The sequence below is a fragment of the Suricata suricatta genome, chromosome 3, assembly GCF_006229205.1.
Source record: "Suricata suricatta isolate VVHF042 chromosome 3, meerkat_22Aug2017_6uvM2_HiC, whole genome shotgun sequence".
NCBI classification, from domain to species: Eukaryota; Metazoa; Chordata; class Mammalia; order Carnivora; family Herpestidae; genus Suricata; species Suricata suricatta.
In genome coordinates this window covers 18319866-18387209 of record NC_043702.1, presented here as the reverse complement: position 1 = coordinate 18387209, position 67344 = coordinate 18319866, and the positions used below count along the sequence as shown (strand labels likewise).

General features: G+C 52.7%; 5 protein-coding genes and 1 long non-coding RNA gene across 17 annotated transcripts in view; 5 read left to right on the top strand and 1 right to left on the bottom strand.

Moving 5' to 3' along the window:
* Positions 1–18350, top strand: part of PNKD (PNKD metallo-beta-lactamase domain containing) — a 61221-nt gene extending 42871 nt beyond the window's left edge. For 2 of the 3 annotated variants that reach the window (XM_029933849.1, XM_029933851.1), the window contains 8 exons: positions 11894–12009; positions 12170–12282; positions 12835–12893; positions 13598–13690; positions 14034–14197; positions 14924–15010; positions 15940–16055; positions 16275–18091. In XM_029933849.1, coding sequence (XP_029789709.1) covers positions 11894–12009; positions 12170–12282; positions 12835–12893; positions 13598–13690; positions 14034–14197; positions 14924–15010; positions 15940–16055; positions 16275–16448 — 922 coding nt within the window. In that variant the 3' untranslated portion in view covers positions 16449–18091. Of the gene's footprint in view, positions 1–11893; positions 12010–12169; positions 12283–12834; positions 12894–13597; positions 13691–14033; positions 14198–14923; positions 15011–15939; positions 16056–16274; positions 18092–18280 lie in introns of those variants that run through there. The other variant, XM_029933850.1, reaches the window with a different exon arrangement.
* A 6335-nt stretch (positions 18351–24685) lies between these two features.
* On the top strand, positions 24686–30582 carry CATIP (ciliogenesis associated TTC17 interacting protein). Of its 3 annotated transcripts, none has more exons than XM_029933845.1 (10): positions 24686–24742; positions 24898–24990; positions 25328–25528; positions 25799–25854; positions 26883–26969; positions 27158–27325; positions 28605–28690; positions 29504–29580; positions 29880–29968; positions 30147–30582. In XM_029933845.1, exons 1-10 carry the CDS (start codon positions 24718–24720, stop codon positions 30375–30377), a joined length of 1113 nt encoding a protein of 370 aa, XP_029789705.1. In that variant the 5' UTR covers positions 24686–24717; the 3' UTR covers positions 30378–30582. The 3 variants fall into 3 exon arrangements, with proteins under 3 accessions (XP_029789705.1, XP_029789704.1, XP_029789706.1); XM_029933844.1 differs by having other exon boundaries at positions 28566–28690; XM_029933846.1 differs by lacking the exon at positions 25328–25528 and having other exon boundaries at positions 28566–28690.
* On the bottom strand, positions 29128–30560 carry LOC115287430. Its single transcript, XR_003906471.1, has 2 exons — positions 30177–30560; positions 29128–29649 (listed from the first exon to the last, which is right to left on the bottom strand). It is a non-coding gene; the product is annotated as an uncharacterized LOC115287430 (long non-coding RNA).
* A 10424-nt stretch (positions 30583–41006) lies between the features above and the next one.
* Positions 41007–49959, top strand: SLC11A1 (solute carrier family 11 member 1). 3 transcript variants are annotated; one of them, XM_029933837.1, is made up of 15 exons: positions 41012–41229; positions 41791–41924; positions 42758–42880; positions 43235–43354; positions 44363–44469; positions 44816–44886; positions 45211–45278; positions 45455–45610; positions 46488–46646; positions 47681–47770; positions 47904–48023; positions 48447–48596; positions 49019–49092; positions 49478–49631; positions 49783–49959. In XM_029933837.1, the coding sequence occupies exons 1-15, from the start codon at positions 41223–41225 to the stop codon at positions 49891–49893; spliced, it is 1644 nt and encodes a 547-aa protein (XP_029789697.1). In that variant the 5' UTR covers positions 41012–41222; the 3' UTR covers positions 49894–49959. The 3 variants fall into 3 exon arrangements, with proteins under 3 accessions (XP_029789698.1, XP_029789697.1, XP_029789699.1); XM_029933839.1 differs by having other exon boundaries at positions 41778–41924; XM_029933838.1 differs by lacking the exon at positions 43235–43354 and having other exon boundaries at positions 41007–41229.
* Positions 49960–50004: 45 nt separating this feature from the next.
* On the top strand, positions 50005–60217 carry CTDSP1 (CTD small phosphatase 1). Of its 4 annotated transcripts, none has more exons than XM_029933843.1 (7): positions 50005–52978; positions 56133–56281; positions 56739–56840; positions 56950–57006; positions 57619–57711; positions 57839–58024; positions 58559–60217. In XM_029933843.1, exons 1-7 carry the CDS (start codon positions 52915–52917, stop codon positions 58685–58687), a joined length of 780 nt encoding a protein of 259 aa, XP_029789703.1. In that variant the 5' UTR covers positions 50005–52914; the 3' UTR covers positions 58688–60217. The 4 variants fall into 4 exon arrangements, with proteins under 4 accessions (XP_029789703.1, XP_029789702.1, XP_029789700.1 ...); XM_029933842.1 differs by lacking the exon at positions 50005–52978 and adding an exon at positions 54369–54675 and having other exon boundaries at positions 56736–56840; XM_029933840.1 differs by lacking the exon at positions 50005–52978 and adding an exon at positions 54507–54675.
* A 7115-nt stretch (positions 60218–67332) lies between these two features.
* The window catches only part of VIL1 (villin 1), a 31668-nt gene continuing 31656 nt past the window's right edge, over positions 67333–67344 (top strand). For all 3 annotated transcript variants that reach the window (XM_029933817.1, XM_029933820.1, XM_029933819.1), the window contains exon 1: positions 67333–67344. This exon is cut by the window's right edge and continues 50 nt beyond it. The gene's annotated coding sequence lies outside the window, so the exon portion shown is untranslated.

Below are 67344 nucleotides of genomic sequence, written 5' to 3'. Positions count from 1 at the left end.
ACATGGCATGCGGGTTCGACAAATCTGCTTTTGAATCCTAGGTTTGTTGCTTGGTAGCCCTGGGCCCCTGGACAGATAACTCAGCCTCTCTATGCCTCAGTTGTTTGCATCTGAAAAATGGGCATGGTGATAGTACCTACCTCATGGGGATCCTGCGAAGATCAAGTGAAATTGTGCATCTTAAGTGCACAAGCCCTGGCTCATAGTACGTGCTTAGGGAATGTTAGCAGTGGCTCATTCTGTAGTGTGGAGGATGGATGGGAAGGTGGCACCAGCTAGGATCCTTCTGGGGCTTCTTTCCTTCCTTCTTCTGTTTTCCAAGCCTATCCTGTCCACCCACCCCTCAGGAAATCCCACATCCCTTTATTCATTCAGTGAACTCTTCTGGGTTGGGGTTGTGGGATCGCAGATATGAACAGAGTCTGGTTGCCACTCTCCAGGAATAGGGGAAAGGAACATGTGAAAGGGACTCAATCTGGGGCAGGAGACAATGCATGACAAGTTCCCCAGGGAGTGGAAGGGTGTGCCTACGGAGGCTGAGGTTAGGAGTGTGGGACTGTCCTGTGTGTGCCTCAATTTCCCTTTTGCCCCTTTGCCTTCTCAGTGGTTGTTGACAGGGTGTTGCAGAATGGGGCCATGAGCAGAGCCTCTGTCTGCAGGAGGCAGGGGTGAATGGGGAGCAAGGCTGGGCTCATCCAGCTCTGGGAATGTCTTGCAGAATTGAGAAAGTAGGTAGTAGCCAGTTTTTGGCGATAGAGTCCTGGGCGACAAAGCCCTTCTACCCTCCCTGACCAACCCCCTTCTTCATTCGTAGGCATAGAAGGTCTTTCTTGACTCTCCCAACCTAAGTAAGACCAATTGTCCCCAGGGCAAACCTTGCTTGCTCAACTGCTGCAAGAGGAATGCCCTTCTCTGGGACCAGCAAGGCCCACCGCTGGCTCGATTTCAAGGAGTAGCAAGAATTCTGAGCTGAGGATTCTTGAGTGAGCCACCCAGCTGCTTGTGACCTGAATGAAGCCTGAGTAGAGGCAGAGGGCTGGGCCATCCCCTGCACAAGGGCAGCAGAGGGTCCTTTTCCTTCCTGCAGACCTTTGGGACCCTTGTACACCTCTTCCACACCTTCGCAGTACCATCTTCCCTAAGCCCTGAGCTCCTTCTATACTTCTGTCTGGGCCTGTCAGAACTCCCTTCCTCCCTACATCTCTGTCTGTCAAATTGGCATCTTCAAAGCTCACCTTCAAAATATATCCAGGGGTGCCTGGCTGGCTCAGTCAGTAGAGCATATGACTCTTAATCTTGTGATCTTTTTTTTTTAATGTTTTATTTATTTTTGAGAGAGAGAGACAGCATAAGCAGGGGAGGGTCAGAGAGAGAGGGAGACACAGAATCTGAAGATAGGCTCCAGACTCTGAGCTAGCTGTCAGCACAGAGCCTGACACGGGGTTCGAACCCATGAACTGTGAGATCATGACCTGAGCTGAAGCTGGACGCTCAACCCACTGAGCCACCCAGGTGCCCCTTGATCTTGGGATCTTGAGTTCAAGCCCCATGTTAATTGTAGAGTTTACTTAAAAAAAAAAAAAAAAGACAAAATATATCCAAAATCTGAAAACACTTTTCCCCACTTCCACTGTTACCACCCTGAGCCAACCCACAGGCTCACCTGGCCTCCTGAACTGACTCCTTCCTATGGCATCGGTACCCCCAAAGTGTTCTCAGCACAGCAACTAGAATAAAACCATTAAGATTTACATTAGAAACGTGCTACTTCTCTGCTTGGATCCCTCCAGAATGGCTTCAAGGCCCCATGTGACCAGCCCACCCCCCACCTCACCCTGTCAGCTGTTCACCTGGATCATTCTGCATGGCGGGCCACTGCATTCTTCCCCAAATGCTCCAAGACAGTGTTGCCGTTGAGCCCCTCCACTGCTGTTCTCTCACCAGAACCTTCTTCCCCCTGATGGCCACATGGCTTGCTGCCCCACTCCCTCAGGTCTCTGCTCAAACTTCACCTTATTGGAGAGTCCTGCCCTGACCTCCCATATAAAAAGAGCAGCACTCACACCCCTGTACTCCAGCCCCTCTACCTGCTTTATTGTTCTCCACAGGACATATCACCATGTGACATCCTGTATATTGATTTGTCTATGTGTCTATTGGTTTCCCGCCCCCAACCAGAATATGAGCCACACAGGGGAAGAAACTCCTTTCACTCCCATATGTCAGCTTCCAGAACAGTGCCTGGCACAGAGTTGGCCCTTGTTAAAAGTTTTTGGAATGAACAAAAAGCTTGGCCCACATGCCATCTCCTCCATGAAGCCTGCCTGCCCTTCCTCCCCAGTCAAAACTCATCCCTGCCTCCACTGTGCCCCGTGGCACTGGCTTCCCCCTTACAGCTTCCATTACACACTCTTGCTTGTTCTTGCATTAGGTGTTCACAGATCTGATTCCCCCACTGGACTCCTACCCCAGGGAGCCAGGCTGAATCAAAAGGGCCCAGCATTGGGGTGAGGGGGAGCAGGGGAAAGCTGACAGAAACAGACCCAAACCTGAATTGAACAAAACCCAGGGGCCTTGGCAGGGACACAGAGCCAAGAGGCCTCCAGCAATGGCTATGCCTCTGGTCCTCCTTGAGAGCCCTCAGCAGCAGCTCCTCCTCCCTCTGCGGAGAACGGACAGAGTCAAGAGGGCTGTGAAGGTTGCCGAAGCCCATGGGACAGGCAGAGAGACTGGAGGCAGGCCTCCTGGTCTCCCTGGCAGGCTTGTGGTTTGTTTCATTCTTTAAGTTTATGTATTTATTATTGAAAAAGAGAGAGTGAGAGAGAACACAAGCTGGGGAGGGGCAGAGAGAGAGAGAGAGGGAGACACAGAATCTGAAACAGGCTCCAGGCTCTGAGCTGTCAGCACAGAGCCTGACGCAGGTCCGGAACCCAGTGAGATCATGATCTGGGCCAAAGTCAAACACTTAACTGACTGAGCCTCCCAGGCGCCTGGGCAGGCCTGTTGGGCGCCTGGGGCAGGCCGGTTTAGACCACGTGCACGCACTGCCCCTCTCCTAGGCATGGGGAAGTGCCCCCCTCCCCCCAATGCCAGGCATTCAGGAAACTCACTCTCCAGTGACTTTTTAGCTGTCTCATTATCTTCTTCAGTTTCCTCAGTTTTGAGAAAGCGTAAAACGTTGAGCTTCTTTGTGTTCCAGCAGAGCTCTGTGTCCTTCCAGGCCCCTCAGCCCTCAGACAGCATTTCTGGGTTTGGTTGCACAAAGAGTGTGGGTCTGATGCAAAGCCTGGGCAAGCTGTGCCCTGGGGGATACTAGAAGAGGTGCCCAAAGGACCTCCTGCCCAGAGGCCTCACCACCTGGGCTTGCCCATCGGGTCCCCAGAGGAGGCTGGGGCCCGGGCTAGCTGGGAGAGCTGCTTGAGAGCCCCGGATGGGAAGTGCCGGAGGGAGGAGGGAAGAAAATCTCCATTGTGCGCTCTCCTCTCGTGCCTGAGGGAGGGGGGAGGGGAAGGGGTTGTGTCTCAGGCCTCACAGGGCCTCCCATGGGCCTGGAAGTTCAGACTGAGAAGCCACACTCCATTCAGTGCGTCTGGGACTGAAAGGTGTGCCTGTGACTTCCTCACTGGGGTGGCTGTTGCTGTGTCCCAGCCCTGCCCCCCTCTGGGCAACTGCAGGGAATCACCCAGGCAGGCTGCTCCCCACCTCCTTCCTCACGCTGCACAGTGGTTTTTCTAAGTCCCTGAGGACCAATTAGGGAACTTTCTTTCCTTTTTGGTGAGGTGACAGTGGGTAGTTCTGGGCCCCATAACAGCTGAATGAGAATCTGGGCAGGGATGGGGTGGGGAGGGGGGTGGTGTGCAGGCAGAGAGGAAAAAGTTAGAATCTTCCTGTTGAACCAGCAACCTCCCCCACCCAGATCACTCTGAGGCTGTGGCCCAAGGGGCACATCCCAGCTTTCTGACAATGCGTGAGAACCCCATAGCAGAGAGTTTGAATCCCACATCGGGCTGGGGGGGGGGGGCATCAACTTGTAAATCCTGTGATCTTTCTGGGCTGAGCAGCTCTTTCAAGGAGGAGGGGCACCTGGTTTCACTGAGGGGGAAGCTGAGAGTTGGGGAGTGAGTTCCTGCTTCTTGCCTCTGGCAACAGAAGAAAGGATGGGTCGCCTGGGTGGCTTAGTTGGTTAAGCGGTTAAGCGGTTAAGTGGGACATGATCTCCCAGTCTGTGAGTTTAAGCCCCGCATTGGGCTCTGTGCCGACAGCTCAGAGCCTGAAGCCTGTTTCAGATTCGGTGTCTTCCAGTCTCTGCCCCTCTCCCTCTCACACTCTGTCTCCCTCTCAAAAATAAGTAAAACATTAAAAAAAGTAAAAAAAAAAAAAAAAAAAAAAGGAAGCTGTAGGGGCCCATTATATGGGACAGTGACTTCCGGCAAGGTGGGGGACTAGGAGGTGGGACAGATGGGACCCCTGGCTGGGGTCTGTCCTTTTCCCTACTCTTCTGCATCTGGTGCATGATGCTCCCCATGGAACCCCGAACCCAGTCATAAATCCAGGGTTGGGATTCGGAGTCAGGATTTCAAAGGGTTCTTCAGGACTCTCCAGGTTAGGGTCTCTTACCCTGAGGTGTGTGGGGTTCTCTGATCCTCTGCCCTCATCAGTAAAATATCGCCCATGTAATAAGTTTGGCCCAAGTCTGAGTCTCAGAAAGGCTAAAGCCAGTGATCCAAGAGGTTCTGGTGACCAGACCCTAAGTTGTGCGTCTGGGTCACTGAAAATACCCTAACATGTCATTTTCGTCAGCAGAGGCCCTCTGAGGCGCTGGGTCTACCCCAAAATAGTTCAGGCCCACTCATGTCATCCTCCCCCCTCATTCTGGTTTTGGGGAGCATTCTAGCAGTTAAGGTGTATACTGCAGGATCCGGCTGCGGGGATGAATCTGTGCCCCGCCAGTCGCCTTGGTGTGATCCTGAGCAGACCCCTTCCCTCCTTTCCAGGCTTCAGTGTCCCTGTCTATTAAATGGGGGATTAATAGTAGCTGCTTCCGGGTGGCTTGGAGGCTGACAGGAGATGACTGATGGGAGGCGCTTAGCTGAGCTCAGGCTGCCCTGAGGTGAGCTTGGGGGAAGTATGGGCCTGTGAGCTCCAGAGCGACATGAAACTCAAGACTCGCGGTGGGGAAAACAATCTGGCAATAGTTAACCAGCACGTGCAGACCCCCAGCCAGTGCTTGCGCCAGCTCCTCCACTCAGGGGCCCTGGGTCCAGACCCCAGGCCCTGGGCAGTTGGGATTTGGTGCTGTGACACAGCCTCACCCATATCCTTGGGTCCAGGTGACCTGCTGACTAGAGCACCCTGCTGGGTCATGTGTGTGGGGGCAGCAGGGGGAGGGAGGGACTTGAGAAGCAGATGGGTGAGCACGGGAGTGGAGAGCAGGGGCAGAGGTGGTTGCGACTTGGGCCCCATAAGCCCCTACTGGGCTTCACAGGGTGCGCAGCCAGGCATGGGGCCCGCTGAGCTGACGGAACACCGTCTGTCCCAGGTCGCTTTAACACCTGCATGCTCGCCTCCCCCGCCCCCTGCCCCAGCCTTTCCTGGGCACTCAGCCACCAGCATTTTCTGAGTGCCAGTTCTGTGCTATACTAGTGCGAGGGGGGAGGGGTTCCCAGGGGGTCCAGAGGAGCCCCAAGGAGCAAGCTGGGTCACCAGCCAAGTCTGGCTCCCCCACGAATGACACTGATTAGACACCGGATAGAAATGGAGGCCCCTGCCACTGAGGGGCTCGGCTCCTGCCATCCCGAGGGGTGGGGAGAAGGAGTGTTCTAGATGGAACAGAGGAAGGTGGCTTTCTGCTGGGGTCATCAGGGTGGGTTTGAGCAGAGTCCTGAAGGATACTTAGATTCTAGTGAGAAGAGAAGGCCTGGAGGGTACTGGAGGCCAGGGACCTTCAGGAGCTGGGGCAGGATGGCAGCCTGAATATTTAATGAGTTATTTCAGGCATTTAAAAGAAGATGGATAACAGAACAACTCCACCCCCACCGCCCAGCTTAAGGAACAAAATATTACTGACACTGTGCAGTCCCCGAGGCCACCTCCGCAGCCTGCTTCCTTCCTGCCCCCGAGGGGAGCCTGCTGACCTGCCCGTTGACCACACCCTCAGCTGCCTTGATTCTCCGACTACATACATCTGTTCCCCCAAACAACACAGATATGGTTTTGCGGGCTTTGACATTTTTAATAACTATTGTCAGATTGTCTGTGTTCCCTACAGTAAGTCTGTTAGTTTGATGTGTGTGTGAGCTCTGTGTGTTGAGGCCCGGTGTTCTAGATGACTGTGGCTGTCAGACACCCTCCTGTCACCCGCGGGAAGCCAGTGAAGGCTTTTGAGCAGGAGCAAGGACTCATGCGAAGGTGGAAGGTGGCGTTTTAGGAACTTGACATTTTCCAGCGGTTTGCGGTTCAGTTCGGAGGCAGAGAGCTGAGGAAAGGAGGCTTTCGTAAGGGCCTCGTGCAGAGCTTTTGGGGTCTGATTCCTGGGGCAGCCATGTGGGGGGATGCAAAACTGAGAGGGTGGTTTTGCTGGCATATGCCAGGGAGGGGGTGAAATGGGGGCTCAAGGTGTGTCACTGGGAGGATGTCCAGGCCTTTCCCAGAGAGCGTAGCCATAGCGGGAGGGGTTGATGAGCCTGGTTTTGGACCCTGGTGATCATGACACCCAGCCGGCACAGGGGACAGATGAACAAAAAGCCACAGCTCTGGGACTGGAAAGAGTCATGTGGAGGTCACAGTCAGGGAAAGAGCAGACCTGGGGACAGGATCCCAGCAGTCATTAGGTCCTTGCCCCACCCCAGGCCAGCCTTTCCCTGCTCTGGACAGTGATCTAGACTTCAGGCCCATAAGGGCCACCTCGTCCCTGTTCACCACAGCCAAGCAGGGCACAGATTTCAGGCCTGGCATCTGTTCCCACCTTTCTCCATCTCCCCACCCCTCCACCCCGCTCCCTTAAATGGCTCCTCCAACCCTGCTGGCCAGCAAGACAAAAAAGGGAAGTCAGAGCCTGTGCCTCCCCGCTTTCAGAACCACCAACAATTAGGGCACCTGAGTGGCTCAATCCGTCAGCTCAGGTCATGATCTCACATTTCATGGGTTCGAGCCCTGCCTTGGGCTCTGTGCTGACAGTGCAGCTTGGGATCCTGTCTCTCTCTCTCTCTCTCTGCCCCTCCCCGCACTTGCTCGCTCACTCTCAAAATAAATAAATAAGCATTAAAAAAAAAACCACCAGCGATTTCCCGCTCCCACTCCACTGCCGGACTACGCCACTGACCCCCCCCACCCCCACCCCGCACTCTCCATCCCTCTGGCCCTGCCTAGAGACTCTGAGGCCTCCTGCAACTCCCAGAACATGCCACACTCCTGCCTGCTTCAGGGCCTTCGTGCTGCAACCCCCCAGACAGTCTGCACTCCCTCTCTGATCTCCGTTCCAAGCTCAGATGTGACCCTCAGAGAAAAGACAGGCCTTCCCTGAGCACCCTGTCTCCAGGGAGATGTCTCCCCTCTGCTGCCCCCTTAACCAGCTGCAGTTTGCTGGAAATTGGTTTGTTTCCTGGTTTGGTGTCTGTTGGCCACTCCCCTCTCCGTGCTGGCAGGGACCTGCCTTGCTCGCTGTGCTCTCTGTACAATGCCCAGCACATGCAGGAAATACTTGCTGGAAAGAGCTAGCTCAGTGCTGCATACATCTGTTCCCCCAAACAACACAGATACAGGTTTGCGGGCTTTGACATTTTTAATAACTATTGTCAGATTGTCTGTGTTCCCTACAGTAAGTCTGTTAGTTTGATGTGTGTGTGAGCTCTGCGTGTGTTGAGGCCCAGTGTTCTAGATGACTGTGGCTGTCAGACACTCTCCTGTCACCCGCGGGAAGCCAGTGAAGGCTTTTGAGCAGGAGCAAGGACTCATGTGAAGGTGGAAGAGCCCGGAGCCTGTCTTCGGATTCTGTGTCTCCCTCTCTCTCTGACCCTTCCCTGCTCACGCTGTCTCTCCCTCTCAAAAATAAATAAAACATTTAAAAAAAATTTTTTTTAAAAAAGGAAAGAGTAAATGGAAGAAAGTGGTGGCCTTGTTCACAGCAGCCTCCCAGGGCCCAGTCCCTCCCTTTGTGGATCTTGACCTTCGTTGGGCAATCAAGCATATATAATAAGCATTCGATAAGGAAGACAGGGAACATTTAACCGTCCCTCCCAATGTGGACAGCCACGTTCTCATAGCTGTGAGGGTGCCCGGCTGAATTCGGGAAGGAAGCGACAGTTGCTAACCTTTCCCCACCCCGCTCCCCAGGCCCTCGACTGACTGTTAACATGTGTTATCTTGTTTTGGGTCACTGAATTTTCACACCATCCTGCAGGAGTAAATAAGTCATGGTATCCCCACTTTATAGATGAGGAGCCTAATCTTTTATTTTTTAATTTTTTAATGTTTTATTTATTTTTGAGAGAGACAGTGTGAGCAGAGGAGGGTCAGAGAGAGAGGGAGACACAGAATCTGAAGACAGGCTTCAGGCTGGCTGTCAGCACAGAGCCCGACTTGGGGCTCGAACCCATGAACCATGAGATCATGACCTGAGCCGAGGTCGGATGCTTAACTGACTGAGCCACCCAGTCACCCCGAGGAGCCTAATCTAAGAGACCCATAACTTGCCCAAGGACACTGGAACCCAGAGCTTTCTGTTGCCAGGGCCCCTGTGCTTTCCATCAGCCTAAGTAGAAAGGAGTGAAGTCGGGAACAGGAGTCCAGGCACAGGTGCGAGGTGGTGTCAGGACACAGAGGAAAGGGTGATCTTATTTCCTGATTTATTATTTTTTAAGTTTTCATTTTGAAATCATTTCAGACTTGCAAAACCAGGACACGGGACTCCTACACACCTGTCACCCTGCCCCCCTGAACCTTACATCCTCCACAACCACAGACAATTAGCAAGACCAAGAAATTCACATCCACATAAACCCTTTAACTACTTTCCGGACCTTCCTGAAATCTTTCCAGTTGTTCCACTAACATTCTTTTTCTGGTCTCGAATCCAATCCCGGATATTTACGTTGTCCCAACCAACCCCCTCTCGTTGGGCACAGAGAACCGCAGCCCCTGCCAGCTGGCTCCCTTCCTCCCTCTGGGGACCTCTTCGCTTCTCATCTGTCCCATTGCAGGTGAGCTGTCCCCAGATTCTGGCACAGCATGCCCCTTACTTCTTGGAAATGCTACCCTCCAGAGAGGCCTTCCTTAATGTTATCATTCTCTGTTCTTTTGCCCAGTTTTATTTTGTCCCTTTGACTTGACGATGTCTTTATGATCCTGTCTGTCGCACTAGAACATTAGCTGCCAGAGGGCAGTGATTCACTCTGTGAATCAAGGCTAAGAGCGAGGCCTTGCTGAATATGGTTGAATGGAGAAACGTGTGAAGAGGCTGGTGCTGATTTGAAAGTAAAACAGAGGCGGGGGGGGGGGGGCTATTAAAACTGCACATCCAGACACACAAAGCGTGACCGGACCCTTCTGTGCTGTATCCAAACCCCAACCCACACACGTGCATTGGCACCCAGAGCAGGATGGCAATGATTAAACTCTAGCAAAATCATGGAAACCGGCTTTTGACCAACATTTATGCGAATCAGCCAGCTCTTCCCAAAGGGGGGGCCTGAAGAACGGCTGCCCCTGCTCCCGACCCCACCCCCACCCCCACCAATCTCTGTGGAGATTTAGGGTGCGTTACCGACCCCCGACCCTGTACCTTGACCTCTCTGTCCTGGTCTGAATCAGCCAGTCTTCTGACTTGCTGTATAACCCTAAACATTGCCACAGGAGGCTTTTGGAAACCCAGCACGTCACCACCCCACCCTACTCTCATTTTCCCTTCTGAGAGGCCAGGGTCTAAGACAGCTCTGGGTGACCTGCCCTGAGCCAGCTGGGCTGCTCACATTATTTGCAGGGCCTGATGTACAATGGATTTGGACCCTCTTGTTCAAAGAGCAGGAAAAAGATTCTAAAATAGAAGCTTTTCCTTTCTTCTACACTTTCTTTTTTGACTTGTCCTCATATTCTTAACTTGCTACTTAATGTCATACTGAGTAAAGAAAAGTTAACAATCTGAATCATTAACATGAATTTTGTCTTTCGCCTTTCGCCTTAATATTGTATAATTCCAGTTTTACATGCAAATATGAGGACATTTAAGTCACACAAGGAATCACTGAAACTTCACATTTTTTTTTAATGTTTAATTTATTTTTGAGATAGAGAGAGACAGCATGAACAGGGAAGGGTCAGAGAAAGAGGGAGACACAGAATCTAAGAACGGGCTCCAGGCTCTGAGCTAGCTGTCAGCACAGAACCTGATGTGGGGCTTGAACTGTGAAATCATGACCTGAGCTGAAGCTGGACGCTCAACTGACTGAGCCACCCAGCCTCCCTCATAATTCACATTTCTTAGTGTGTACACAGATATGTATTTTGTTCTTACCTGAGCAGTGGAAACGCCGCACAAAACAAACTTACTGTCTCTATTTCCCCTTTGATATATGCACATTCTACCAGCTCTGTCTGCCTTCAGCTCACTAATAAGTGAGGGAGGACCGAAAAGATGGGACCCATAGGTGACCCTCTTTCCTTTTCCTTCTGTAGCATCTCTTACAACGTAAATGATCAGATCATACAGGGAAATAACAGAGTGAGAATGGATAGAGCAGGGTTTCTTGGTCATTTGCGTTTCTTAGAACGCCACTACCTTCCTTCTGCGTTTGAAGCAAATTCTGGTTTGGGCCAAAGGCATGGCCTCTCGTGCCAGCCAGTGTGTCCCCTTCATCACAGATGCGTACTCACCTGGTAACCTCTTGGAGTCTTGAATGCCCACCATGGAGGCTGGCGGGCACCCCACACCGGTATGGGCGGGGGCAGCAGGGACAGAGCACACCTGTGCTGTGTGATCGCCTCCGCCCACGCCTATTCCGTTGTCAGGCTTCACTTACGGGACACACGTTCTAAGATAAAATCCTTAAGAATTTCAAGATGGTGACAACGGAGCGCTAAACCGAGTGTGGGGCCCTGTGTGACTGCACAGGTCACATGTCTGTGAAGCTTGCGCTGCACGCCGGCCTCCTGTGTTTGGAGGACTCTGCCACTCACAAGCCCCCTCTGTTACTTGTGCTGCCTTTTCGCCTTTTCCTTTCCTCTGTGTGGCCTGGAATCATGGTAGGAGGTGGGAGGTGGGAGGGAGTGTGGTAATACCGGCCAGCCTACCTCTCCCTGCTTCCTCCGCCAAACAGCCAGACGGGACTTTCTATAGTTAAATGAGAGCGCACGCTGCTGTCTGCTGCCTCTGGGCCTTGCCTATTGTTTGCTCTACCCCAGCGGTTCTCAAAGTTTGGTTCCTGGACCAGCAGCAACAAGCATCACCTGGAGCTGGTTAGAAACGCAAATTCCTAGGCCCCGCCCCAGATCTGCTGAGCCCCAAAGACTGGGGATGGGGCCACGAATCTGGTTTTAACAGCTCCCAGGCATGATTGTGATGCACCACTGCTCTTTGGAAATCTTTTTTACACCTCATGTCAGCTTCCTAACTCGCACACACTTCTTCTGGAATAACCCCCTGCCCCCCCTACCTCCCCACCCCTCCCCAGGTCCCGTCTGTGAATCCTTCAGCTCACATTTCCCGGGAGGGGCCTGGGGCTCAGGCTGTGTCTGTCTCATTGCCCATGTATGAGCAGGGCAAACCGTAAGCGCACGATAAGGGATGGTAGCGGTGCTCGGACTTGGCCGGTGGGGGAGTGGAGATATGGGAGCTGGGCGCCTTGGAGGGCCCCACGTGCAGGGGCGGGGCTGAGCACGGACATCATCCCTCCCCCCGCAGGTACAGCCTGTACACCCGCACCTGGCTCGGGTACCTCTTCTACCGCCAGCAGCTGCGCAGGGCTCGGAATCGCTACCCCAAAGGCCACTCCAGAACCCAGCCCCGTCTCTTCAACGGTGAGCTCTGGCTGCCCCGGGGCCACCATCGTCCCAGGCTGTGTCCACCCACCTTCCCACCTTCCCTGCCTCCTCCGCGCATCATACACCTCCCCACCCCCCGCTGGCCGCTGGGCTCCCTGCCTGGCACCCCGCCCACAGCCCCGTCTCTGTCCCCCAGGAGTGAAGGTGCTTCCCATCCCCGTCCTCTCAGACAACTACAGCTACCTCATCATCGACACCCAGGCCCGGCTGGCTGTGGTTGTGGACCCCTCAGACCCTCAGGCTGTACAGGTGAGGGGAGGACCGGGGTGGGGGGGCAGGGGTACTTGGTGACTTGGTGTCACTAGAGAGGGGCTGACCCTGATCCCTCTGCCAGTGGAATGTGTCCCCTTGCACATGCCCTCACACAGAGACCCCCACAACCACAGGGGGTGGAGGGGCCAGTGTCCAAGGCATGGCTGGGGGTGTGGGGAGGCCAGCCGTTGGGGATCCAAGCCAGAGGGAAAGGGATGCTGATGCAGGACCTCCATCTGAGGTTCCTTCTGTCTCTCACTCTCTGTGGCCCCTTTCTGACCCTCTTTCTTCTCTCCTCATCTGTGTCTGTTAGTGTCTGGATCTCTCCTTCTTTCCTTCCCATTTCCGGTTTTTCTGTGTGTGCCTGTATCTGTGTGTTCACCTGGCTTGAGTCTCCACCTCCCCACCCTCCCCCACGCCCTTGCTCAGTCTCAGCCCCGCTTCTCCCCAGCTCTCTCCTCCCTACCCCCTCATTCTCCAGCTCCGTCCCCTCCCTGTCCCTCTCTGCACTCTGCTCCTTAGTCTCAGTCCCTCCTCTCTCTCCCCCAGGCTTCCATTGAAAAGGAGGGCGTTAATTTGGTTGCCATCCTCTGCACCCACAAACACTGGTAAGGGGCTGAGGTGGGGTCTGGGTACGGATGACCTTCCCTGGTTGACCCTGGCCCCAGCGGGCTTGTTGGGACTGGGCCCAGTGGGGACAGGCTGGGCTGGGGACAGGGAGTCAGGGCACCCGCTTTCTTCCTAAAGCCACCAGGGAACCGGCAGAGGAGGAGGGAAGGAGTGGGTCTCCCACCCTGCTCTTATCAGACTCCTGAAGCCCTAGAGGAGGGCAGGGCAGGCATTTATCTCTCATTCCGTGGGCACACAGTAGATGCCTGTGGGCAAACCTTGTGAGTTCTTTCCTCAAGGAGATTACAGTCCAGTGGGGGAGACAGCTCTGCATGACAGTGTACAAGGATGACAAACATCTAGGTGGCAGTTGGCACAAGGTGCAGGAGGTGGGGGGCACTTGGTGAAGTGTGACCAGGTCCACTTGGAGGGACTAGAGGCTGATGGCCCTGGAGCTGAGAGAGTCCATAAAGATCGGTGGCCATTGGCTGGGCGATGGAAGGGAGGGGTGGCAAGTCGTGGGGATGACCTTCCGAGCAGGGGAGCAGGTAGAGCGAAGGCCTAGAGGAGTTTCATGGACAGCGTGGCTCAGTTCAGAAGCCCAGGGCTCAGGGCTCAAAACCTGGGCATCTGGAATGAGGAAGGCAAGGAGGCCCAGTACCATTGCCCCTCAGAGTCCCTGCCTGTCTCTGCCATCCCACAGGGACCACAGTGGAGGGAATCGTGACCTCAGCCGGCGGCACCAGGACTGTCGGGTGTATGGGAGCCCTCAGGACGGCATCCCCTACCTCACCCAGTAAGTCCCTGACCCCAGGGTGGGTGGCCCTTCCGTGGACCCTTTCCCTCACCCCATCCTTCAGTGGAGGATCAAAGGACCGCCAGCAGTTGCATCCTTGCTGATGCCCTTCCTGACCTTTAGAGGGCAGATCACAGCCCATCTGAAGACTGGCACTGCCCACCCCCCAACTCATCCAGCCATGGTCCCCAAAAGAGGAAGAGGTGAAGATTTGGATCTGAAGCCCTGGGCATCACGGATGCCTTCCCTCTCTGGTGTGGAAGCTCCTTGGGCTTAGGGTGGGGCAAGGACCAGCATATCCCAAGCTCTAGTACCTTCTCTCCTCTATTGCCTTGCTTCTCAGCCCCCTGTGTCATCAAGATGTAGTTAGCGTGGGACGGCTCCAGATCCGGGCTCTGGCCACCCCTGGCCACACGCAAGGCCATCTGGTCTACCTGCTGGATGGGGAGCCCTACAAGGGTCCCTCCTGCCTCTTCTCAGGGGACCTGCTCTTCCTCTCTGGCTGTGGTGAGTTCCCCCAAAAGGCAAGCAGGAGGAGGTGGGCAGAAAAGAGAGGGAGAGGTCAGGGCAGGGACCCAAGGATAGCCACAGTTCCATGCAGTGCATTAAAACTTTGGTTTCAGCACAGATATTCCCTTGACAGTTACTCCCATCTATGTTAGCCCCCCCTCTTTTTTTAAATGCTTTTACAACCTCCCACAGGGCATGGACAGACTGAAGCAACAGCGGTAACTGAGGACAGACTCACAGGGTGTTTGTTTCCACTGTGGAGCCTAGTTCTCTGATACAGTCACTGGAGAGGCTGGGTTACAAAAAGTGGAGAACCTCCGAATGAGAGGGTGACCCGCGGGTTGGGAAGGATCACAGTCCCAGGCTGCATAGAGTCTCAAAGGGTGGCACCGGCAAAGAAAGAAGCGCTCTGTAAGAAAGAGCAGCCCCACACCAGCTGTGCTTGGGGCCCTTAGAACTCAGCCTGTAGGTCCTGTACCCCCTCTCCACCCACACATCAGTGTATGCAACAGAGGCCTTCAAACAGGCTTGGTTGGGGAGTATGTGGGCTCAGTATCCAGTTAGGGGAGGAGGGCATAGAGGCCTGGGGGAGTGTGTATGGAAGGGGCAAGGTTAGGGCTGCTGGCCGGTCTGAGCTCTGCAAGCTGGTCCCCAACCCTCTCCATGGTCCTTATGCCAAGCTGTGTTCTTGTATCTTGTAATGCACCCGCCGACCCTCCCCAGGACGGACCTTTGAGGGCACCGCAGAGACCATGCTGAGCTCCCTGGACACAGTGCTGGGGCTGGGGGATGACACTCTGCTGTGGCCCGGTGAGGTGCCCCGCTCACTCCTCCCTCACTCCCCTAGGGTCCCAGGCCACCCAGCTTAGGGCCCAGGGGTGACGCAACTCCCCCTCTGATGGCTCCTGGGAGCCAAGTCTAGCAATGAGCAGAGGCCCCTTCATTTCGGAGCCCTGGCTCTGAATGCCTCTGCCTCTCACCCTAACTGCCCCTGACAGCCAGCCCTGCAGACCCCAGTGCAACCCAAAGGGACGGTGATATTTGATAGCCACCTGGAACAGCAAATAGCTTTTGCTTATCAGAGAAGTCAGTAAATCTACTCTGCACACATCCAGATCTATACTTGCATGTCTGTCCATCCCCATGCATGGACATTGAATGTCCATTCATCCATCTATACAGACCCCGCATGTCCCTACACACACACACACACACACACACACACACACACGATAATCCATAGTTTCTAAAATGCATTCCTAATATGTCAGATGACCCTTAAAACATATATTTATCCATCCATTTAGTTGACAAGTACTTTACTGAACACCTAACATGTACCAGGCTCTGTGCTAAGCACCAGGGACACATCTGTGTTCTAGTAGCATTATTGTATGTTTTCTCCACCTGACAAATGAGAAAATCCTGGCTCAGAGAGATGCCATGACTTGGCTGAGGTTGCACAGCTGGGCAGGGGCAGAGTCAGGGCTAGGATGCAGGTCTCCTGGCTCCAGGTCCGGCGGTTTCCGCCCACTCCCCCCAACTACTTCTGTCCCTTCACTCATGGCTGAGCGGTGCCCACATTTAGAAAAGCAGCTCCGTGTGGTGGGGCTTTCCTGGAAGGACCACCCCTCACCCTGGTTGTCAGGTACCCAGAGGCCTGGGTGTGGGGAGGGCCTTCTCTGATCCCACCACCAATCTCTCTGTGTCTTGCTCGGGGCCCCCATGGTGGTCCTTAGGTCACGAGTATGCGGAAGAGAACCTGGGCTTTGCAGGTGTGGTGGAGCCTGAGAACCTGGCCCGGGAGAGGAAGATGCAGTGGGTGCAGAGGCAGCGGATGGAGCGCAAGAGCACGGTGCGGGCTTGGGGCCAGGAGGGGCCCCTCTCTGCTCTGCTGCGGCCTGCAGGCCCCCCCGCCCTCCCCCCGTCCCCCAGAGCTCTGAGCGGGTTCAGTATACAGGCCTTTCAAGCAAGGCCTCAGGGACCCTGAGACGGGGCAGGGGTGGGGAGGCTTCCCGGACTGGGTCCGTTTTCCAGATTCTCTCTGCCAAACCTGGGGTTTCTCGTCCCACAGTGCCCATCCACCCTGGGAGAAGAGCGCTCCTACAACCCGTTCCTGAGGACCCACTGCCTGGTGCTGCAGGAGGCCCTGGGGCCAGGTCCGGGCCCCACCGGGGATGATGGCTACTCCCGGGCTGAGCTCCTGGAGAAGCTGCGCCGGCTGAAGGACCTGCACAAGAGCAAGTGACCGCCCCCCCGCCCCAGCCCAGCCCACCCCCCACGGCGGGGAGGTCACCCGCGCCCCACCAACCCTCCCATTGCTACCACCACCACCTCCATCTGCGCCCATGGTGGACATCAGTCCCCAGCCCACTGTCAGGGGAGGAGAGCTGAGGTGACAAGGACATGTGACCAAGAAGGAGGAGGATGGTGGAAGTCTTGGAGACCCCGTGGGATGAGGCTGAGTCGTCCAGGGGGACACAAAAGGCGAAGTCTTGGGACGTCTCCAGCCCCCGCCGCCCGGAGGGTGCCTCCTCCCTTGACCTGTTCCTGCCCTGGAAGTGAAGGGTCCTCTAACCTCCATCTCCCATCCAGGGTTGGGAAAGACAGTCCCCCACAGTGGCCTGAGGTGTGGTGCCTTGGAAAAGCGGTCACTCAGAAGTGGGCTCTGGGGTCCTGAGACACTGGCCTTCCTCCCCAAGCCTTCCCCTCCTCCGCCCCTCCCTCCAAAAAGGCATTTTTCAAACAGCCATTTTTGGGAAAGATGAAAGGGCTGGAAGTCTGGCTGTCTGGACCATCTCGGCCTCAGTGAGGGAGGGCCCTGCTTGCCACGGAGACTGGAAACTGGGACCACAGGCTGAGGAGAGGCCGGAAGCTGGGATTGCAGCCCCACTGGCTCCTTGTGCAGCAGGCCTCCACCCCTGCCTGTGGCCCAAGGGACTCCTCTGTCCAGGAAAGAGAAAGCCATCCTCCGCCTCCGGCACGGCAGTTTTCTCCTGATGGCCCTTGTTCTTAGGAACTTCTGCCTTGCTCTGACTCCTGCATTATCCTCTCCGCTTTTAAAGACATTCACTCATCTGGCCCTCTGCGTTTGCCAAGAACATCCCCCACTCATTTCTCCTTTGATCCGTGGCCTCACCCTGGCTGGGGATGGGGGTCGGCGCACCAGAGCACAGAAATCAGAAGTCAGGGAGCAGACAGCTGTCAGCGGCTTCCAAGACCCCAGGCCTGGCCCCTTCCCCTCGGCTCAGCTTCTCCTCGGGTCTCTGGCCCAAGTCTCTGTGGGGCCATAGAGAGGAGCCATAAGGTCCTCAAGCGGGCATACCTCGGGTCAGCTAGGAGCCTTCTCTTCCTGTGTGCAAGCCTTCCCTCGGGCTCTGCTCGCCTCTAGTGAGACTCGGAGACGACCCCTCCCTTCACTGGGCCCCCAACATCCTGCCTCTGCCTTCCTCTCCGGCCACAGCCTCGGGTACCAACTCTAGCAATACCTCCTGAGTAGAGTTCCCTGTCCCCCAAGACATGCAGTTTCATGCCTCTGTGCCTTCGCTCATGCTGTTCTTCAGACTGGAATGCCTTTCCGCTGCTCCTCTGGCCTTGTCTGCCTGGCAAACACCCATTCATCTCTAACAATCCCCTCAAAGGCCCCCTCCTCCGGGAGACAACCCCCATACCCCTCGCCCTCCAGGCTACCTCTGCTCTTTGTAAATGCTTCTCTCGTGGCACTTATCACACTGTATTTTACTTGTTTACATGTTTGTCTCCCCTTCTAGACTGTGAACCTTTCAGGGCATGGACTGTATCTTAATGCATCTCTGTATTTCTGCGCCTAGCACGGTGCCTAGCACACAGTAGGCGCTCAATAAATCTTGAATGAATGAATGAATCATTTAATCGGGGCTTGGGCACTCAGTGAGATCATCTTTATTGCAGGTCCCATCTTCCCGTCTCCGTCACAAGGTCTGCTCACTTGGAGTTACTATGCTCCCAGTGTCTTGGCCGGAAACCGTGCTATAAATAGTGCTTCCGTGGCATGTGTGCACGTGGTCAGGGTTACAATGTGCTTCTCTTCATGTTTTTCAGAGCTTGGGAGGCACAGGTGCACCAGTGGCCACAGGGGAGAGGAATAGCACAGGGGGCAAGGCCTCGGCGCTGGCCTGCTTTGCCACATTCCAGCAGAGTCAGACTCCGGGTCAGCACCGCAGTCCGGCAACCATCTTGAGTTAAACTTTAACATCATGGCTGTGTTTTCACTGTATTTACCTTTGAGGTCAATATTTGTGACCAGGGACAACAGTTTTCTTATTTTTATTTCTTCTTTTTTTTCCCACAAAGTGACCACAGTATTCAACTCATGAAAGGAACAGAGTCCAGGTGGCACGGGGCCATGGCAGAACTCATAAAGGGGGCCCTGATATGGCTGAAGATTGGGAAGCACTGGCTTAGTCCACATTTCCTTGGGGCCAGACCAAGGCATCGTTTTCCCACCTCTGGCCACAATTCAGCCTCCCTCTTAGGTGCCCCTCGCCCCAAGCCAGGGACCGTGGCACTGGCCCCCTCTATCCTAGGTCAGGACTGCCCTTAGGGTGGGCATGGAGGAAGGGGCCATGGTCCTCACCTTCCTGAAGAAGGAAGTTCCCTGTGTTCTGTGGTTGTCTCTGGATCACTCCTGTCTTGAATGGGTACACCCCCAGGCCCAGGTCTCTTTGGGGATGCCCAGATTCAGGGGCACTTGGTGATGGTTCTCTGGGGCTGGTGAAGCATTTTTCTAGGGCCTTGGGTGACCCTGCCACTAAGGCATCATCCGGAATGATCGATAGCACGTGCTTTTCAAGGTGCTGGAACTGACCAGCAACACCCATGCCACCTGCCCTTTGCTTGCAAGAGAGCGGGCGTCACTGGCCTTAAGGACTTCGGCTCCATCCGCAGCTCTGTTGTTCAACATCCAAGTGACCTTGGGCAAATGTCACTTCCATGACCTCAGTTCCTTCACCTTCCATGAAGATGACAACCGTGAATGAGTCAGAAACCTATCAGGTGCAAGTGACATACTCAACACTTGGAGCTTAAAACCAAGAGCAAAATGTATCAGCCTGTGAAAATAAGAAGTGTGGGATTATGTCATGGTGACTTCAGGCATGGCTGGATCCAGAGACTCAAAGGGCAGTTTTATCATTCAGCTCAGTTTTCTTCTGCACTGGTATCCTTCTCTGCCAGGCTTTCTTCTTGCAATGGAAAGATGATCTCTGTAAGTGCTAGGTTTATAGGCCACTAGTTCAGCAAACTTAGCAGAACCTCCAGTAGTCCCAGAGATTGCATTTCATTGGTTCAGTGTGGGTCATGTGCTCAGGCGTGAACCAATCATAGGAGTTAGGGGAAAGGGCCCCTCTCACTGCCCATTAGGCCACATGACCACACTTGGAAGGGCAGTGTCAGACCCAACTGCAAGGTGCCCGCGTGGAAAATGTCCCCCAAAGTAATAGGGAGTCTGGTACCAGAAATGATGCAAGGCAGCAATATCATAAATCTTCACCAACAATTCCACTTAGTAGAGGCTATTTGGAGAGTCAGATGAGAAAAGGTATATGAAGTCACTTTGGAAAATGGTACATCAGATTCCTGGTACCATAATTAATTATATAGAAGAAATAGAGGTAGATATGTGGCCTCAGAGGTATTAATGTAATATTCAGTTTTTAAAATAACCAGCAAGTTGGGGCACCTTGTGGCTCAATCGATGAAGGTCTGACTTTTTGTTTCAGTTCAGGTCATGATCTCACAGTTTGTAGGTTCAAGCACCACATTGGGCTCCTTGTGGACCATGCAGAGCCTGCTTGGGATTCTCTCTCCCCCTTCTCTCTGTGTCTCTCCCCTGCTTGCTCTCTCTCTCTCTCTCTCTCCAAATAAATTTATAAACTTTTAAAAATACTGAAAAAAATATCATTTTCCCCTGAATCACAGGCCATCTGTCTCTAGGGGCAGGGAAGGAGAAAGGCAGGGGACACTGAATGGGCACACTTAGGCGTTCCAGGGAAGAATGGAGAGCAAGGAAGCTGTCGATATGAACAGGAAGAGCCTGGGCGTACCTGGGTGTATTGGGGGGGGGGCCTTAGTCCTCACGGCCCCTGCCGCAAATGGAGCCTTTGAAAGTGGGAGGACCCTAACCCCAACGGTCAATAAACCCTTGGCTATCACACTTACTGAGTTCCTAACTATAGGTAAAGCCCCACAAAAGATGTAGAGAAAGACATCTGTTTTAGGATTCTTCAGGGAAACACAGCCAATGAAAAATGAGATGATAGATGGTAGATGACCATTGATAGATGATAAATGGATCGATAGATCAATAGATAGATAGATGATAAAGTGGGACGGGGGGCAGAGAACTTGGAGAGGGACCAGTCTGGATAGGAATATAGGTTCTGCCTCTGGTTGACTGTGGGTGACGCCATACAGGTATTTCATGTCACAGAGCCTCATTCTCGAGCAGCTGGAGAACTAAATGAGATACACGGTGGTGGTCAGTGGACAGCCTCTCTCTCCTCTTACTATTTTAATAAACAGGGCCAGTCTGTCAGGTACGGTAGGACAAATCAATTAAGAACACGGACTCTGAAGACAGCCCATCTGGGTTGGGGTCTACACTCTTCATTTATTAATGGGTGACCTTGGGCAAGTTACTTAACTTTTCTGTGCCTCTGTTTGTCATCTGTTCAATGAGGCTGTGACTTGGAAGCTGACTCAGGACTGAATGGGTTAACCCCTACAGGGCGGAGCACAAGTGAACCCTCTCTGCTTCAATGGCTGAAGTTCCTGAAGTTCGGTAGATGCTGATCCCAGAGGCTGGAGGACACAGGCTGTCCCAGTCACAAGTTCAGAGAGGCCATGGGGGGGATGGTAACTAGGGCCTGTAGCAGCTCTCTTTCCAAGGTTTAAAAATTAGACTAAGAGGACACCTGGGGGGCTCAATCATTAAGCATCTGACTTCACCTCAGGTCATCATCTCATGGTACGTGAGGTCGAGCCCCACTTCAGGTAGACAGGAGCCTCGCTTCGGGTGAGCCCCACTTCTCTCTCTCTCCCCTTCCCCCTTCATGGGTGGGATTCCCTCTGTCTCTCACTTGTGCCCCCCCCCAAATTAGATTAACAAATGGGATGTCGATCCTTCTGTGAACCACTTTGTCAGATTTCTTTCCTAGAAGCTGGGAGGAAACAGCCAGCACCAATGGGGTGGGATTTGGGGGGTGGGTGAGAGAACCTGGGGTCCCAGGAGCGGGAGCCTTTGCAGACAGGCAGGCGGAAGTCCTGTGCACCTAGAGGGGCCTGATCAAGGAAAGGTGAGGGGGTAGAGGGAAAACTCCAAAGGGCAGAAAGTTCTGGAAGCAATTCTCCCCTCAGGTCAGGATTTGGAGGAGGTGGAGCGCCGTAAGGAGGGGAACTACGTGGGCACCCCTCAAAGAGCATCTCGACCAAAATTTGTTTCTTCTTTTTCTTCTAACTTTGTCCTAATAAGCAAACTCTATGCAATTTACATATGGAAGCAATAGGGTTTGCTGTTTTTAGATTTTATTTAAATCTTTATTACCAACTTTACTGAGATACGATTTACATACCACAAAATTCATCCTTTCAAAGAGTCCAACTCAGTAGCTTTTAGTATATGCACTGTTTTGTGACCATCGCAATCTAATTTTACAGCATTTTCATTCATCACCCAAAGAAACGGTGTGCCTATCTGATGTCACTCAGTGACATGCACCCACACCAGGCACCCAGTGATCTGCTTTCTGTCTCCACAGAGTTGCCTCTTCTGCCCGTTTCACATAAATAGGATCAGACAATATGTGGCCTCTTGTGATTTGCTCCTCCCACTTGGCATGTTCTCAAGGCTTCTGCTGCAGCAACGTCACAACTTTCCTCTTGTAATGGCTGAGTAATATTGCATCGTGTATATACACACCACGTTTTGTTTATCCATTTGTCAGTTGGCGGTTGACTTTTTTCCACTTTTTGCCTGTTATGAATCATGGGTCTGTGAACATCTGGGGTACAGGTTTTCGTGTAGACAGATGTTTTCAGTTCTCTTGGGTATAGACCTAGGAGTGCAATTGCTAAGTCAGACAGAAACTCCGCGTTTAACTTTTTGAGGAACTAACAAACTACTTCCTAAAGTAGTTGTGAGTTTCTTAATCCGCTGGCAGTCTTCCATGTGCAGAGAAATGCTTATTCAGAATTCACCCAAAATAAAATTAAAAAAATAAAATTAGAGGTGCCTGGCTAGCTCAGTTGGTAGAGCATGCAACTCTTTTTTTTTAAAGTTTATTTATTATTGAGAGAGAGAGAGAGAGAGAGAGAGAGAGAGAGCTGCTTAACTGACTGAGCCACCCAGGCACCCAGAGCATGCAATTCTTGATCTCAGGGTCATGAGTTCAAGCCCCACATTGGGCATGGAGCTTACTTTAAAAAATAATAATAACAAATAAAATTAAGATTTCTCAGTTTCTTAAATTGCAAAATTTAAAACATAAGCATTTTCAAGTTCAACTTATCAGTTGTATTTTAATCATAAATCCAGTGAATGTTAATAATAACTTTTAAAGGGCTTTAATTAATAATTGGTCCTCTTTTCACCCCTGGGTGGCTCAATCAGTTGGGCGTCCGACTTCAGCTCAGGTCATGATCTTGCAGTTTATGAGTTTGAGCCCCAGGTCAGGCTCTGGGCTGCCAGCTCAGAGCCTGGAGCCTGCTTCAGAATCTATGTCTCCCCCCTCTCCCAACCCCTCCCCCGCTCACACTCTGTCTCTGTCTCTCAAGAATAAATAAAAAACATTTTTAAAACTTTAAAACAATTGGTCTTCTTTCCGAAATTAAAACTGCTTTAAGCAGTTTATGTTGTATTTATTCATTCCAGATATTGTGTTTCCTTTTTAAAAGTAATTGATCATATATGTCAACTACATCTCATAAAGCTGGAAGAAAGTAAAGTAAAATAGAAAGAATTCGATTCTCTTAAAAAAAGAGAAACCAGCCCTCCCTCAAGTACTGTAATTGCAGTCTAATAAACGTAAAGACAGAAACATAGCAAAGTTTATGGTTTTTTAAAAAAAGGTTTAGGTGTATTTACAATCCCAGTAGGAACTTACCTTCAAGGTTCAGTCTAAATCAACTATTTAACTGCCCGACTTATTTATTTATTTAAGATTTTTTTCTTTTAAAGAAATCTCTATACCCAACGTGGGACTCAAACCTACAACCCCAAGATCAAGAGTCGCTGGCTCCACTGACCAAGCCAGCCAATTGCCATTCAATTGTCTGATTTACATTAGAATCTCAGGATTCTTTTTTTTTTTAATGTTTTATTTATGTTTGATACTGAGAGAGACAGAGCATGAGAGGGGGAGGGGCGGAGTGAGAAGGAGACACAGAACCGGAAGCAGGCTCCAGGCTCTGAGCTACCTGTCAGCACAGAGCCTGACGCGGGGCTTGAACCCATGAATGTGAGATCTGACCTGAGCCGAAGTTGGAGGCTTAACTGACTGAGCCACCCAGGTGCCCCTCAGGATTCTTTTAATCACCCTTCCATGCCAAATTATTTTAAAGAACTTGAAATACTAAAGATGCACAATATAACACATACACAAATGAATATTGTTAGTTCAATTTTCTCAGGCAGTTCTACACATAATTCTAAATCTTCCTGAAGACAGGGTGCCTGGGTCACTCAGTTGAGCATCAGACTCTTGATTCCAGCTCAGGTCATGATCCCGGGGTCAAGGGATCAAGCCCCACATTGGGCTCCGTACTGAGCATGGAGCCTGCTTAAGATTCTCTCTCTCCCTCTGCCCCTCTCCCCAACTCCTGCACTCTCTCTAAAAATAAATAAATAAATAAATAAATAAATAAATAAATAAATAAACTTTAAAAAAATAAAAAATAAAACTTAACATTGCATAAGGGGCACTTGGGTGTATCACTTGGTTAGGTGACTATTGATTTTGGCTCAAGTCATGATCCCAAAGGGCACAGAATTGAGCCCCATGTCGGGGTTTTCACTGACCATGTAGTCTAAGATTCTCTCTCTCAACTCTTGAATACTGAAAACAAACTGAGGGGGTGATGGTCATGGAGGGGGGCACCTGTGGGGAAGATCACTGGGTATTATATGGAAACCAACTTGACAATAAGCTAAAAAAATAATAATAAATCTCAAAAACTCTCTACACCAAACTGGGTCTCAAACTCACAACACGGAGATCAAGGGCTGCATGCTCTTCTGACTAAGGTCAGTCAGGTATCCCTAAGGTCATTCTAATGACCCATGTCATCCCCCTACCGTGTCAAATGCTCCCTCTGCAGGATAATACCTCAGACATGGCCCAAGCTCCAAGCCCCACAGTTCCTACCATTGCCTCCAAGGTCTTGTTGTTTAGTGAGATGTGTTGATGGCCCTTTAAGAGGCGGTAGCTGGCTTCCGGTTGCCATGGAGACAGCTGAACACAGATCCGGTGGCAGAAAGCAGCATGTCCTCGAAACATCAATCCACAGGTGGGAAGAGGGCTGGCAAGACTAGAAGTTGGAAGGGCATCTTCTCCCTCACAATCTTCCTTGGGGTGGGCTTGGAGGATTACCCTTTGGGGATCTCTGTCCCACACCTGTCCTTCTCCCTAAGGACGCCATCTCGGCCTTTCCTGCATCCCTAGGTCCCAAAGTCAAGGACCACCAGCCCTCAGCTCATGAGAGTCTGCCACTCCCAGAGGCTAATGCTGAAGCCATCCAGTTCCTCAGCAACCTCAGTGAGCCTGGACAGTTGGGGGGCAGGGGGGGTGGGGGCGGGGGTGGCACGGATGTGGAGAGGAGGGAAGAGAGAAGACACAGACCTGGCCCTGGCTCTCTCCGCCTTGACTGGCCTGTGACTCAGAAAGGGGGAGAGACCTATTTGTAGATAAGAAAGACCCCAAGGATACGGGGACTGGGGGGAGGGGTCTTCATCCGCTGACTGCTGTAGAGGCCAATGGTGCAAGGCAGGAGCTGCCTGAGACACATGGGATGTGGAGAGGGTGGCTGGAGGGCCAGAGGGTCGAGGCCCGGGGGCTGGGGCTTTATCTGTCCCCATGGGACCCTCACCCCCAGACCAGGAGGAGCTGCAGATGCTGCTGTTCTCCGAGACGCTGGCCATGGTCTCGGACACGGGGGAGCCTCAGGGAGAGCTGACCATTGAGGCGCAGAGAGGGAAATACAAAGACGAATTTGGTGATCTGTCGCACTGCCTCCTCGTGCACGCCTTTAGCCGGGGCTTCATGGACAAGATGCTCTGCGGAAACTCGGTCCTGGGTAGAGTTCTTGCTGCCTGATGCACTTCACCTCCATCCTTCCTCCCCGCAGCCCTCATTTACCCAGGACCAACCCTCCACTTCACCTTGGGAGCAGAATGAGGCAAAGAGGGTGTGTGGGAGGTGGGGGAGACAGGGAGGTTCAGACAGCCACGGACTTGAGACAAGAGCACCCCTTAGTTTTCCCCCGTGGTCACACTGGGCCACCACGCTCCCTCCCTGCAATCGCCAGTCCCATCATGCTGATGGCGGTGCTCTCCTCCTCCCCCAGGCTATCTCTCGTGGGACCTGCATATCATGGAACAACATACCCAGGAGTTTATCAAGGTACCTCCTGGGGCCCCCGGCTTTGGCTCCAAACCAGGGTGTGGGAATAGAGACCCTGGGAGAGAGGGAGGGAAGAACAGGGGGTTCAACAGACTGTTACCCCGTTCTCCCCAAGTTCCCCTGGAATCCCCACCACATACAACTTGGAAACCAGTCCGTCAGGAGCATCAGTCACGCAGCTGGCCTTTCCCAGAGCCTGGCCTTTCCCAAGGGCCTGTCACCACCTCACCTCCAAATTCTCCTGCTCTGTGCCTCCCACACCCTGCCCCAGCCACCTCACTGACTTCTGGAACATGAACCATATTACCCATTGGAAATTACTCGTGCCTAAGAACCTTCCCACAGAAACCGTTCTTGCCTTTTAAAACCTGTATTCTGAACTGCATTCGCTTTTGAACTTTGTATTATACCATAATATGCATTCTGTTCTTTTTTGTTATATTTTTTAATGTTTTTTTTTTTTTTGAGAGACAGAGAGAGACAGCGTGTGCAGGGGAGGGTCAGAGAGAGAGAGGGAGACACAGAATCTGAAGCAGGCTCCAGGCTCTGAGCTAGCTGTCAGTACAGAGCTGGACACAGGGCTCAAACCCACAAACCGTGAGATCATGACCTGAGCAGAAGCCAGATGCTTACCCAACTGAGCCACCCAGGCGCCCCTTTGTTATATTTTTTAAAAAGGTTATTTACTTATCTTAGAGACAGAAAAAAAAAAGCCACAAGTGGGGGAGGGACAGAGAGACACAGAATCCAAAGCAGGCTCCAGACTCTGGGATGACAGCACAGAGCCGGATGCGGGGCTTGAACCCACACACCACAAGATCATGACCTGAGTTGAAGTTAGATGCTTAACCAACTGAGCCACCCAGGCACCCCTGCCTTGTGCTCTTGAACTTTACTACATATGGAAGATTTTCTATCCAAATTTCCCTCAGTCTTTTTGTTTATTAAAGAGAACAGGCAAGTTGGCCTCTGGGAGGTCCTGTTCATGTACAATTGGGTGATTCCCCGCTCTGTGCTCTGGCCCTTAGTTCCACATCCTCCCCATGGAGAGGAAGATGAGTCTGATGAAGCAGAATGACCAGCTGGCCATGACCAGAAGTGTCAAGGAGGGGGAGGTAAGGGCAAGAGACAGGTGGAAGCCATATGCCACGTCGTCTGGGAAGCCAAGAGAAGGGGCCAGATTGTGTCAGGCCAGGAGCCTGGCATGGGGACTCAGCAAGGACCATATGCCCAACACCTGGCTTTCCCGTCTTCCTCACCCCTTCCCAGATCAATGTCCCTGACCCAGATTTTTCCTGAACAGGATGTGAAGACCAAAACGACTTTTTTCCCCTGGAGGTCAACTCAGGGCTTCGTCTCCGAGGCCGCCAACCTACTGTTGCTGAGGATGATGGCCTGGCGGCAGCTGGTGCCCAACAATGCCCAGTTCCTGGCCTTAGACACAGAGGGCAAACTTTGCCATTCCACTTACGTAAGGGGTCTCCCTGGGTGGTGGGCTTGGCCTGGGGAAAACCGGAAGGGTCATAGTGATCGCTGAGGTGGGAGAAAAGGCAGCTTCGGGGTGAAAGAGGGAGTGGGCTGAGATCGAAGAGGTAGGACTTCCAGGACAGGAGAAAGCAAGCCTGCGTTCGTCAGAAGGTCACGTTTGACACAGGTGGAGTGAATTAGAGGGACCAAAGCTGGGAGCACTTGAGAGAAGCAATGCTTTTGCACCAAAGTCAGTCCAGGGGGAAAAAAAAAAAAAGATGGTGGAGGGCTACTTTTAAAGACATATTTTTTAACATTAGGAAATGCACCATTTCCAACTGCACTTAAATGTTCTTTTATATAATGTCTCAGACCAGAAGGGCGTTTTTTTCTTTATTGTGGCTGAAACTAATCAACATACCCAGGACATCCTGCAATCAGAGATTTTAAAGCTGTGCCTCTAAACACACATTTGGGGGGCGACTGGGTGACTCAGTCAGTTAAGTGTCAGCTCTCGATTTCAGCTCAGGTCATGACCTCATGGTTCGTGGGATCGAGCCCCGAGTCGGGCTCTGTCCTGACAGAGCAAAGCTTTGAGATTCTCTATCTCCTCCTCTCTCTCTCTCTTAAAATACACACAATTTTGGAGGCTGATTTGACCAACTTTGTAAGTGACATTCTAGTCTTTTCTATCACAAACCACAAACAGCAATGTGTCTGACACAAGCAGGCACACCTCACTTCCCCCTATCTTCTTTGAAACACATGTTTTATGTTAGCGCTTCTCTCCCCACGGCCGCAGCCAATATACAGGGGTCTAAGTTTTAACTACAACAGGGCTGCCTGCCAGGTGCAGCCTGGGCTGGGCGAGGCCGCCACAGATCTCAACCTAGTCCCCGCCTCCCAGCATCACCGCCCCCTCCCTCAAATAGCCCAGCCCCCCCCCACACCTAATTGGTTGAGCCATATCCCTGTAACTAAATCTGCCAACCAGAAACCCTAGGTCATCCAGATGATGCAGGGAAGGTTGGGGCACAAGCAGCAAGGAACTGACTCTCTGGGGGGGGCACTTAACTTGGGGGTGCATCTCAAATCCTCTGGTGCCTGAGGGTCTGGACAGTCAAGGGTTGCTTATCACTGACGAGAAGGAATGAGGCGGCAAGGTGGAGAGGAGGGCCAGGGTGAGATCCGGGGACACCCTGTTGGGTGTCCACCTCACTTCCCTCCATGTTGGCTGCTGCCAGCAAGCCCTGGGCACCCAGACGATCCAGGTGGGCCCCCAGCAGGTGGATGTGTTCATCGTGGAGCAGACGGTCCACTCCACTGAAGGCATCCCCACTTCCTGCCAGTTCTACCTGCTCTCTGATGGGTGAGCTACTGACAGCGGCGCCAAGGGGTAGTGGTGAGCACAAGCACGGGGGTTCGATCTCGGCGGGCTCGGGGCAAAGGGAGACGGCCCTCTCTGGGGACACCGCCTGGAAGAATGCCGCCCTTGCTTTATCCCAACCATTCACTCTCCCCTTACGTATCTACTCACTCTTTTGATGGGTCCCGTGCCTCCCAGCCCCTCACCAAAGAGCTCTGAATGGTTGCGGAGGTCAGTGCTGACCCCACAAGGCCTAAAGCATAATAGCTAAAGCGGCTGCCACGGGTGGTGGGTGTGCTACTGGAGAACACCAAGGTTTGAACAACATGACACCTGACAGACTCGATGTGCTGGGGAAAGCATCCTGCCGCACATACTGCCAAGCTGTCGCCAACATGGCACAGGCACCAAATCATAAGAAAATTCAGGGGGGAGAGAAGTTTGTTTGAGATTTACTTCTTGAAGTTTCCAAAGAGGTATTGATATCATCCTCCGTTACACTGGGGGAAAAAAGTCATCAGAGCATTGTTGGCTTTCCTTATTTAATAAGTTAGCATGTTGTTTCTATTTTGAGCATCACACAGCTGGAAATTCATCATTTTCAGCGCTGATGGTCTCCTGCCAGACCTGGCACACCAGCACAGGACAAAAAGGGCATGAACAGTAAAAGCAGGGGCCATTACCTGGGGATCTAGAAATGAACACAACCCTGGAACCCTGGAGCAGAGGTGTTGGAGAGGAACGGAGGGAGGCCCCTGAGACGGCCCTCAAGGGAGCGGGAAGGACACGCACTCTCATGCCTGTGTTGTACTCCAGGCACCTGGCCAAGAGAATCCAGATGGGCTCCCCAGGGTGCTGCATGATCACCAAGATGCCTGTCTTGAGGGACAAGGGTGAGTGAAGCCTCTGGCTGGTGGGAGAGTGAAGGAGAGCCGGGAACACCCGCGGTGTGGGATCAGAACCTGAAATGAGATGGAGAGGTTTTGTCCTCCAGCCCCTGACCCCTAGGCAGTTAGGGGAGGATCATTTTGCAGGGAACCCCTTCTGGTAGCTCTGGCCAGGTGAGCAGAACCCTGGGGTTTCCCTCTCCCCTCCCTGCCCCAGCCTGCCATTGAGATGTTCCTGGGCATCCCGCTGTAAGTGGGGAAGGTTCTGGGGGTGGGGGGTGCAGCCTCCCTCCCTCCCCACCCAGATGAGATCCAGCCCGGCCCGGTATTTGAGAAGCAGCCCCTGGTGTGGGAGGACGACATGGAGCTCTACTCAAAATTCGTGGACCGGAAGGTGAGAGAGGCTGCGGCCAGCCTGGGGTCCCCATCCCCCACCCCACCTCCAGCATAAACCCCACCGTTGCAGGTCTCCCTCGGCGCCTGCTGGAAACGCACACCCCGGGGGAGGGAAGGGAAGGGCGGGCTCCCGGGGCGCGGGCTCCCGGGACGCGCTCACGCTCGGTCCCCACCAGGAGGAGCTGCGTCTCAGCCACGCCAGCTACCTGCGGCAGCACCCCGAGGCCCAGGCGCTCGTCTCGGACTTCCTGCTCTTCCTGCTCCTGCGCCAGCCGGCCGACGCCATCACCTTCGCCGCCGAGTACTTCGGACCCTTCGCGAAGCGCAACCCTCCGACCCCCTCCCTGCGCTCCTCCGACCGGCTCAACCCCTTCCGCTCGCTGGACCCGGAGCGCCCCACGGACTAGGACGGCGTTCGGGGACTGGGTGGGAAGCCGGAGCATCCCTGTCCCTGGAGGGGACGCAGAGGGACTCGCTCCGGAAGCGCGCCTTTCGTGCTGCGGTTTTTTGGGGGGAATAAAAGGGGCGCCTCCGTGGTTCCGCTGTGAGCGCCTGGAACCTTCCCAGGCCAGAGTCTTGTGTCTTGGCTAAAAAGAGGAACTGTTAACAGAGTTTGTTCGCGAATTTCAGTCTTTTTCCGAGATGCTATGATTAATATCCCTATTTTACAGATAAGAAAATAGAGGCGCAGAAAGGTTAAGTAACTCAGAGTCCGTGCATAGGGAGCAGGATTCAAACCTGGATGTCGGATGCCAAAACCCACACTCTTAGTCACTAGGTTAGTGGGAAGTGGGGCGGGGGGGGGCTTCCTGGCCCTCAGAATCCTTCTGGATGTCACTAAGTGGGGAGCCCTGCTTCTGCTCCCCCCTCCCCAACCTAGAAAAAGAGCGGGGGCTGGTGAGGGATCTGGATCACCTCCGGCCTCACTCATCACCTCTGACGCCTCCTGGAACACAGGGGCTGCCAGCTCTCAACTCCACCTGTTTTTCCACTGAGACACAGGAACCTCCAAACAGCGTGCAGCCCCCCCCCCCCGCCCCGTTACCCACTCTCTGAGAAAACGGATAGTCAGGTGATCATCGTCTTCTGTAGGCACCTTGCACAATGTCAGTCTGGCCAGTGGCTTGTTCTGCCCAGGGCTGGCGGCGGCTCATGAGCAAATATTAGGCAAGCTTCTCACGGGGAGCTGGTAATGGGGTGCAGGCCTCATCTCTCCATCTGTTCACTCATGGGCCTGCCTCTTCCAGATGAGGGACCTCCAGAGAAGCCCTGTGCTGTGACAAGGGTGGCCATGACCCAGGACCCAGGGAAGCAAGGCTCCATGGAGAACCATGACTTGAGCCTTGAAGAATTTTTAAAAATAGCTTTTATTGTCCCCATCCCTTATTTCAAAAGAAATACATGTTCACTAGAGAAAACTGGGAAAAACGTGACAAACCAAAAGAAGAAAGTGAATTCACCCATTTCTCAACCTGGAGGCAGCCACTTTTAACATTTTGGCAAATACCCTCTTTACTCTTTTTTCTTTTTTTCTTTTTTTTTATGTCTTTATTTTTATTTTTGAGAGAGAGACAAAAACAGAGACTGAGCAGGGGAGGGGTGGAGAGAGAGGGAGACACAGAATCTGAAGCAGGCTCTGGGCTCTGATCTGTCAGTACAGTGCCTGATGGGGGGCTTGAACTTACGGACCATGAGATCATGACCTGAGCCGAAGTCCAACACTCAACCGACTGAGCCACCCAGGCACCCCTCTTTATTTTTTTTCCTATGCATAAAAGTGGCCACTGTTTGTTCAGCATTTACTCTGGCAAGCAATTCTTTGTTTATTGTCTTCACATTATCTTTTTTTATTATTATAGTATAGTTGCAATACAATATTATATTAGCTTCACATCAAGTACTTTTTTTTTAAAGTAATCTCTATACCCAAAGTGGGACTTGACTCACTACTCCAAGATCAAAATCTCATGCTCTTCTGCCTGAGCCAGCCAGGAAGTGTCAAGCATTTTTATATAGGATGTTTGATCTGGTCTTTAGAACTTCAAGGGACTTTTTTTTTTTTTTAACAAAAATGAAATCATACAGTAACAAATGCCCATTGACTGATAATTACATTCTTAATTATATTCTTTACAAGTTTCAAACTTTGTAGATAAAGCTGGAAACTTCTGACCCCAATCTCCTTGTGTTTTGTAACTTTTTTCCTGTATCATAAGTGCCTTTGTTTCATTTAACAATATATTTTGAAAGGAGTTCCATGCCATTACACAGTCATCTATTTTTTTTATGTTTATTTTTGAAGGAGAGAGAGACAGAGCATGAGTAGGGGAGGGGCAGAGAGAGACACACACAGAATCCAAAGCAGGCTCCAGGCTGTCAGCACAGGGCCTGATGCAGGGCTTGAACTCACGAACTGTGAGACCCTGACCTGAACTAAAGTCAGATGCTTAACCAACTGAGCCACCCAGGCAACTCAGTAGTCATCTATTTTAATGGCTCTACCATAATTTGACTAATCTCCTCCCTCCACCCCCACAGCCTGCTTTTTGGGGTTTTTTTCTGGGGTTTGGGAGGGGCTGTTATAAACAGTGTTGCGTTGAACATCTTTGTAGCTAAATCTTGGCATGAATCAAAAATACTTTAGGATACATTTGGTGTAATTGTTGAACTGATTTTAAGGTTTGTTTATTTGTTTTAACATTCCCAAATTCTACATGTGTAAGATTTTTATTAAGGATCGGATAGAACATTCCAGGCAAAGAAAAAGACACGAGTGAGGAGTAAAAGTACAAAAGTTATGGTCTAGGGGCGCCTGGGTGGTTCAGTCAGTTAAGCGTCTGGCTTCGGCTCAGGTCATGATCTCATGGTTTGTGGGTTCAAACCCCACATGTAGGCCTGTTCTGACAGCTAGCTCAGAGCCTAGAGGCTGCTTCGGATTTTGTGTCTCTCTCTCTCTCTGACCCTCCCCTGCTCGAGCTGTCTCTCTCTCAAAAATAAATAAAAAACATAAAAAATTAAAAAAACATTATGGTCTAGCCCAGCATTGTGCGACAGAACTTTCTACAGTGATGGAAATGTTCTGTATCTGCAATGTCCAATAGGGCAGTCACTAGACTGCCATGAAGTGGCCATGAAGTACTAGAAATGTGGCTAATATGACTGAGGAACTAGAGTTTTACCTTAATTTTATTATTTTTATTATTTTAAATAGGCTCCACGCCCAACAAGGGGCTTGAGCTCACGTCCGTGAGATTAAGCGTTGCATGCTCTACTGACTGAGCCAGCCAGGCACCCCTATTTTAATTTTAATTTCAATTTAGCCACATGTGGCTAGTGGCTAGCATACAGCAACAGCTCTGGAGTGTGAGGTCTCTTCATTCAACCAGGTACTTAGACCAACAAATATTGGGTCCCTTCCACGTGCCGGGATTGTTCTGGGCAGTGGGAAATCAGCAACAACAAGACAAAGTCCCCGTCCTCATGATGCTTACAGGTCACATGGGGAGATAGGTAATAAACACAAGAAGTAATTTCATATGTGCGATTTCAGACATTTATGAAAAAAAATAGCACCTGGGTCACTCAGTCAGTTGAACGTCCAACTCTTGATTTCTGCTCAGGTCATAATCTCGCAGTTCATGAGATTGAGCCCCACGTCCAGCTCCACACTGACAGCGCAGACCCTGCTTGGGATTCTCTCTCTCCCTCTCTGCTCCTCCCCACCCCCTCAAAATAAGTGAATCAACTTTAAAAAGAGAGAATATCTTTTAAAATAATAATAAAGCCAAGTCGTGGGTAGAGAGTGACTCAAGGTTGGAGGATTGTGGGCTGAGACTTCAGGAAGGGCCTTCCTGGCATCTCACTTGATCTGGGACCTGAATGAATGACAAGGGGTCAGACCTGTGAAGAGCTGTGGGAAAAGCATCGAAGGCAGACGGAACAGCAAGTGCAGGGACCCTTGAGCATGGCAACCAGAAGGCCAGGACGACTGGAACACAATAGGGCAGGAGAGGCTGGGTTCCAGAGTGCTCAGTCATGGTGAGATAGGCATGGCTGGATCGCAGGGGGGCCCTCCTACCCCCGCCCCAGGCCCTGGCAAGTTCATTTCATCTGTGGAGAACTGAAACTGAGGTCGCTCAGTCCCGTGCACCCAGAGCATTCCCACAGAGATCTTGAAAGTCCTTTCAGTCCTTGATGCTCTGCGGCAGCAGGAAGGGGGGAGGGCAGCGACATTTGACCCACAGAGGTCCTTCCTCTGCTGAGCTCCCTGTGTCAGGCAACTTACAAAGGAGCCCACCACTCCCCAGCCTGCTCTGTGACATCCCTCTCAACACGGGTTTGCTTTTAGATCGTATCATTTGTCCCTTGAACTTCTATGACCCCTTTCTCTTGTTTCATAATACAAGACACATGTGTCTCTGAACAAAGGAAAAACAAACATTGAAGCAACAAGCACTGGACTGGGATCTGGGGACGCTCCGGGAGGGTTAGGGCCAGCCCCTCCCCGCATGGCACACAGTCAGCCTAGAAGAGAAGAGACAGGAGTCAAGGATCCCATGGATGAAAGTGAGTGCAGACCACGGAAAGTGCTAAGAAGGAAATGTACACATGAAACAGTGAAATGTTTAATGTGCACTTGACCTGGTGAAGGGAGCCCAAGGAGGCAGAGGGAAATGATTAGACATAACAAGAGCAAGTGCCACATAACACTTTTTATTCTAATCCGTCTACACATGAGAATTCGTGTGCTTCTCACAATATCCCTCTGAGGTAGGTTCTATTATTGTACCCATTTTACCGATGAGGGAAAGATTAAAGCCAAGACCATGCAACTGGCTAGTGGCAGAAGCCATAGGTGAGCAGATAAACTAAAAGCATGCTACAGACAGGTGGAGTCCTATAAGAACGTCTTACATTTTGACATTCGACAATAGAATATAAGCCCAGGGCTGGTAATGTATATATAGCCTTCTGAATCTCTGTCAAGTGCTTCCTTTCCTTTGGTTGAGTCTGCTGTTCCCCCAACACCAGTATTCATGATAAAACCCATTTGTTCATGGGGTGCCTGGGTGGCTTAGCTGGCTAAGGTCCAACTTCAGCTCAGGCCGTGATCTCACGGTCCGTGAGTTCAAGTCCTGCGTCGGGTTCTGTGCTGACAGCTCAGAGCCTGGAGCCTGCTTCAGATTCTGGTCTCCCCCTCTCTCTGTCCCTTCCCTGCTCATGCTGTCTTTCTCTCTCAAAAATAAGTAAACATTAAAAAAAAAACTCCTATTCTTAGTCAGCTTGATAGTTTTCTCATTTTGTTTTATGATATATTGAATGGAATTGTCCTCTGTTATTCAATCATCACAAATGTCGTATGTTTGAGTCCCACTGTCTCCAGAGGCTTTGGTGGGCAAGACTGAGAAGCAAACCATCACAGGCAGGAAATTTGTAGCAGAAAAAGCATGTGGAGTTCCAAAGAAGTGAGAGTGACCAAGGCCATTTTGGAACCCAATTGACAAAAGCAACTAACTGGGGCACCTGGGTGGCTCAGTCAGTTAAGCGTCCGGCTTCGACCCAGGTCATGATCTCACAGTTTATGAGTTCGCGCCCCGCATAGGGCTCTGTGCTGACAGCTCGGAGCCTGGACCCTGCTTCAGATTCTGTGTCTTCTTCTCTCTCTGTCCCTCCTCAGCTTGTGATCTCTCTGTCTTTCAATAATAAATAAACAAACAAACAAACAAAAAGCAACTAACTGCAGAGGTCTAGGTGGGTTTCTTGGGGTTCACAGAAACTGTTAGGGGTAAGCACTTTAATTATCCCCACTCTCCAGGTGAGGAAACTGAGGGCCTAAGAAACTTGGCTAAGTCACAGAGCTGTAAGCAACATGCAAACCCAGGCCATTTGATTCCAGAGACTCTGGTGGGTTTACTTTTAATCAATTTTATTGAAGTATAATATTCATTCGATTAACCCCATCTTTTTCCTCTGTTTTAAAAACTTAGATAATTGCAGATTCACACGTAGCTGTAGGAAATAATTCAGAGAGATCTCATGTACATTTTGCCCACTTTGTCCCAGTGGTAACATCTTGCAAAAACTCTTATACGATATTACAACCAGGAATTTGTTCCCACGTTTTTGGGGGTAGCAAAATATACATAAATTTGCCCTATTAATCATTTTTAGGTGTACAATTCAGTGATATTAAGTATATTCACACTGTTGTGTAATCATCACCGTCATCCATTTCCGGGACACTTAATCACCCTAGACAAAACTCTGTACCCATTGAATAATAGTAACTTCCCTTTTCTCCCTTCCCCTAGCTCCTGGAATTTCTCATTCTACTTTCTGTTTCCATAAATTTGTCTATTCTGAGTAACTCGAGTAAGTGGAATCATACAATATTTGTCCTGTTGGGTCTGGCTTTCTTCACTTAGCATGATGTTTTCAAGGTTCATCCTATTATAGCTTCTACCAGAATGTCATTCTTTTTTAAGGTTGAATAATGTTCCATTGTGCGGATATGCCACATTTTGTTTATTCATCTGTTGATGGCCATTTGAGCTATTGCTGCCTTTTGGGGACTGTGGAAAATGTTCTATGAACATCTGTCAAATATCGGTTCAAAACTGCTTTCAACGGGGCGCCTGGGTGGCTCCATCGGTTAAGGGTCCAACTTCGGCTCAGGTCATGGTCTCGTAGTTTGTGGGTTCGAGCTTCGCATCAGGTTCTGTACTGACAGCTCAGAGCTTGGAGTCTGTATTCAGATTCTGTGTCTCCCTCGCTCTCTGCCCCTCCCCCACTCATGCTCTGTCTCTCTCTGTCTCAAAAATAAACTATATAAAAATTTTTTAAAATACTGTGCTTTCAATACAACCAGGATATTGACACTGATACAATCCACTGATCTTTGTCAGATTTCCTGTTTTGTTTTTACTCATTTTTACTAATTCATGCGCATATGCGTGCATGTGTGTGTGTGTATGTGTATGTGTGTATGTGTGTGTGTGTGTTAAGTTCTATACAATTTTATCATGTGTGTAGGTTTGTATTACCACCACCAAGGTCAAGATACTTGAACAGTCATACCATCAAAAGGATCCTTCAAATTACCCTTCCATAGTCACATCCACTTCCCTCTCTACCCTCCGCCGTACCCACTGGTGGCTATTAATCTGATGTTCACTTCCAAAACTCTGTTATTGTAAAACCAGTTTATAAATGGAGCAATACAGTATACAACCTTGTATATAACATCAATATATAACTTGAGATAGACTTCTTTCATGGAGCATGATTTCCTGAAAATCCATCCAAGTAATTGTATCAATAGTTTGTTTCTTTTATTGCTGAGCCGTAATCCATGGGTTGCCCTGAAGTTAGTTGAACCATTTTCTTGGTGAAGGACATCGGGGTTAGTGCTAGTTCTATTACAAATAAAGCTGCAATTCCTAAACAGATTTTTGTATGAACATAAGTTTTAGTTTCTCTGGGGAAAAATGCCCAGGAGTATATTCTATGGTATAGATATACCACAGTTTGGTTAACCCTTCACTTGTTGAAGGACAATGTAGCTTACTTCCAGTTTGGGCTATTATGAATAAAGCTGCTATAAATATTTGTGTGCAGATTTATGCATAAACATAAACTATTTCTCTGGGGAAAATGCCCAGGAATGCAACTGTTAGACCATATGGCAGTTATATCTTTAAGGTTTTTAAAAATTATTTATTTTTGAAAGAGAGAGAGAGTGGTGGAGGGGCAGAGAGAGAGGGAGAGAGAGAATCCTAACAAGCTCCATGTTTTCAGGGCAGAGCCCGTCATGGGGCTCAAACTCATGAACCATGAGATCATGACCTGCACCAAGATCAAGAGCTGGATGCTTAACCAACTGAGCCATCCAGGCACCCTGCATCTTTAGTTTTTCTAAGAGAGTCCCAAACTACTTCCAGAATGGCTGTACCATTTTACATTCCAGAGAGCAATATGTGAAAGATATAGTTTCCCTACATCCCCCATCAATATTTGGTATTGTGATTTTTTTACTTCAGCCACTCTGTTAGGAGCATAGCGATATATCATTATGATTCTAGTTTGACTTTCCCTAATGGCTAATGATGCTGGGCATCTTTCCATGAGTTTATTTGCCATCTGTACATCCTATTTGGTGAAATGTCTGTTCATGATTTTTGCCCATTTCTAACCAGATTGTTTGGCTTTTCACTGTTAATTTTTTAATGTTTATTTATTTAATTTGAGAGAGAGACAGAGAACAAATGGGAAAGGAGCAGAGAAAGAGGAGGAGAGAGGGAATCCCAAACTGCCTCTGCACTTTCAGCCCAGAGCCCAACATGGGGCTTGAGCTCACAAATGGTGAGATCATGACCTGAGCAGAAATCAAGAGTCAGACGCTGAACCAGCTGAGCCACCCAGGGGGCCCTCACTGTTGAGTTTTAAGAGATTTTTCTATTTCTAGATACTAGTCCTTTGTCAGATATATGGTTTGCAAACATTTTCTCTGAGTCTCTAGCTTGTCTTTTCATCCTCTTAAAAGGATCCTTCCTGGAGCAAACATTGGTAATATTGATGAGGTCCCATTTATCAATTTTTCCCTTTATGGGTCATGCTTTTGGCAGAGTCTAACAAGTCTTTGTCTCATCCTAGAACCTGACATTTTCTCCTACTTTTTTTCTAAAAATTTATAGTTTTATATTTATTTTTAAGTCTATGGTACATTTTGAGTGAATTGGGCTTCATGAAATCTTGCCCTTGTAATGCAGGGTTTAGTACTCAGCAATGGCTCCAAATCCAAGGGGACTGCGATGTGGATTTCTGGAGCTTTAGCTCCCACCTGCTGATACCCTGTCCAGAAGCTCTGCTTTTAGCCATTGCACTACATTACCTCTTCTGGAAGGTGGTGGTTGTGCAGGGTACTGATGGGTTATTAAGCAATCCTACTCGCTGAGTCCTAACTATAAGTAAAAGCTCGCAAAAGATGCAAATAGGAAGACATGTGTCTTGGGGCTCTTCAAAGAAACAGAATCCGGGGCGCCGGGGTGGCTCAGTCAGTTAAGTGTCCGGCTTCAGCTCAGGTCATGATCTCGCGGTTCGTGGGTTCGAGCCCTGCGTCAGGCTCTGTGCTGACAGATAGCTCAGAGCCTGGAGCCTGCTTCAGATTCTGTATCTCCCTCTCTCTCTGACCCTCCCCTGCTCGCGCTATTTCTGTCTCTCAAAAAAACAAATAAAAAAGAACATAAAAAAAAGAAACAGAACCAATAGAAAATATAGATAGATAGACAGATAAATGATAAGAAACTCACATGAGTATAGAGGCTGAGGAGTCCCAAGATCTACAAGCTAGAGACTCAAGAGAGCCAATGGTATATGTAATTCTGTTCTAAGTCTGAAGGACTGAGAACAAGGAGAGCCATGGTCTCAGTTCCAGTCCAAGCCACGCCTGAAGGCAGGAGAAGACCAATATCCCAGTTCAAAGACAGAGAGAGCAAATTCTCCCTTACTCAGCCTTCTGTTCTGTTCAGTTGGTTGGATGAGGCCCATTCTCACTAGGGAGGGAAATCTGGTTGACTCAGCATATGGATTCAATGTTAATCTTCTCCAAAAATACCCCCAAGAGCACACCCTGAAAGTTTGACCAAGTATCCAGGCCCCTCGTAGCCTGTCAGGTTGACACATAAAATTAACCATCACAATATCCTACCCCACCCCCAACCCCAGACATCCCCACGTGAGCCCAAGGTAGTGATGAGGAAATGTGAGATGGTGGCGGTATCTTAAGCAATAGGATTGCAGTGACACACGAGACGTCTCTCCCCTGTGACCCATTATTTGCCCTTCTCCCCGCACCCCCACTTGTCCAGCCCCTCCAAACTCCATAGTCCACCAGGAGCCAGGAAACTGGATGACAACGCCCCCATCTGACTGACTCCCAGCCTTGGCTAACATGTTTGATGCAATACATCATATCCTGACTAAGGTCTGGGTCTGAGAGCTTGCACCTGCTTTCTCTGGATCCTGAGGTCTCAGACTGTGGAGTTGGAAACCCCAAAGACTGGTCTCAAATCTTCTTGGAAGAAGGGCAGGATAGAGGGCAGGAGTGGGCATGGAAGAAGGGCCTAAGTGGTGGGGTGGGCACAGGGACTGGCAAGGAGAAGCAATCAGGAGCCGGAACAATCTCGCCCACCACTCACCCAGAAGTTACAGACTCATAAACCCCAAGCAGAAGCTACCCTAAAGGAATATTTCATTTAGATTATGCAATATTTTCCACTTTTTGAGCCTAGGATTCAAAAAGCCTATGTTGCATTAAAGTCCAAATTGTCCAGTATCCTTGACAAATCAGAAGCTATGGTGACAGCGGGCACACATCCCCACATGACAACTGGCCGAAGTCTATAGGCCCCAACCTCTTCAGACAGAGCATATGACCTTGTTTTACTACAGTCTCCACCACTCCCTATTGCTCCCCCAACACTGAGGCTCGGCGTCTGTTGTTTGACGCTGTTTTTCTTACATCCCATGTGTCTCATAGTTTATCTTAGCTGCCTGGCCTCCTTGGGCACCTAATGTTTGGAGCTCTTAGCTACTCTGAGCCCTTCATTTCACAGAAGAAACGAGCTCAGAGAAAGGGATGGTCTGGTGACAACCTCAAGTGAATGCGTGGCAGATTCAGCTCCAGATTTCCGGTGCCCCTTTCTTTTAAGGCTCTCCTTGGCCTGAATCATCAAAGTCTCCGTGACGGAAGACCCGAAGGTCTTCCCCTCTGAGGCACTCAATGGGAAATGAAAGCCAGGGTGGTCATTAGGACTTTCATGGCCAGGGACTCCAGACTGAAGAAAAGGGCCTGACTGCTTTTGTCTGGGCTGAGGGTGGTTGGGGAGAACAGTCCTGTGATCTGGATGTGAATGCCCACACGGCAGGGAATGCCTTGAAATCAAAGTTAGCTGGCAAGGCACAGAATATAGGGCTCTTGGAAGGGGGCCAAAAGTGTTGTGGGCCTCAGGCCAGGAGGAGAGCGAAAGCTCCTGCATTTTAGCCTAGACTCTTCCGCCACAGCTGGCCACTTCTGCCTTTGGAAAGTGTTTCACAATGGCCCCTGTGTGTGAGGACAGCCCAGATCAGCTGAGGATGGAGAGGAGGGTGTGGGCTCACCAGTGACACACACCAGCACTCAGAGAGGAGGCGTGGGCTTAGCAGATGACCAGCACCCCATTCACACACAGAGAGTGCCTGAGTCTGCCGCCCTCATGACAGGTGAGTAGACCCCTCCGGGGTCATGGTCTTAAGGGGGTTGGGAGTGGGGAGAGTCAGGGAGGCAAAGGATGCCCCTTATACTCCATGGCTGTCCCGGTCTCAACTCAATTCTGGACACCACCCTGGGGTTGGGTTCTTTGCATCCCCACGAGCACAGCATCCCTTTTTTCAGTCCTCTGTGCATTTGGAGCTCCTCCAGGAGCTTATGCGGCAGATGGGAGGCAGGACTGAGGCCAAAGGGCACCCTTACTAGCATCAGTATGCCCTCCTCAGAGCCCAGCGTCCCCCTCTGCATCATCCGTGGCAGGAGAGGTCTGGATTGGGGAACCTCTGTGCTCACTCGAAACGAGAGTAATTCTGGAAACTGCTTCCCACACATCTTCTGCAATGTTTGGTCAAGGGGTGGAGGTGATGAACCCAAGCTGGGAGTCAAGGGCCCCTGTTCACTTAGGCCTTAATGACTCCGTTTTGCCAGACATAGGGGAGGAGGACAGATGGTGTTAGCCTGGGCCACCAGAAATAAGCCAGTCACTCATCATGGCTCACAGGGACCCTTTGCAGGTGACAGTGACCCTCAGAGTCTAAGCAGGCGCAGCTATGGCTCCATCTCCGGCCCACCCAGCTCAGAGCCACAGAAAGAGCCTCCCAGAGCAACCTACCTGAGTGAGAAGATCCTCATCCCAGAGACGGAACCGGTGGGAATGCTGGAAACTTCCTGGGGCCCCTCGGGATTGACAGGATGCTATGGGATCCCACAGGCTGGGGAGCAGGGCTCTCCTAAAGGCGGTGGGAAGACCCTCCTAGCTCTGAGCAGCAGCCATTGACAGTGGACACTGTACCTTTTCTGCTTCTGTCCTTAGCTCTTAGCTGGGGGTGACAAGGGGTTCGTTTTGTGTCTTTCTAAATGAATCCTAGCTTTCTTACGGAGGGAAAGGGGCCTACGGTGAGTTCAGGTTGGAGCCTGGAGCATTTGTTGAAGTACTTAAAGGAAAGGATGTGGAGGAGGGCATGTGGAGAAGTGAAGGAGCCTCCAGGCTGTCTTCTAGAATGTTGTCACCCTGCATTTCCAGAAGCCTTAGCAGATTCTCATGCCAGGCCAAGCCCTGGAACGGGGTGGGGAGACCTTAGGCTCAGTGGACAACAGGGAGGAGGGACTGTGGTTTGAGAAGGACTGGGGAACGAGGAACAAGGCCAGGCAGGCTCGGCGGCCCCAGGAAAGAACGCCTTTGGGCTCTGAGGATCTGCTGAGTCAGGGCGAGCAGGAGGCAGGCTGCTGGGGCGCCTGCGGGTTGCCGAATCTGACTGATGCAGAAAAGACATCCACTGTGACTCAGTAAATCCTGCTGCTTCCTCCTGCCCCACGCCCTCCACTGACTTCCAGGGTGGCAGCCGCAGCAATGGGGGAGTGGAGGGCAGAGCTGGCCAGCCTGGGCTGATGAGCCCAGAGGGGCTCAGCTGGGGGCTGGCCAAGGGCCCAGAGCTATGACCCTTATATCCAAGACCTCCTCACTGTCACTCCCATCTGCAGGGCACCTTCAGCCTGAGGAAGCTGTGGGCCTTCACGGGGCCTGGCTTCCTCATGAGCATCGCTTTCCTGGACCCTGGAAACATCGAGTCAGATCTTCAGGCTGGTGCCGTGGCAGGATTCAAAGTGATTGAGTCGGGGCACCACGGGGAGGAAGGGTGACCGGGAGAAGTGGGTGGAGACTCCCCAGCTTACCACATGGCCCCAGAGTGGCCCGCATGGCTGGTGTTTTGGGGAACGGGCTTTACGTTCAAACAGACCAGAAAAGGCTCCCCCGGGGCAGCCCCGCCAGAATGTGGGGTGTATGGGGGGAGGGTGTTGGTCTCACTCCACCTCCTTCACTCTCTCCCCAAGGAGCATCCTTGGTCAGAGGGTACTAGCAGCCAAGGCTTGTCCGACTCCCCCACCCCAACTGCCCCCCAAACTCCCTCCCCTCCCCTACGGGCCTCAGACTGAGGGCCTCTTCCTGCCTTCTCACAGCTGCTTTGGGTGCTGCTGTGGGCCACAGTGTTGGGCTTGCTCTGCCAGCGGCTTGCGGCTCGGCTGGGTGTGGTGACAGGCAAGGACTTGGGCGAGGTCTGCCACCTTTACTACCCTAAGGTGAGCTTGGTGAGCCTGGATGGGGAGCACCCACAGACCTACAGATTCCAAACCCCAAACAGCTATTTACAGCCTCTACTAGCGAATGAATAAATAAATCATCTCAAGTCAGGGGTCACAAGTCCATTTGATAGATGAGAAGACCGAGGCTCAAACGAACAGTACACAGACTGAGAGGGATGTGAGAGATTACCTGCTCATTTTGCGAGAGAGGAAATCAAAATCTGGGGAAGTGACTTGCCCTGGGTGCAAAATAAGGAGGCAATTGCTTGGGAAGGTCACTGGCAGGGGTAGGCACTGGGGACTTGGCTGTTGTCCGTGTCCAAGCAGGAAAAGAGAAACCTTGCCACCAGGGATGTAATGCAGGGACGCAGCCCCAAAGGTGATGGAAGGCCTGGAGGAACAAGGGAAGGAGGTGTTCATCCAAGGTTAGAAAGCTGCTGGGCAGCAGCACAAGAGCCATCATTTGCTGCCAAGCTTCTAGAAGCTTGGCCACCACTGTCAAAATGGCCACCAGTGCTGGTGGAGCCCAGGAAGCCTGGTGCCTTTGACGATGCCAGTGCCAGAAACACCACTAGAAGTGGGGGAAGAATGATCTCTCCCTGCCTCTTAAGTCTTGGTTTTTTTTTTAATTTCTTAAAGTTTTTTATTTATTTTTGAGAGAGAGAGACACACAGAGCATGAGCGGGGTAGGGTCAGAGAGAGAGAGACAGAGATCAAAAGCAGGCTCCAGGCTCCAAGCTGTAAGCACAGAGCCTGAGGCAGGGCTCGAACCCACGAACTGTGAGATCATGACCTGAGCTCAAGTCGGCTGCCCAAACAACTGAGCCACCCAAGCACCCCTCTCTCTGCCTCTTAATCTCCCTTAATTGTTTTCTACAAAACCTAACTGGAAGCAAGCTGGTGAGGCTGACAAACAGAGATTATGCCGAGTATGGCAATATTCGGGGCATCAACATAGAACAGTGTCTGGCCCAGCCTGGGTGCAGAGCTCTCTCCTCCCCCTAGGTGCCCCGCACCCTCCTCTGGCTGACCATCGAGCTAGCCATCGTGGGCTCGGACATGCAGGAGGTCATCGGCACGGCGATCGCCTTCAATCTGCTGTCAGCTGGACGGTACTGCGGCCTTCTGCTCCTTCTTCCCCAGGCCTTGTCCTTCCCACTGTCCCTCTCACCCCGCAGTCCCCTCTGACTTTAGAGCTGTTGCTCAATCCGCCTGATGGGGAACAGAGACCCAGAAATGGAAAGTGATGTGGGTCACTGTGCAGACTTCAGGACTGCAGCCCGGAGCTCCCTGCCATGCTGGTCCCTCACCAGCGTGTAGTGCCATTTTCCTACCTTCAGCACACCCCACCCCCTCTGCCTTAGCTGCCTGGGGCCACTTGGGTCCCTGCCCCCAGAAGTCCAGATTCCGCAGTCTGAAGCCCTAAGGTTGGGCTGACCCCGGCCACTCTGGTTTCAGAATCCCGCTCTGGGGCGGAGTCCTCATCACCATCGTGGACACTTTCTTCTTCCTCTTCCTTGACAACTACGGTGGGTGCGCCCCTCTTCTCCTGAGGGACTGGGTTGGGGGAACAAGTGAATAAAGAAACCAGGCACCGCTGTACTGAGTGAAGGGCTCCCAGGTCCCTCGCTCTGGCCGTGTGGCCCTGAGCAAGTCACTTAGACTTCTGTTTCTTCATCTGTAAGTGGGGATGGTAATAGCACAAACCTCACCGGCTGTGGTGAGAACTCACTGAAGTAAAATATATTAAGCGCTTGGCACAGTGCCTGGAACTGCGCGCACGGTACTAGCCATCAATAATTGTTTATGTTACAGTTTTTGACGTTGTTGTTCCCCTTTGCTTTCCCCCCTAGGGTTGCGGAAGCTGGAAGCCTTTTTTGGATTCCTTATTACAGTTATGGCCTTGACCTTTGGCTATGAGGTGGGAACCCAAAGCCGCAACACCCTCCCCCAAAAGCGATTCCTAGGGGCGGAGTCTGAAAGGAGGGGCACAGAGAAGGGGGTGCAGCCTTTAGCCACGCCCCCGAGCGGCCAGGGCCTTGGCGATGGCGGGAACGCTGCACACGCGGCATGACCTGACGAGGCTCCTCCCCACAGTACGTGGTGGCTCGTCCAGCCCAGCTGGCGCTTCTCCGGGACCTGCTCCTGCCCTCATGCTCTGGCTGTGGCAGCCCAGAGCTGCTGCAGGCCGTGGGCATCGTTGGCGCCATCATCATGCCCCACAACATCTACCTGCACTCGGCCCTAGTCAAGGTGAGCAGGGGGAAGGTGAGAAGAGATGCCTGCTCCCTTCTGCCACGCTCTGGTGGCCTCCAGCCTGAAGCCCGGCCTCTGTGGCACCTCCCATCCCCATTTAGGCGGTAAGGGAATCATTCATTCTCTAAGAGTAGAGCGTCTACTGTGTGCTGGGAAAGGAAGTCAGTGATGAAAAGGCAGCAAGTCATCTGCTTTTCTAGGGCCTGCATATTTAGTGGAGGAGAGAGACCATAAGCAAGTAAGCAGATAAAGGAAAGAATTATGGGGGCCCTGGATGGCTCAGCCCCTTAAAAATCTGACTCTTGATCTTGGCTGGGGTCATGATGCCATGGTTTGTGAATTCCAACCCCACCCCCGGCTCTGTCCTGACAGCACGGAGCCTGCTTGGGATTCTCTCCCTGTCCCTTTGCCTCTCCCCCGTTTGTGGGCTTGCTCTCCCCCCAAAAAGGAACTAATTTAAAACTAAAAAATTTAAGAATTTTAAAAGGGGAAAATTATAACTTGTGAAAGGTGCTTTAAAAGAAAGGAAACAGAGAAGTATGATAGAGAAAGACTAACGAAGGGCTCCTTTAGCGGAGGTTGTCGGGAAAGGCCTTTCTAAGGAGGTAACCTTTGAGACTTGAAGGATGCGAAGGAAGATCAGAGGAGAAGATATCCCAAACACTGGGAATGGCAAGTGCAAAGGCCCTGAGGTGAAAATAAACTGGGCATGCAGGAAGGGTGTCAGCTGACCAAGGCGTGTCCGAAACTGCCATGGAGAGGGCTTTAGAAAGAACTGGGGTTTGGAGGGAACACTGGTAGAGGCGTGACAGGGGAGAATGTTGGGGTAGCTATGAGGAACTTTGGCTTTTTCCCTCCCCTCTGACCTTCGTAGTCTCGAGAGATAGACCGGTCCCGCCGGGGGGACATTCGCGAAGCGAACATGTACTTCCTGATTGAGGCCACCATCGCCCTGTCTGTCTCCTTCTTCATCAATCTCTTTGTCGTAGCAGTCTTCGGGCAGGCCTTCTACCAGCAAACCAACGAGGCTGCGGTGAGACACCCCCCCACACACACACGTGCCCTGCAGGCTTTGCTGGGGATCCCAGACAATGCATCTAAGCCCCTGAGTGTCTGTCTGCACTTGCACGCTGGTAGGGGAGGGAGTCCGTGACCTGGCCTCTGGCTGAGACCCTTTCCCCACCCTGCTGGGGAGTCACAGCTCCCCCCTTCCCTAGGTGGGCTCTTAGAGAGTCATACCCACCCTAGGGACTGCAAGGTACAGACAATCAAGGGAGGTGACTGGGAGGAAGGAGCTGAGTCTTGGAAGACCCAGCCTTCCAGGCGCTCCTCGAAGGATGGACAGGATTTGTCCAGCAATCTGCAGGCAGGGCGTTCTGGGAGTAGGTGCCTGCCTGAGCATGAATGAGCAGGATGTTGGGAATTCTTCTCTGAGTCCTCTCTCTTGACAATCCTCATTCAGCAAATATTTACTGAGGATTTTGTTATGTATCGGGCAGTGCCTAGACACTGGGGGTAGAGCAGTCAATGATACAAAGCTCCTCCCTGGCTCTCTGGGGTTTGGAACCTGTGCCTGTCTCCTTTCTGAGTGGGTCCCTCTCTAGTGGCTCTAACAGCTGCTAGCCAGTGGTGAGTGCTTACTGAACGCTGAGCACTGCAGGGGTGGACTGGCCAAGCCTCTTGGGACTTGGGCACGGCCACTGCCTTGCTATGTGGCCTTAAAGACCAGGCCAGTCTCAGAGTTGTGGGAAGTACGTCCAGTGTAAGGGAGAGGAGACTGGAGCCGCTGGACTCACTGCTAGCCAAGTGTCTCTTTGTGGTAATGCCAGCCCTTCCAAATGCAACAGGACATTGGAAACTGGATTCCTGTGTGAATTCTTTTCAATTTTAGATGTCGGCAACAAATTCACATTAAAGAGAAAAAACATTTGTTAGTCAAACAAATATATATCCGGCCAGATTCAGCCCTCGGGTCACCAGTTTTCAACTCCTGGTCAAGACGGGGGCAGTCTGATTTTCTGAAACTATGCACTTCACATCTCCCTCCTACTGTCCTGGTGCCCACAGTTCAACGTCTGTGCCAACAGCAGCCTCCACGACTACGCCAAGATCTTCCCCAAGAACAACCTTACAGTGGAGGTGGACATTTACCAAGGAGTAAGCGACAGGCGGGGGAGGGGGGGGCAGGCAAGGAATGTAAGGATTCCTCCGGCCTCGGCGCCACGCCCACCAAGGGGGCGGAGCCTTGCGGGGGGCGGTACCACGGGCCTAACCACACCCCACCCTGCAGGGCGTGATCCTGGGCTGCCTCTTCGGCCCCGCTGCTCTCTACATCTGGGCGGTGGGTCTCCTAGCGGCGGGACAGAGCTCCACCATGACCGGCACCTACGCGGGACAGTTTGTGATGGAGGTGGGGTCTGGGGAGCGGGCCGGGGAGGCCCAGGGGTCCGAGGTCAACAGACACACCACTTGGGCTCAGAGACCGGCCTCATTGATCGTTAAAGCAGCCCAGAGGGCAATATTGTAAACCCTGCTTTGCAGATGAGAAAGCAGATGCGGAGAGGTGAAGAGACTGGCTCAAGGCAGCAGACCCAACACTAACAGGAGCGACCTCCCCAAAAGTTTAGTCTTAAGCATTAAGCTGCGGGGGTAACCCCCCATTTCTCCTCACCCATCCTCTCTCCACCAACTAGGGTCAGAGCCTCCCCCATTTCAGAGATGGAAAAACAAAGCGTTCCCCCTGGTGCCACATGGACCGAGGGACGACAGAGGATCCCTCCTCTGGAATCCCTAGTCCTGCACCCACCAGCAAAATCCCCACTCCACACCGCAGGGCTTCCTGAAGCTGCGGTGGTCACGCTTTGCCCGTGTGCTCCTCACTCGCTCCTGCGCCATCCTGCCCACTGTGCTCGTGGCGGTCTTCAGGGACCTGAAAGACCTGTCTGGACTCAACGACCTGCTTAATGTGCTGCAGAGCCTGCTGGTGAGCCTGTGCCACCTCCCCCAACCCAGGAACAGTCCTTCCTTCCCCATCCCCCAGCACCTTCCCACTATTCTAAACTCACTTGCCCATAAGGTTCACATAATCCCCATAGACCTCCCAGGGGGTAGGACCCATCATTGTCCCCATTGCTCAGATCAGAAGATGGATGTACATAGTTAAGGATCAGTGGCAGAGCTGAGACTCAAACTCAGGCAGTCTGGGACCGGAGCCTCCACACACTTTCTCCTGCTTTGGAGCCTCAACTCTGGAAGACTTAGAGGTGGAGAAACCTCCAAGTGATTATTGATTAGGAGACATGTCCGGGTCACACAGGAGATGAATGGAGCCCTGCCCCACTCCTCCCTTCCTTACTGTGTTGTGAGGGCCAGGACCCTCAGCCCCATCCTCCTGCTTCTCCTCAGCTTCCCTTTGCTGTGCTGCCCATCCTTACGTTCACCAGCATGCCAGCCCTCATGCAGGAGTTTGCCAACGGCCGGTGAGTACCCCCCACCCAAACACCATGCTTTCAATTCTGCATTTGATCCTCAAAACCACTGAGAGGTACGAATTACCATTATCCAGATAAGCTCATAAAGGTTAAAGAAGCTGGGTAGGCTCACATAGCTCGCAAGTGTGGGGAACTAGGACTGGAACCTGGACTCTGAGCTCCTCACTCTCATCTCAGACTCTGCTCTCGCTGGATCCTGGCAGTGTGGAGCCTGGAGGGCCCAGTAGACAGTAGTGGGCAAGGGGTCTGGTCCAGGCAAAATAAGTGGCTTTGTGCATCCCCTCGCTCTTCCCACCCCAGCTCCAGGCTGGCTTTGGGGGGTGGAGAGAAGGAGGAGATGCAGCCCATCCTGAGCCTCCCCCCTTTCCCTCAGGCTGAGCAAGGCCATCACGTCTTCCATCATGGCGCTGGTCTGTGCCATCAACCTCTACTTTGTGATCATCTACCTGCCCAGCCTCCCTCACCCTGCCTACTTCATCCTTGTAGCCCTGCTGGCTGCAGTTTACTTGGGCCTCACCATCTACCTGGTACTGTAGGGTCAGAGGGTGCCTTGGGGATGAGGGAGGCAAGGAAAGGAGGCAACATTGGAAGGCACTGGGGGGAAGGGAATGCATGGGAGGCCGGAGGCTTCCCCAGAGATCTTATTCTCTCCCAGACTCAATGTCTTCCCTCCTCCAGGTCTGGACCTGTTTCCTTGCCCATGGAGTCACCGTCCTGGCCCACAGCTCCCATCAACACTTCTTGTATGGGCTCCCTGAAGAGGAGGAGAAGGGGAGGATCTCTGGATGATCTCCCACCCAGGACCTGGCTGGTGGGGGTGTGTGTGGAATGAGTGGGGCAGATGGGTCTGCGGGGGGGGGGGGGGGGGGGGGGGGGGGGGGGGGGGGGGGGGGGGGGGGGGGGGGGGGGGGGGGGGGGGGGGGGCGTGGAGGCAGGCCAACCAAGCTTCCATAGAGACTTGCTGTTTCCCAGCTTGGAGAAGTGACTAACCTCTAGTCTCAGTGTTCTCATCTGTAGAATGAGGACAACACCAACCTTGCAATGGATGTGAAGCACTTTAAAGATCCATGGCACTTGGGACTTAAAAATAACAGTAATTCCCAAACTATTTATTGAGGGCCTATAGGAGTGACCTGACAGGCGGACCCAGTTGGGTGTGGGATAGGCTCCAAACTGGCACTTGAGATAGTCTGATTATTTTGATGAATGCTCAACAAATACCAGTCCATTTCTCATCCAAAAGCCCAGGAAAGCAGAAACAAGGAAAGGACAAAATCCTTGGACCACTAGAAGAGCCCCCCTACTCCTATATCAGTTCTTAGAGTAGCCTCAAACTAACCCACTTTCCTGGCAGTAAAACCGAGGGGCAGATTTCTCCTCTTCAGCGCCAGGTCATGGAACCCAAGAGCCATGCCTCCGAGGCCCAATTCATTTGCCATCTCCCTAAGGGACTGGGCGGCCCAGACTCCCACGCCGCATACTTACCGCTCCCAGGGCGCTGACTCCCCCTAGGGGCAGGGACGGTCCCGCGCGCCCTCACTCCCTCTAGGCCAAAGAGGAGGCGGCGAGTGCTACGACCTCGAGCCCTGGGGCCTCAGAAGGTGGGGGCAGGCTGAGGGTGGTGGGGAGTTGTGTGGGCGGGAAACCCCCTTGGCATCTGGGAGCCGCCCGGCACCCCTTCGCCCAATGCAGAGGTTGCACTTTACAGACGCTCCCTGGGCTGTTTCTAGGCTCCCCCAAGTCCCTCCTCCGGCCTCTTCGGGTCCCCCGGACCCCGGCCTTGGAGCTGCGGAGAGCGGTGACCAGAAGGGGCCCCCAGGCCTTTGCCCTGGGTTGAGCCTAGAGGGGGTTTTGTGCTTGGAAGCACCCTCGATTGCCCAGGGATCCAGCGGGGCAAGCTCCGCGCTCAGGCTGAGGCGCTTGTTTATGAGAAGAATTTCCTCTTTCTTAAAAGGGCAATGATGCGAGTGGGGCCCTTAAGGAGGGACGGGATGGGACCGGTCTGGCCCTATCACAGAAACGGTGGGAGAGAAGGGTACCTGAGCTAGAAGGTCGTTGAATCCCCCTCCCTGGGCTTGGCCCTGGAGAAGATGGGACCCCGGCTAGCTGAAGAGGGAATTGGATGGGAGCCAGATAATGGAGAAAGGCATCTTACCTGCTCCTGTCCAGAGTCCTGGACGTGTCCCCCAACTGTACCTCTGCACACTCCAGTCAGTTCACTAGGTATTAATTGGGTGCCATCCCTACGCTAGACGGGCGAGCCAAGCAAGGTCCTGAATTAAAGATGTCAGCCTTCCAAGAGATCACACTCCAGTAGGGGGAGACAGGTAAATGATACAAACCACTGTACAGTGGGCGAAGGAACGAAGTGTGTGTCAGGTGCACCTGTGAAAGAGAAAAAGGAGAGGCAAGGGTCAGAGAAGGTAACTCCTGGACAGGATTTAGAAAGCTGAATAGGGGGGTGGGGGGGAGGTGCAGCCAGGGGAGAATGAACTTGCCAGGAGTGAGGGCAGGTGTGTGCAACCTTGTGGGGAGCTCTTGGAGCTTGTGGAGTTGGGAGGGGGGGTTGGGGGCTCCAGAAAAATGAGCAAGCTGGTCATCTGTATAGTTAAGTTTGGCACTTACAACCTGGGGGCAAGGAAGGAAGGGAGAGGAGAGGACCAAAGAGCCAGCTGCAGGGCTACCCTGGGCCTGGGCAAAAGGTTAGCAATGAGGTCAGGCCAAGGTCAGTCATTTCTGGGCTGGGAGGTCCTTACAAAGGGCCGCCCTCCACCCTCCTAGTAGCTTTGGTCTTCCCAGGGGGAGGGTGGGATGCTTCCTCAGCCCTTCAAGTGGGTAAGGACCCCTAATGGGTACTCTCCCTTTCTACACTGACCCCCTACTTCCCTTGCCTGGGTTGGGCTCTTACCAACCCCATCTGGCAGTTGAAGCTGAGGTGCTGAATAAAGAAGACACTTGGCCACAGTTGCCAAACAACCGAGCTGAGTGAGCTGAGTCCCCGTGTTTCTGGCCCACAGCCCCGATGATTTGATTCCTCCTGGGGAGCAAGGAGAAATAAACTGTGGATAAGGTGACCTGGGGCAGTGCAGTTAAGGGATGACAGCTGGGTGTGGACACCCACACACACAGGAAGGAAACCCAAAGAACCCACCGGACCCCCACAGAACACTTCCACCAGCTCCTCTGTCCTCACCGACCCCCAAGACCCTGCACTGTAGAGGGCCTCCTGACTCCTTCACTGGCCACCACCCTCCCTGGGGGAAGGAGCCTGGCACTGCGTTGGAAGGTCTCCCAGGGGAAAAGGCCTTGGACAGGGCTAGTGTTAGGGATGGGAGGTGACAGGAACAGGGGTGGCGGTGGGCAGCGACCCTGCCCGGTGCCCTATCCCTTCCTTCAGCCACTCTGACTTCTCAAGAATTCAGCCGGCCAGCTTCCAGCCCTCAGAGAGGGAGAAACGAAAGGACAGGAAGGCGAGCCGCCCTGCTCAGGCCAGTGGGTCACTCAGTCCTCCACCACACATTTCCTTTTGGGGTCAGTGCAAGCCGGGATCCGGAGACGAAAGCTGACATCCCGCCCCCCGGACCCAACCGAAGGGGAGGGGGTCTCCGCTCGGTGGCCGGATCCTGCCTCTACCTTCGGGGGAGAGCTGGGTCTGCTCCCTTCATTTCCCGGCGCCCAATTTTCTTATCTGTATAGCAGGAGAGGAAGAGGGTCGTTCTGAGGAGTGAGCAAGATTAAGTGGTGCAGCCAGAGCAAGACCCAAACGAAGCACTCGCCACACGTTGGCTATTATTTGCTTTAAATGCTACGATGGCGGCGGTGTGGGCGCTGAAAGGGAAGGAGGGGGGCCGTGGGGTCCAGCCCGGGGCGGGGGGTGGGGGTGGAGCGAGTCCCAGCCCGGGGCCACCTCCAGTCTCCCCTGTCGTGGGGCACAAAGCTGGCGCGCCTCCGGGCCGGCGCCGCTCTACTGCCCGGCCGCCCCGGCGCGGGGCCTCTTCCCTCCCCGCCTCCCCCCTCCAACCTCCCCCGCCCTGGGCCTGGAGGACGTGCGCCGCGCTCGCACCACGCGGCTGGACGGGACAGGACGCGCCCGCTCCGCCCCGCCACCGAGGCCCGCGGGGGAAGGAAGTGCTGAGGCGTGTTTGTCAAGTCTCGGCGTTATTATTATTTTTAAAACTGTGAACGCAAAATAGTAAGGACGAATGGAAAAAACTTCATAAACAGGAAAAACACACACAAAAACACCCGTAGACCTTGCGGCGCAGAACACGGGGGTTTCTCTCGTGAAGAATCCGCGTGGAAACGTGGCTCCCGGGCCAGCGGGTGTCTCTGTACACCCCAAACGGAATGGGGGTTTATAATCGTCCAAACAGTTGGTGTCTGTGGACTCCCACGGTCAGAAGTTGGGCCCTCAGGGATTGAGCGCCCACTGTGTACGCGCACCGCGTGACCCCCCCCCCCCCAATCATCACAGTGGCCGGCGTGGGAAGTAGAGGAAGGGTCTAGGAAGGCCTCTTGAAGAATGTGGCTTTTCGTTGAGGTCGGTGGAGTTTGGCTCCAGGAAGAGGCTGGAAACGCCTGCCAGGCAGAGGAAGCAGCGCAGTAGAGGGCCCTGAGGCACTTGGTGCCCTGGCGTAAGCACGGGATGGGGCTATCGGGCGAGATCAGGGGGCATTCTGGGGCAGGGAGTAGTAATTTTCCCGCCCTGCGGATCCGGATCACTTGGCCTGAAACTGCAGTGAGTGTTGACAGTTACAGTCCGGTCAAGAGCACAATTCTACGGATCTAGACAGCCGTTTGGGGCTGGCAGAGAGCCTTCACTCGCTCAGGACGTTACCACGAGGTGGCCCCTGCAGCCACTGAAAACCCATTTTGCAGACGGCATGGCGTTATTCCCGTTTCCCAGATGGGGAAATCAAGAAGCGGCTAGCGTCCAGCCCTAGAAAAGCGCCGAGGTGGAGTCGCGCTGCCCTCGGGCACTCCCCGGCGTGGGCGCTCGGGGTGTGTGGGGCGGGCCCTGGCCTGGGGCGCTCGGCTGTCTGGAACAGTGGGCCGGGTGCCGGTCCTGCCACGCAGCCGCAGAGGCTCGGCCCCGCGGGCGGGCGGCAGGAAAAGAGGCGACGCCCCCTGGAGCTCGGCAGGAACCCGGCCCGGCCCGCCTCCCAGCCAGCAGAGCCCCGCCGGCCCCAGCGGTGATGAAAGCGGCGGCCGAGTCCAGGTCACGCCGAAGCCGTTGCCCTTTTAAGGGGGAGCCTTGAAACAGCGCCCGGGTTCCATGTTTGCATCCGCCTCGCGGGGAGGAAACTCCATGTTGTAACAAAGTTTCCTCCGCGCCCCCTCCCTCCCCCTCCCCCTTAGAACCTGGCTCCCCTCCCCTCCGAAGCTCGCGGGGATCCCTCCCTCCCACCCCTCCCCTCCCCCCCGCGCCCCGATTCCGGCCCGAGCCGGGGGGGAGGCCGGGCGCCCGGGCCAGAGTCCGGCCGGAGCGGAGCGCGCCCGGCCCCATGGACAGCTCGGCCGTCATTACTCAGATCACCAAGGAGGAGGCGCGGGGCCCGCTACGGGGCAAAGGTACTGGGGCCGCGCGGAGGGGGCTGCAGCCGGGCGCCGCGGGAGAGGAGGAGAGGAGGAGGCCGAGACCTATCGGGGCAGTTGCCGCCGCTGCCGCGGGCGCCCGCCACTGCGGAGCTCTGAGCTCCTAACCCGAGAAGGAGCGGGGAAAGAGTTTGAACTAGCTGAGGCTCAGAGGCGCGGGGCGGGGCCTGGAGCCACTGGGGCACTCCCGAGTGCTCGAGGTGAGGAAACTGAGGCAGAGGTTGAGAGTGGGTTCCTTCTTGGTCTCCTGGGCTGGCAAAGCGTATAGCCCGACAGTCGCCCCCTCCCCCCATTGGCGCCTATGAAGCTGAGAGATTGGGGGGGGGCGGTTGAAGAGGGCGCCTTCAGGCCACCCGCTGAGGCTCCGCCCCGGGCCGCGATCCGGTCGGGTCGCCGGAGGGGGCGCCGAGGTGACAGCGGGCCGGGCTCGGGAGGGTTGGAGGGATCTCCCGCCAATACACAGCTACGATCCCAACAAACTTCCGAGTCACGCATGGAAGCACTGAGCCTCTCAGAGGTGTAGAGTGGGGCAGCCACTTCTAAGGGTCGCTAGCGCGCCCGCGGGGTGTCTCCTGCGTCGGGCCGCGCACAAGGCGCCGGGGCTGCAAGCCCTTTGGCGCTGGGCCTGTGCACACACGCACCGACCCGGTAAGCTGTGCCGCCCGCCTAGGCCGGGCGCCTAGGGGCAGGAGGGTCTAGGCGGGGGGGGGAGGGTCTGCCCCTCCCAGTCCGGTGTTGACCTCAGAGGCTAGGGAGTTCCTCCAGGTCTGCCCAGTCTTGGCCAGGTCCTAGCTCCGTCCGAAGGCAGGGGACCCGGTAGAGGGGCGTGGAGGGTGGGCCTGTCAATCAGGCGGCGGATGCCCAGCTCCAGGTCGGAGGTCTGGGCGGGGCGAGGTCGGAGGAGGCGGGGCCGGCAGATGGCTGCGGGACACTAGTTCCAGCCAGGCTCCCACTCCCAGCCTCTGGGCCCAGCCTTAGTGAGGACTTTGGACCCACGTGGGCGGAAAGGATGGGAGGAGGGCGAGAATGGACAGCAGGGCCCCAGGCCCCAGCCCTCCTTGGTTAGGGGTGACGGAGCAGGGGCTGCTCAGGTAAGGTGGGTGTGTGGAAGCGCCCCCAGTAGGGCTGATCCCCCAGTAGGGCTGATCTCCCAGTAATGATGAAGGCTGGGAGGAAAAGAGAAAGCACTCTCTATAGGCCCCTTCCAGCCAGCCCACTTCCTAATGAGGGTAACTTTGTGCCCTCACTAGGAGGACTTCGGGTGCCACAAGGGTGACAGGAGAGCCCTCCCCGTGTCAGGAGGGCCACGGTAGTGTGTCTCCTTCAGTGAAGGAGGCGTGGCCAGACCCTCTCACCCAGGGGTTCGCACCTGGGTACCTCACCGGACTCTGCAGGTTAGAGTGCACACCCCACTTTGCGCCTTCCTGCTACAGGCGACCAGAAGTCAGCAGCTTCTCAGAAGCCCCGGAGCCGGGGCATCCTCCATTCACTCTTCTGCTGCGTCTGCCGGGACGATGGGGACGCCCTGCCTGCCCACAGTGGGGCACCCCTGCTGGTGGAGGAGAATGGAGCTGTCCCCAAGGTGCGTGGTGGCCAGGGGGGAGTGGCAGGGGCACCCCTGGGCTTGGCCTGGAGGATGTTTAGGGAAAGGGGCTTCTCATGACCCATCTGCAGGCCTTGGAAGGTACGGAAGAGGGTGGAGCCCCTCACCAGGCCCGCCACCCTCCCTCCCAGGTCCCTCCAGGGCCCCTCCCAGCTGGGCCCTGAATAGCCCAAGACTGCCACCCAAGTGAGGGCCCCTCAGCCAAGGTAACTCTGTAAGGTGGGAGTTTGGTGTCCCAGGTGGGGAAGTGAGGTCCAGAGCTGGGCAGCCTGCCCCAGGCTCCAGTTGGCAGTAGTGAAGCTGGGAAAGGGGTGGTCTCTCTCTGCTATCCATGTGCCTCCCCAGGTAGAGGGCTGGGAGAAGGAAGACCTGCTTAGGAGAAATGACTGGGGTTTAAGAGAGGTACCCCCAATTACCTCGCCCGTCCCTGCAGCAGACCCCAGTTCAGTACCTGCTCCCAGAAGCCAAGGCCCAGGACGCGGACAAGATCTGTGTGGTCATCGACCTGGATGAGACCCTGGTGCACAGCTCCTTCAAGGTAGGCCCTGCCCAGCAGCCCTCAGCCTGGGTCTCTGAGGGGGTCTGCCCTGGACTGGGGGATGGTCTCTGTGGGCCCCGCCCCAGCAGTTCCTTTTCCCCCCCCACAGCCAGTGAACAACGCCGACTTCATCATCCCTGTGGAGATTGATGGGGTGGTCCACCAGGTGAGGGGATGGGTGTGGGGGGGAGGCGGGAGGCTTGGCATCTGCCTTCCAGACCCTAGGCTCCTCTCACTGAGAGCCCCAGGTGGGACTTTGATAGATGTGGAATGTAAGGCCCCAGAGGGTGTGTGACTTGCCCTGTGGGTCACACAGACCCTGAGGGACCTGGCCCAACTCCAAGGCCAGCAGGGAGGGGGTTCCTCCTCGGCTCCCCCTTGCCCCACCTTGCCCGGGACCCAGTTCAAGTAATTCAGGATAGGTTGTGTGTTGTCCAGCCTGTTCTCCATTACTTGGCTCGGGGGTCGGTGCCCTGCAACCTTGGGGTGAGGGGGCTGCCCCCAGGCTCCTACATTTGGCTGAGGCCGTAGTGGGGGAAGAACTGGGAATTAGGACTTGAAGCTAAAAGTTGGGGGTTCTTTCCGATCCTCTTCTGGAAGGAGAGTTGGAGGGGCTGGCTGGCCAAGTGGAGCCCACAGGCCCTGGGACCAGCCTCCCTGCTGTGCTCCTCTGCTCTTCCGTCTACCACCCCATCCCACCCCACCTCACCCCACCCTAGGCCATCTCGGCTGCTGGCCGCTGGCAGGCCTGCAGTCTCCTTACTGGCCCACCCCCTAGGTCTACGTGCTGAAGCGGCCCCATGTGGATGAGTTCCTGCAGCGAATGGGCGAGCTCTTTGAGTGTGTGCTGTTCACCGCCAGCCTCGCCAAGGTGAGTCCTCCCCACTCTCTGAAGGGCTCCTGGGGCCACCGGCCTCCCATTCGCCTCCAGCCTGCAGCTGGATCGACCTCCAGGTCACTCACCCGTGGCCCCAGATGACCCGTCTTCCGCTCCGTAGTATGCAGACCCAGTAGCTGATCTGCTGGACAAGTGGGGGGCCTTCCGGGCACGGCTGTTTCGTGAGTCCTGCGTCTTCCACCGGGGCAATTACGTGAAGGACCTGAGCCGGCTGGGCCGAGACCTGCGGCGGGTGCTCATCCTCGACAACTCGCCCGCCTCCTACGTCTTCCATCCAGACAACGCCGTGAGTGCTGGGCAGGACCGGGTTGGGGGCCGAGAGTCAAGGAAAGGGTCAGCCGTCAGGACCACGGGGGCCTCCCCATTCCCATGCCGGGTGCCGTCCAGGGCCTGGTGCTCTCCCAGTCCTCCTTCCTGCCCTCGGTGACCTGTGCCTGCCACCCACTCACCTCATCCACGCACTGCTGTGGCCTCTAGCGATCATTTAGTCCGTTTGCTTGTGCAAAGAGGGGCGCCCGGCCAGGCACCTGCCATGCACTGGAGCAGTTTCACACCTGCTGTCTGTGACCTGTGAGTGGGTCACGGAACTGATGTGGTGGCTCTTAGTGGGGATTTTTTAAAAAACAAAATAGAACCGAAAATAATGGAGTGTTTTGCACACAGTAAGATTAAGTGCCATTTCGTGAGACTTTCATTGCACCCGTAGATCCGCTGTGGGTACTGTCAGAAACATTTGAAAACCGCGGGGAAGGGGCTTCTGGGCGGACATCCTGTGCCCAGAGCCCCCGGCCCCCTCACCACCCCACATCCATCTGCCCAGGTACCAGTGGCTTCCTGGTTTGACAACATGAGTGACACAGAGCTCCACGACCTCCTGCCCTTCTTCGAGCAGCTCAGCCGTGTGGATGATGTGTACTCAGTGCTCAGGCAGCCGAGGCCCGGCAGCTAGTGAGGCGCCCTGGGGCCGGGACCTGCCCCTGGCCGGCGCCCACACCCCTCACACGTGGACTCTTCCTTAAGAAAACCTAGCGGCCACCTCAGCGACATGGGGAAGTGGGCCCTCCCCGCCTGCCTGGCCAGGCTGTGAAAGGGGCAGCAGGCTGCACCAAGGGCGATGAGCCCCTGGGTCCCTGTGTCCGTGCCTTAGAACCTCCTCCTTCTTCTTGGGGGACCTGTGGGGCCCTGCGTGCAGCTCCCCCTTTCTCTCTCTCTGCTGCCATGTTTCTCTGCTGCCAAATTGGGCCCCTTGGCCCTTTCTGGTTCTGCTTGGGGGAGGGGCAGGGTTCTTGCTGCCCCATCCCTTGGGCCCCCAGCCTGGGAACAGTGGACACCAAGTGCCTTGCATAGAGCCCTTTTCCCTGCCCTGTTTCTCCGGGGCCACAGTCAGGTCAACTCTTGCCTGGAACGGTCTCCGGATGGCTGCAGTCGAGCCAGGTCCTCCCTTGGGACTGATACAGACCCCACCAATCTCTGCCTAGAATGGCAGGGACGAAAGATCTGTTACCACTTGTGAAGGGGGCAGGGTGTGTGTCCTACGGGACCCCAGAGTCCAGCTGCTCTAGGCTCAGCAGCAGCTGAAGGCTGCTCTCCATGCCAAGACCTGACCCCTCACATCTGCCTTGACCACCCCCGAGGCCCTGGGGCTTGGCTCCCCAGCTCCTAGTGTGGGGGCATAGGCAAGACCCCTTTGTGGTGCATATAAATATGTATATGTGTATATAGAGTTTTAGGGGAAGGGGAGAGGGAAGGGCTGGGGTAAAGACACCCCTCCTTCACCCCTTTCCTGGACCCATAAATTGGGGGGAGGGAGGGAAAGGATTTTTACATTTTTTAAACTGCTATTTTCTGAATGAAATAGGCTGGGCCAAGAGGTCCCAAGCCCTGTCTTCTGTCCCTCACACCCTCTTTGCTCCAATTATTCATTCAAAACACATTAGCACCTTCTCTGTGCCCAGCTCTGTGCTAGGCCCACCAGCTGAGCGTGTGGGGGGTCTCTGCGCCTAATCAGTGCCTCCCCCACCCACTTCATACTTCACCGGTGCCTTTAGGAGAGCTGCAGGAGGTGGGACCCTTCTCCTGGGGCTTGGGGGTCTCCAGGAAGCCTGGCCACGCTGTCCCCCCTCCCCAGTGCCAACCCATCCCCTGTCCACCCCAGCCTCACCCCCTGCTGGCTGGGGGCAGCTCCCAGGATATCCTGACTTCCAGCTCTGACTTTATCTGGAACCTCTTCCCCCGAATGCTGAGCCTGGAGGTCAAGGCCTTGGGCTGTCCCCAAGGCCTAACGGTTAAGGGGACCCACGTAGCAGTGCCAACGGGGGTGTCAAGTGGAGATGTAATTGCCCCTCCGCTGCCCCCAGAGATCTGGGGGTGGGAGGGAAGACAAGGTTGGCCTGAATCGGATGACCTTCCCATTTAAGTGCCTTCTCTGCCTGAGAGCCCCACAATATGACAAGAACTAAAGAGAATGCCAGACCCCCCATCCTGCCTCTGTGGTCTTTGGGGGGACGTTGAAGCGGGGAGTTGTGTCCCAAGAAGCCACACTCTTCAGTAAATATTTTGGCGGTGGAGTGGGTGGAGGGCGGGGTTGCCCTAGGTTTCAGGACTTCACGAGTCCAAGTGCGAGGTTGGCGCAGGGTGGCGGGTGGATCCGAGCGCCTCGCTGTCCTATTTAATCATTCTACCTCTCTTAGTCTCTGTTACCTGACCTGCATAATGGAGAAATGCCCTCTTTGCAAGTTGGCGGAGGACTCGACAGTATTAAGCTGTAAAGCTGAGCAGCGTCCTTAGGGGAGGCCCCTGGAAGGTATTTGGAGGCGGGAGGGGTGTGGTCTCCGTGGCGGGGCCGATGGGAGGGGCTCCTGAGGCCCCAGAGCCGGGGGAGGGGTGAGTTCCTGCTAAGCCAAGTTCATCTCCAAACGGAAGAACTTTGGCCTTGACTGAGGCGGGCCTCCTAGGCTTCGCGAGGGGTGGGCCGGCGGACGCGTCTAGGTCTCTGGGGAGACGGTGGGCCAGGCGCTTGGTGTCTTGGACCTCCGCACCGCCTTCCCCCACCCGCCCCTCCGACGGCCTCTCAGCACCTACTAGCCGCGCCCTTGCAGGAGCCTCCGGCCCGCTTCCTGCCTCCGCCCCTCCGGCCTTGGCAGCACTTCCTTTGCAAAACTGGGCAGCCCCAGGCCCTGGCAGGAAGTGCCCTCCCGATCCGCCCTCTCCTGCTTCCCACGGCGGCCACTAGAGGCCTCTCTGGCCTCGCGGACGCCAGCCTGCCCCCTCCCCCGCCCCGGGGTCTGGAAGGATGGGGGCCAGCATCATTCACCCGTCACCCGAGGCTGGGGCAGCCTTCCCCCCAACATACACAGACACAATGGGAAGAAAGGAGATCTTCCCCCCTGAAAGTTGGTCCCTGCCGCCCCCCAGCTCTGCCTACCCTGTCCCCTCACGCCCCACCCCCACCCCCATACCTTGTGAATCCAGCCTCTAGTCGACCTCTTCCAGCCCCAGATGCTGATCTCCTCGAAGTCTCAGGGGGACCTGCAGACTCTTCTCAGACAGCGCTGGAAGAGAAGCCCGCAGCTCCACCAGCTCCACTCTGGCTGGGTGAATACCCAGCCCTCCCTGTCTCTGCCTTCCTCCTCCCCCGGGCACTGCTTGATTTCCTGCTCTCCCAGTAACCACAGGGTCCCCCACCCCCCAAGATTTGCATCCCTGGGGCTGTGACACGCCAGGGAGTCACCAGAGTTCCTAGCTTTGAATGAGACCACAGTCAGCCTCTCCCCACCACCACCACCTACACAGCTTCACCCACATAGAGTTCAACTCAACCACATGTATCCGCATTTCCAGTGTGCCAGGCACGGTGCCAGGGCCCAGGGACGCCCCATGACTGGGCCATGCCTCTGCTGTCAAGGAACTCACACCCTAGTGCAGAGAAAGACACCTGAGCAAACGATCTAAAACCTGAAAGGCTGCAGATGCACTGAGAGAGAACACGGAAGGTGGGGAGCACAGGGGACACCTCACCCCACCTGGGGTGGCCTGGGAGGTTTGGAAAGTGCTTCCTGCTGGCTTGTGTCTCAGAGGCGTTTGGGAAGGAGGAGCAGTTCAGGTAAAGGTGGCCTCAGCAAGGAGGTGCAACCCTGGAAGGAAGCAGAAGCATCGGGGGCCTGCCACTTCAGGGAGTGTGGGAAACGACCATTCCAATGGCCCACAAGGGAGGAAGGACAGGAAATGAAGCTGCAGACAGCAGGAGAGGCCAGATACTGCAGATCTTTGGGCAGTCCAAGGGAGTGGCCTTTTTCTTGCCAGCAGTGGGAGTCATTGAGGAACCCTGAACAGGAGGGAGGGCACAGTGTTCAAAGCCAGCAGCTGTACTGTGGAGCCTAACCCAGGGGTGCAGAGATAGGAGACCACAGCCATGGTCCTGAACACGGAGGGGGAAGCCTGCACTGACGCAGAGGCGGAGTAAAACAAGAGGACAGAAGGGATGGATGTGAGAGAGAAGAGAGAAACCTCCGGAAGCTATGGCTGGCTGGCTTTGGGGGTGGGGGCAGGGATGGCTGGGAGGGAGGAAGACTTTGGAGATGCCCGCTGTGAAAAGGTATCTAAGGCAGCCTGGTATGGGCAGATATTCACTATTTGTTTGTTACACACACAGGAGCAGAGGGTGTAGGGGAACAGGCACCAGATAAAATACTGCTGGCAGGGCTATGAGCTGGCACAACCCTTTCACAGAGTGGTGATTTGACTATCAAAATAATTTTTATTTTTTTGATGTTTAATTTATTTTTGAGAGGCAAAGCACAAGATGGGGAGGAGCAGAGAGAGAGGAGGACAGAGGATCTGAAGCGAGCTCGAACTCACAAACCATGAGATCATGACCTGCATCAAAGTCAGTCACTCAACCAGCTAAGCCATCCAGACGCCCCTTAAAATTATTTTTTAAATGCAGATATTCTTTGATCCAGCAATTCCACTTATAGGAATTCATGCTGTATATAAAATGTATGAACATATAACTTTGTGAGTATAAGGGTGTTAATTACATCCTTGTTTGTAATAGCCAAACACTTGAAGTAACCTAAGTGTCCATCAGTGAGGGACTGGTTAAATATTGCTTAATCTATAGCAGAAAACACCATGCAGTCTTAAAAAACAATAAGTTGGAACTATTGAAGCAGATATAGGATGATCTCCAAGACAGACAGCGGTAAATGAAACAAGACAAGAGTTCTAACAATGGTGATGGTGTGTTCTCACAAAGGAGAAATGTAAACACAAACACAAACACGTACGTACTTTCTTGCACTTTCTTATACTCTGGTCTGGGACACAAGAAATAAGAGCTGTTGCCAGTCCTGGGGAGCAGGGCTGGGGGATTGAGTGGAAGTCATCTAAGATGGGAGGGACACATTTTATTATACATCTAACTCATATTATTTTACCAGGTATACTTATTAATTTTTAAAAATAAATCAGTTTAGGGGTGCCTGGATGGCCCAGTGGGTTAAGTGTCCAATTTTGGCTCAGGTCATGATCTCATGGTCGGTGAGTTCGACCCACACATCAGGCTCTCTGTTCTCAGTGCAGACCCAGGGTTCAAATCCCGTCTTCCTCACTCTCTGCCCCTCCCCGACTCATGCAAGCTCTCTCTCTCTCTCTCTCTCTCTCTTAAAAATTAACTTTAAAAAGTTAAAAATTTTTAAATAAAAATCAGTTTAAAATTTAAAACACAGCTTCCTAAATATCATACTAAAGATAGAAATCATAAATTCCATTTCTTTCCTTCAACACTCATTGCATGCCTACCATGGACCAAGCACTGGGGTTCAGCAGTGAGCGAAACAGACACTGTGGGCAAATCAGCCATTAGAAAAGTAATTACAGAATGAATATTATAAAAGAAGAAGTAAAGGGGCGCCTGGGTGGCTCAGTCGGCTGAGCATCCGACTTTTGATTTCAGCTCAGGGTCCCATAGTTGAAGGATCAAGCCCCCCAATGCTGAGTATAGAGACTCCTCAGGATTCTCTCCCCCCCTCAAAATAATAATAATAGAAATTAAAAGTGGTAAATAATTAAACATTTTTGTGCTTCTAATACCAAACTGTCACCCCAAGATGACTTCTCATTGCAAAGGGATGACTGTACCTTTACAGTGGGGATATCTGACAGTCACCATTGTAACCAAGGTCAACTTCACACCACTCATGCTAGGACAACGTGACGTTTTATACCTCCTAATGCCACACAATGTGAAACAGCCACACCTTTGCCTGTGCTACTCAAAGTGAGGTCTGCAGACCAGCGTGGCGACATCCAAGGATACTGTTAGGAATTCAGAGTCTCAGGTCCTAGACCTATTGAATCAGAATCTGCACTTTAAATAGATTCCCAGGTGATTCTTATGATACTAGAGTTTGAGAAGCATGGACCTTTTCCAAGTGTCCTTGAAAAGACTGTTTAGCCAGAACCCAATCAAGACTTCAGATGTACTTTCGCTTTGTGGGAAATACTAGGGGAAGAGGAACAAATTAAATAATACACAGAGAAAGACTCAGACAAATCCATAATATGAACGCAAAACAGGACATCTGTCCTTGACTCAGGTAAGTCAATATAAAAAAATATATATTGGAGGACTGTTCTAGGTTTACAAAAGACTGAAGAGTCTCATAACACTCAAAGGAAATGCATGTTCTTAATTTGATCATGAGTCAGTAAAACCAGCTGTTAGAGTCCTCGTGGGAACAATTGGTGAAATTTTTAACTATGGACTAGATAGAAGGTGATATTAGAAATTATTCTCAGGTGTGAAAATCATATTACAGTTATGGAGAATGTCCTCATTCTTAGGATATGTGTAATAAATATTTTAGGCTCAAGTATCATGATATCTACAAATTACTTCCAAGTATATTTACTTCCATTAATTCTTGAATCCATGAGTGTTTATTATTGTACTATTACACTATTGTTTATGCTTTTCTATTTGTTTGATATCTGCCATAATAAATTGAAAGTGATTTTTTAAATTTTTAAATATTTTTTAATTTATTTTTGAGACAGAGAGAGACAGTGTGTATGAGCAGGGGAGGGGCAGAGAGAGATGGAAACATAGAATCCGAAAAAGGCTCCAGGCTCTGAGCTGTTAGCACAGAGCCTGCTGCGGGGCTCAAACCCACTAACTGTGAGATCATGACCTGAGCCGAAGTCAGGTACTCAACTGACTGAGCCACTCAGGCGCCCTGAAAATGATTTTTTTAGAGGGTGCGTGGGTGACTCAGTCATTAAGCATCGGACTTTGGCTCAAGTCATGATCTCACAGCTCCTGGGGTTTGAGCTCCACAACAGATCTGTGTTGACAGCTCAGAGCCTGGAGCCTGCTTCTGATTCAGTGTCTTCCTTTTTCTCTGCTCCACCCCCGCTTATGCTCTCTCTCCCAAAAATAAATAAAAATGTTAAAAAAAAAACCCACATATTCTCCCAATAGGAACCCTCATGCATTGTTGGCAGGAATGCAAACTGGTATAGCCGTTGTGGAAAATAGTACAGAGGTTCCTCAAAAAAATTAAACACTGAACTCCCTATGATCCAGTAATCATGCTACTGTGAATTTACCCAAAGAATATGAAAACACTAAATCAAAGGGATCCCTATGTTTTTGCAGCATTATTTACAATAGCCAAATTATGGAAGCCACCTAAGCATCCATCGATCGATGAGTGGGTAAAGAAGATGTGGTGTACATATACAATGGAATACTATTCATCCATAAAAAGAATGAAACCTTGCCATTTGCAACAACATGAATGGAGCTAGAAAGGATAAGTGTGAAGTGGGCCAGTCAGAGAAAGACAAATACCATATGATTTCACTCACATGTAGTATTTAAGATACAAAACAAATGAACAAAAGGGAAAAAAGGCAGACCAAGAAACAGACTCTTACCTATAGAGAACAAACTGATGATTACCAGAGGGGAAGTGGGTGGGGCGATGGGTGAAATGGGTGAAGGGGAGTAAGAAGACACGTATCCTGGTGAGCACTGAGTACCGTACAGAATTGTTGAATCACTATATTATATACCTGAAACTAATATAACACTGTATGTTAACAACACTGGAATTAAAATTAAAAACAAAAAAAACAAGCAAAACATACGTTCTCCCAAAAATCTTGAGGTTAAATTAAAAGGCAAGAAGCAAACTGGAGAAAAGTACAGCATTAATGACAGGCAGGTTGCCAAACTTAACGCATTATACATAGAAACAACTAACTCAACAAATTAATTAAAAATTTACCAAAGAAGACATAAGCAATAGCTATATTTTGAAATGGTCTATTTCACTGGTAATTAAAATAACATAAATCAATGCATACAATGATTTTTCTTTTTGGCAATCAGACTGACATGAGATTTTCTTAAAAAGCTGGAGCCTGGTGCTGGTGAGGATGTGGAGAAACAGGAACTCTTCAGTGCTGTAGGTGGTACTAGAAATTAGTGTGACTCTTCTGGTGGCCGGTTTGCCTGTTCTCATCTTTGATCCAGCAATCCCAATTTAAAAAATTTTTAATGTTTCATTTATTTTTGAGAGAGAGAGGGAGACAGCGTGAGCAGGGGAGGGTCAGAGAGAGAGGGAGACACAGAATCTGAAGACAGGCTCCAGGCTCTGAGCTGTCAGCACAGAGCTCGATGCGGGGCTCGAACCCACGGACTGTGAGATCATGACCTGAGCCAAAGTAAGACGCTCAACCGACTGAGCCACCCAGGCACCCGCAGCAATCCCAATTTTAAGAAAGAAATAATAAAGGATATAATCAAATGACAAAGTTTTAGCAAGAATACTCACCACAGGATTCTTGGTAGTATCAAATAAATGGATGTAATTCAGAAGTCCAACAAATAACTATTGGTTATGTAAACTATGCTATACACCTCATAGATGGTCACGAGACAATGAGAAGGCAGTCATGGGGCACCTGGGTGGCTCAGTCAGTTAAGGGTCCAACTTCGGCTCAGGTCACGATATTATGGTTTGTGGGTTCGAGCCCCGCATTGGGCTTTGTGCTGAATGCTCAGAGTCTGGAGCCTGCTTTTGATTCTGTTTCTCCCAATCTCTCTGCCTCTTCCCCACTCTCTCTCTCTCATTCTCAAAAAATAAACATTAAAAATATATAAATGCAGTCATAAAATAATACATAACCTGTCACAATAAGAAGGATAGATGGAAAAGTAGATAGATATAGATGTTATATACATATAGTGTATGTACACAATGTATGGACTGAACAATGACTTGAAAAAAAAAACTACTCCAAAATAAATTACTGATTTATTTGTAGGTTATTTTGTAATGAAGTTATAAATGCATTTTTCTTTCCTTTTCACTTGTCTGTACAATTGAATGAACACAGACTCCTTTTTACTCACAAAAGATGTTCTTTTAAAAACAAAATACCCCCCACAAAAAGGGTTTAATTAAAAATATAAATAAGAAACAAAGCAGCACCTGTCATGTGTTTACTCCTCTTCCCAGGCTGGGCAGGAGCGTGCTCACACGTGCACACATGCGCACACTGACAGTTGGTCTCCAGAACTCGGGAAGGTGTGGT

Excerpts from the sequence above, each read along its gene's own strand:
- CTDSP1 (XM_029933842.1), top strand. The coding sequence starts at position 54,609 with ATGGACAGCTCGGCCGTCATTACTCAGATCACCAAGGAGGAGGCGCGG. Across the intron at positions 56,841-56,949 it reads TGGTGCACAGCTCCTTCAAG|CCAGTGAACAACGCCGACTT; the intron begins GTAGGCCCTGCC and ends CCCCCCCCACAG. Across the intron at positions 57,712-57,838 it reads TCACCGCCAGCCTCGCCAAG|TATGCAGACCCAGTAGCTGA; the intron begins GTGAGTCCTCCC and ends TCCGCTCCGTAG.
- CATIP (XM_029933844.1), top strand. The coding sequence starts at position 24,718 with ATGTCCTCGAAACATCAATCCACAG. Across the intron at positions 26,970-27,157 it reads GAAGTGTCAAGGAGGGGGAG|GATGTGAAGACCAAAACGAC; the intron begins GTAAGGGCAAGA and ends TTTCCTGAACAG. Across the intron at positions 29,581-29,879 it reads GCCTGTCTTGAGGGACAAGG|ATGAGATCCAGCCCGGCCCG; the intron begins GTGAGTGAAGCC and ends CTCCCCACCCAG.
- SLC11A1 (XM_029933837.1), top strand. Across the intron at positions 41,925-42,757 it reads TCATCCCAGAGACGGAACCG|GGCACCTTCAGCCTGAGGAA; the intron begins GTGGGAATGCTG and ends TCCCATCTGCAG. Across the intron at positions 49,632-49,782 it reads TGGGCCTCACCATCTACCTG|GTCTGGACCTGTTTCCTTGC; the intron begins GTACTGTAGGGT and ends TCCCTCCTCCAG.